Here is a 72,089-nt window from a genome sequence, read left to right as displayed (position 1 = left end):
AATACATGAGAATAGTAAAGGCAGCACATCTAATTATTTTCCTTTCTACTCCAAATGGTTAACTTAATGTCATTTTTTGAAGGGGGATGGGGTACAAAGAATCCTGTCATAAAATGAGTCGTGTATCTGTCGTCTTATTCTGATCGTACAAATTTAATGTGGTACAGTTATTTTGCATGAAACAAATTTAACCCTCAAGGATCTAGCTAATGCTGAAAAGGATTTTTATCAAGGTTTTTTTTCCCTCTATTTTGTGTATTGTCTTTCTCACTTATTTAGGTCATCCTGTTCCACATAGCAACAGAACAGACAGGCGACTCGTTTCTGGGCCTCTCCCTTGTTTACGCCACTTTCGAATGAGCTGAACAAGGGTGGCATGGCATTACTCAGTGTATTCTGTTTTCACACCCTCCGCCTCCAGCTGTTGCGTTCTCTGGCAGGGGGCTGCACCTTTGTTATGACCTCCTTGAAAGGCCCAGTGGAGACTGGGTACTCAGCATGTGGTTAATCACGGGGGAGTACCCATGTGTGTGATCACTCTGCAGTGTAGTGGATCAGTGCACTAGCAATTTATGCCAAGGGGCACCCTTTCAAGGTTACAGTTTTATTGACTGTGATATTTAATTCTTTTGCTATTGCTTCTCTCTGAATATGCATAGGATTAGATAATTCTTGAACTAAAGTTTACAATTCCCTTTACATATCAAACATTCTCCTTCTGAACAGAAAAATATCTAAAGGCGGTTTTGTGCTGGAACAATCTTCTACCTGTGGGAAATGCATTTGGAATCTTTGAAAAGCACCTCAATACAAACCAAAAAATATTCAAGATTATGAAAGAAAATAATTGAATACTGTTGTAAAGGGGCACTGCCTTCATGCAAGTGTTTATCAAATTTATTTTTTATTCGAAAATAAGAAAAATGATGTTGATATATATTATTGTAACATGAATGGTGTGGCTCTGCCTCCCCCTCAGATACTTAAAAACTTTTCTCACGCACTTTTTCACGTTTCTTTAAAGAACAGCAATGCACAAATTTCATTGTTACCCTGTATGGGAAGACTGAGTGCTCTGCCTATCACTAACAGAACAAATGGCAGAATGCAAGACATCCATCTACATTCATCCCCAGCGGTACTGTACCTCCATAGCATGGAGGAAAAAACATCTCCAGGCATTCCTTTCTGCTCAGGGCATTAGCTCTGATTCAGTTCCATTAGAACTCCGATGCCAAATATAGAGCTGCATTGAGTAGAAGTGCTGTAGAATAAATGTTAATTAGTATCTGCTGTATCAAATGTGTGGAGCTTGTGTTTTGTGGTGAGGTAACAGTTAAGTGAGCGCAGCGGGGATACATGCAAACTACTGAATTATTAAAGCAGTGGTATGTTGTCATGGAATCTGCACTGGAGAGCAGGAATACCTCTCTATAAAGTGCCAAAATTCCATATTCAATATGGCAGCAGTTTGCCAGTCATCACTAAAATTGAAGAGTTTAAACAGAGAGTATTTCCTGAATATGCAGAATATAGAACTCGTGTTTATTTTACAATTTATTTCCTGCAGGACAGGAATCCTAAGGATTTTTATTTTCTTTACAATTTTTATGATGTGAGCAATGCTGGCAAGGGGTATTTATTGCCCATTTCCAGGTACCGTGATGGCAATCAGAGTCAATTAATTAGGGTGGGACTGGGGCCTCGTGCAGGCCAAAAGGGTTGGAGTGCCAGCTTCCCTTTCCTAAAGAATATTAGAACACCAGCTTGGGTTTTTATGACAATCTGGTGGTTTTCATGGTCATTTTCTGGTGAGACTGTAAAAATGACCAGATTTATTGAATTCATTTTCACATCTTGCCATGGTGGGATTTGGCACTACTGGCACAACAAACACCAATGTAAGGAATATATATATAATTAAACAAATGTATGCAGAAACTGAGTTAAGTAATGCAGAAAATCTCTCCTACGGGTAGAAGATAAATAGGACTTCAGCAAGGCTTACATGATCTAACAAAATTCTGCTCTCTATATCAAGCACCACATTACTGGTGACTGTGTTCTTGTGATTAATCCTCGCAGAGCGCAGGAGGTCCTTTAGCCCATCGTCCTGACAATGCTAGGTCCTCCCCTCATGTCATGAGATGTTTCACTTCACCAGACAAGAGCTGCTGAATCTCATCTGAGCAGTGGCAGGCGATTGAAGTGACAGGCTGCCCTATGATTTCAACCCTTCGACCATCTGCTTGGGAAGCAAGTGTTTTACCTCTTGTTATACTAGGTTATGGTTGAACACTGGTTTCCCTGCAGTATTATTATTAACTATGCTGATTAAATTTAATTGAAATTGCTATGAACTTTGTTTCTCTGGAAGCTAAAATAATCTAAAACATTTCCAGATTACCCTTAAGGTTTACATTAACTTTCTGATAAATAATAGCTCAAATTAATATTGTTCTTCAGTTCTGCTCATTTTTCCAATTACACTTCATCCTATTTAGCATTGGCAATGTATATTAAATTGATTATACTAATTTTAATATTTTAGAAAGCAAGCATTGCACTTAAATAAACAGCAGAAGAATTCAGCAGTAACAGGAGCGACATAATTTAGTCTTTATGGGTTGACGTGGACGGAGGTTGCTTAGTGATGCATCATTAACCCTTTGATTAACAAAGGAATATTGGAACAACAATCAACAGAACAGAACAGAACAAGATTGAAGTATCTGAGTTTCTCGAGAGAATGGCATGAGTTAGAAACTATCCACCTTATTAACATCTCCACTTCACATGCAGCAATAATCAGCCTATATGAATATCAGGTTATGGAAGATATTTTGAGGATGGAGGATTCAACATTCTTCCTTTAATCATAAAGAAACCTTATAAATAATTTTCTTTACCTTACAATTTCAAACATAAATAAAGGACTGAACTGTTATATGGCAAAGACACACATGCATAGACAAGTATACACACAAAAAAGGCTTTAATCAGCACTCCAGTTGACAAAGAGGCATTATACATAAATTCTGAAACATGTCCAGAGCAGATTTCTTCTTGTTACTTTTGGTTAAGCCTATGAACTTTATAATAAAAACAATATTCAATTTTCACAACACTGCAGTTTTAATGGCTCCTATTGTACTATAAAATGCCTCAGGTTATTATGCAAACCTACCTCTTTTTGATATGTGCAGAAGATGTCTAATTGTCATTCTCAAACATCCTGTAATGTGCCCTGAGTGTTTTGCTGGGCACAAAATATTCTTTTACATGCTGAAGTATCCATCCCATTGGCAGTAAAAACAACTGCCCGTGATATATTTAGTTAGATGATAGCTAATCCCCAAGAAGACAGTATGTAAGTAAACTTTTCTACATGAAGTTTTCATTGAAACTAAATTGAAGGTTTAGAAAGCTAGGGGGGGTCATTCTGCATACTATTAAAGTCATCTTCAGCAAAATAACCTATGCTTTATGATAATAAAACTGATTTAAAACAGAATCCTCGTTGAGGGTTATTTGAGTTTTTTTTAAAAGTTCATAGGATTCTGTCTCTTTAAAACTGTCTTGAATGCAAACAACCCTACATCACAACCACCCCCACCACCCCATCATGTAATTAAAAGGTTGGATTAACAAACACATTCATTCCTGACAATGTAAATTATTTGAAAGCAATGTTAAAAAGTGCAGCTGCACTGCACAACTCGTGAGCTTTTGACCTTTCTGCTCCCCCACTGGGAGGGAAGTTATGTATGCACTGCAAATCGGATTTTTTTTATTATTTCCTTGTCTCTTCGCATTTTATATTTTAGCTTTACAGTCTAACTTTTTTTTGCTTTAACTAACTCTTTTGAATGTCTCCATCTTATGGGAGGGAATCAACTACACTTTAAGATAAATAATGGTGTAGGACAAACCCAGTGTTGGTTCACTAAACATTAGTAATTTAGATAAATCAAGGAAAGTTCTTTGAATAGCTTTAGAAGTCAAGGGGTAAGGCTCATAAAAACCAATATGGATCCCTCATTTTCTGGTACTGCAGTTCACACAACTTTACAAGACACAAAGGGAAGATAGCCAAGTGGTGAAATGTTAGTTTGCCAGTGTGCCATAGCATGAATCATAGATCGCCACCTTGATGTGGTGGAGAGGCTTGTACACTCCAACTTGAGCGATGCTGGCAGGAGCCTCTTGCTCCCGGTAGGGTCACCCCTGGTGGCAAGGTTGGGAAGAAGCGGCAGACAACATGCTGCCCAAAAAGTCCTCAACAGCAGAACAGATGAAGGAAGATTGTGCGCCTCGCCAGCTGTGAAAGTGGAAGAAGGCTGCAGAGGGAAGGTGGTCCCGGTCATTGTGATTTATCAACATACGAAATAGGAGCCATTCGGCCCCTCGAGCCTGCTCCGACATTCAATAAGATCATAGCTAATTTGCTTGTGTTTAGAATTCCACATTTCCATTTATCTCCATAACCTTTGATTCCATTGCCTAACAAGAATCTATCTGTCTCTGTCTTAATTATATTCAATGACCCCCACCTCCATTGCCTTCGGAGGCAGAGAGCTCCAAAGTCATACAACCCTCTGAGAGAAAAGATTTCTCCTCATCTCTGTCTTATAAGGGCGACCCCTAACTTTAAAACAGTGCCCCTAGTTCTGGACTCACCCATAAAGGGAAACATCCTTCCCACATCCACCTTGTCAATACCGTTCAGAATCTTGTATACTTCAATCAAGTCAACCCTCACTCTTCTAAACTCCAGTGGAAACAAGCCCAGTCTGTCTAACCTTTCCTCATAAGACAATCCACTCATTCCAGGTATCAATCTAGTAAACATCCTCTGAACCACCTTCAACGCATTTTACATCCTTCCTTAAATAAGGAGACCAAAGCTGCACACAATATTCGAGGTGTGGTCTCACCAATGCCCTGTGTAACTGAAAAATAACATCCTTACTTTTATGTTCGATTCCTCTCTTAATAAAGGATAACATTCCATTAGCCTTATTACTTGCTGTTACTGCATATTAACTTTTTGTGACTCATGCACTAGAACACCTTGACCCCTCTGCATATTGGAATTCTGCTGTCATTTTCTGCTTTTTTATTCTTCCTGCCAAAGTGAACAACTTCACATTTTCCTACATTATACACCATCTGCCCGATTTTTTCCCATTTACTCAACCTATCTATATCCATCTGCAACCTCACTATGTTTACTTCACAACATACTTTTCTATCTATCTTTGTGTCATCTGAAAATTTATCTACCATGCCCTCACTCTCCTCATCTAAGTAATTTATATCAATTGTACAAACCTGAGGCCCTGTGGGACCTCACTCGTCATATCCTGCCAATCAGAAAAAGACCCATTTATGCACACTCTTTGTTTTCTGCCAGCCAGCCAATCCTCTATCCAGGTTAATATGTTACCCACTACACCATGAGCTTTTATTTTCAGCAATAACCTTTGATGTGGCACCTTATCAAATGCTGTCTGCAAGTCCAAGTACAGTATGTCTACAGGCTCCCCCTTATCCGCAGCGCATGTTACTTCTTCAAGGAACTCCAATAAATTGGTTAAACATGATTTCCCTTTCACAAAACCATGCTGACTCTTCCCGATTACCCTGTGTTTCTCTAAGTGGCCAGCCATAACCTACTTAATGATCAATTCTAAAACCTTCCCCATGACAGGCTAACTGGCCTATAGTTTCCTGTTATCTGCCTCCCTCCCTTCTTGAATAGAGGGGTTATATTTCTTACTTTCCAGTCTGATGGAGCTTTTTCAGAATCTAGCGAATTTTGGAAAATTAACATCAATGCATCTACTACCTCATTAGCCACCTCTTTTAAGACCCTAGGATGAAGTCCATCAGGACCCAGAGACTTGTTAGCCTGCAGCTCCATCAGTGTGCTCAGTCCCGCTTCCCTAGTGATTTTAATTTCACCAAGTTCCTCTCTCCCTTCCACCTCCTGATTTACAGCTATTACTGATGTCACCGAAATCTGACCACCAACCCGTCAATACCGTGTGAACAATGATGGTGCCTCAAGGTCCCCACATTTAACAAAGTCATGCACAGGCTTTTAGCGGGGTCCATTTGCTGTGGTAATGGAGAATTGGTGATGGGGACAGAGCTGTGAATCTGGAGTCCCTGGTCAAGAGTCTGCACACATGTGACAGAATTCATGAAGGTCGTTGGACACCTGTGTTGGGACAGAGATGTCTTTGGGCAGCAGCATCTCCTCTGCTCCGCTTTCTCCTAGTTGGGGAACGTCGGGAGGGTCAGAGAAAGAAAACTAAATTTTTCAACTTTCTAATACTCCTGGATAATCTCAAGAGTGACCGTTCAGAAAGAAGAACTGCAGTCGTATAAAGTGATATATCAAGACTCCAAATTGATATCACCACTGTCTGTGAGACCCAAATTCCTAGGAAGGGGTAGCTAAAGGGACAAACAGGAACAAACACCTTCTACTGGAAAGGAAAGGCTGCCAGGTGACCCTCATGTCTACAGGGTTGGTTTAGCCATCAGGAATAGAATCCTGGATACACTACCAAAAATCCCCAGTTGTATAAATGAAAAACTCACGACACTTCACCTATAGCTCAGCTGTAACTAATACACCACTGTCAACAGCACTTATGCCCCGACCCTTGACTCTGAAGAAGATGTTAAGAAAAAGTTCTATGCTGACCTTGATGAAGTCCTCACTGCTGTCCCAAAAGAAAAAAAGATCATCCTTCTTGGGGCTTTAATACCAAAATTGACCATGACTCTGATGAGGGGAATCATTGAGAAAACAGGATGGGAAAAGCCAATGCAAATAATGTGCTCACCATCGCCTCATCATATCAAACACCATCTTCCATCAGAAGGACAAATAGTAAAAACACACGGAGGCATTCTAGATGAAAGCTTTGAAACCTCCTGGATTATGTCATTGTTCTGGTCAAAGATTGAAGTTATGTCTGTATCACTAGATCCATGTGGGGGACTGATGCCTGCTGGACAGATCACTGACTTGGTCAATTGGTGATGAACATACACCTAGCACCAAGACGTCACAAAGCCCAGATGTCCAAGAGGAAGAAGATCAATGTCTCAGCCCTAAAGCAGCCCAACCGAAGAAAGTAATTCTAAATGCAGCTCACAACCAATCTGGAAACTCTTCGCATATCCAACTCAATTCCAGAACAGTGAGATCAAATAAAGTCAGCTGTACTAGAGTCCTGGGTCCAGAGCATTGGGTTGGAGCATCATCATCACCAGGGCTGGTTCGATGAAAATGATTCAGAAAAACGTGACCTCCTGGAACAAAAACGAGCAGCCTTCATTGGCTGGTACAATAACCCAAGGTCGCAAGTCAAGAAGGTAGCGTTTCAACAGCTCAAGCCTGATACCCAAAGACAAATCTGGAAGATAAAGGGCATCTGGTAGGAAGAGAAAGCCTGAGAGATCCAACAATATGCTAACAATCATGACATACAAAGCTTTTTTGAAGCCACCAAAGTCAAATAGACAAAACCCCCTTTGTCCACAGGATGGTGTTGCTCTTCTTAAGGATGACAAATGCCATCTGTCGACACTGGAAGAGACATTTTGAATGACTCCTCAACTGTGAATCCTCAGTAGCAGCTAATACTTTCCAGGCTATACCCCACTATTCTGTGATAGAATCCATGGGTGAACCACTGTCAATGGTAGAACTTAAGCAATCAAACGGATGAAAAACAACAAAGCCTGCGGCTCCGATGATATTCCACCTGAGGTCTTCAAAGCTGGTGGGCTTTTGGCTAAAATCAAGACTCAATGCACTCATCCTATGGATTTGGGAGAAAAAAGAACTCCCCCCCACCCCCCTAAAGTCCAACTTCAAGAATATGACAATTATAATTATCTTCTAGAAGGGACATAAATCCTACTGTGAAATTTATCGGTGTATCCCCCTCTTGTCCACAACAAGGAAAATTCTGACACACATTCTTCTCAATCACCTACTTCCTGTGGCTAAAGAAATCCTCCCAGAGACACAGTCTGGCTTCAGACCTTCCAAAGGAGCCTCATGCATATTCTTTGATGCCAGACAAATCCAAGGAGAATGTCAAGAACAACAACAGGAACTCTTCATTGCATTCACCAACCTGACCAAAACATTTGACTTAGTAAATCGCGAGTCTCTGTGGATTGGGCTCCAAAGATTTGGATGTCAAAGAAACTTCATCACAATCCTGCAACTTCTCCATGATGATATGACTGTAATTGTCTTGAGTGTGAACACAGATGCTTCGAAATCCAGACCAAGGTCAAGCAAGGCTGTGTGATAGCCCCATTACTATCTGACAGTGGACGGAATTGTCCCAGATTTGCACTAAGTGTGATAGCGGATGGATAAAATGCTGTATCGTCCTAACCCACTACATTGGCTATGCATTCCCAGGAAACACGCTGTTTCGATGGTGGGAAGACTCTCATTCGCCCGCCAGGCCATCACCTCACCACAAATATGGCACACCGGGTGCCATATTTAAAGTCAGTGCTTCCTGCCCGGGGCTACTGCAGGGAAGATGTCCACAAAAGGCAAAAAGACTGCTGCTGCCGGGTTTACGTCACTGGAATGCTTTTTGGATGCCGTGGAGGCCTGCCATTGCCCCTACTCTGGCCACAGGATGGGCAGCGGCTTGACCAACCAGGCTTGGGAGGCAGTGGCAGTCGGTGATCAGTGCCAATGCTGAACCAAAGAGGTTGGCCATCCAATGCAGATAGAGGATAAATGATCTCATCCATGCAGCCAGGGTATGGCAACCAACTCATCACTCTAAACTCACACACTCAAACCCATCACACATTCACTGGCACCTCACTCACTGCCAGCTTATCACCCATTCTCACACACGTACCCTCACGTGTCCATCTGGCCTCATCTCCTCTGGAGACTGCCTCCTCAGCCCTCACCATCTTGAGGCCACTTGCACAGATCAACATGTGCCCCCACACACATCCTGGATTACCCTCCTTCCCCAATATTGCCCTGGTCCTGCTGCCTCTTCCCTTGCCTGAGGCCATTTCTCCCCCTTCGCCAAGCAAGCCCTAGCCCTGCAGCCAATGAAAAGCCACCCACATATGACTGGTCTGGTAGGTAGAGACCTACCTGTGAGCCCCTCTAAAAGTGACGTGGTGCTGTCTGTGAAGCCTGGCGCTGATGACTGCGAGTGCTGACCGAAGCAAGGTAGGCAAACAAACCTTGAAGCCCCTGAGCGGAGTGCAGCCCACCAGGTGCATGTCGCTTATGTGCTGTTGTGAAAGACGTCAGCGTGTTTTCCCGCTGATATGGGCGGACAACCCAATTGGGGGGGAACGATTCCGGCGGGCTGGCCTAATAATGATATGCAGATGTATTACAATGAGGTTCCCGACATCCGATGGCGGGAAACATGGCCCACCATCGGCAGGCTGAGCGGATGATCGCAAACTGGTTTCACACTGTCGTGAAACCAATCGCACCATATTGTCCACTTGTGCCACCGAACACGCCTGACGCTGGCACAGAAAATCCCAGGCAGTGGCTATTCACCTCAAAGATCAACTCCCCTCTGGTGTCAGTATTAAATACCATCTATATGGAAAACTCTTTAACCATTGTTGCTTCTGCCCCAAAACTAAACTGACTACCATAGACATACATGACCTACAGTTTGCTGATGACTGCAGTTATTGACCACTCTGCACCAGATTTGCAGGTCACTCTTAATTTCTTCAACTCTGCATATAAGTAACTCAGCCTCTCCTTGAATGTTGCCAGAACAAAACTCATTTACCAACTCATAGCTGATTGTTGAAAGGGACACTATGGAATATGTTGATATGTTGAGCACTTCCCATACCTTGGCAGCCACCTCTCTCAAACAGCCACCATTGATAAGGACACCCAATACCGAAGCAGCTGCACTAGCCTTCTACAAATTACAGCAGCGCGTGTTTGACAACAAAGATCTCCAGAAGTCAACATAAGTCCCACTGTACAGAGCAGTTGTCACCACCATGCTCCTGTACTGCAGTGAGATCTGGACTGTGTATCAGCGACACATAAGAGGACTGGAGAAATTCTAACAGCAATACCTCAGCTGCATTCTTCAGATTCAATGGGAGGACCGTTGAAGAAATGTTAGCGTATTTCTTGAAGACAGCTTCACTTGCATTCAGGCTAAACTCTTGCAAAATCAACTCTGATGGGCTGGACACCATGTCTGTAAGGCTAAACACTGTCTCCCCAAACAGGTCCTGTTTTCTCAACTCTCAAACGGCCAGTGTTTCAGGGTTGGACAAAGAAAATGCTTCAAAGACACTGAGGCTCTCCTTGAAGCGCTGCAGCATTGACATTAATAACTGTGGGGTGGGTGCTACCAATCGCCCATAATAGTGACAACTTCTCCATCAAGCTGCATCATGCTTTGACTCCAAATGTATTCACGACAAGGCAGAGTAGTAGCTGAGAGGGAAAGAAAGGGAAGCAAATCTTTCACTCTGGATCCCACTGCTTCGTGGGATGTTCTGCCCTATGGGGAGAATTTTCTCCCCGTCGGAGGGGGGGAGCTGAGTGGGAGCGAGCGTGGACGGGCTGCCATTTCACATGGGTGGGCCAATTAAGGCCCACCCAGCGTGACACGCACCCGGAAGCGCTGAGCACTCCCTCTGCGGGTGGGAGGAGGAGGGAGAGCCTCTCTCTTTCCGCGCGCGCGAAAGAGCACAGAAATCTCCCTGAAGCACAGAGCTGCCTCAGGGAGATTAGTTTTATTGTTATAAATTGAAATAAAGAAGAAAAAAAATATTCAGACATGTCCCCTCATGTGACAGTGTCACATGAGCTGGGACATGTCAATGAATTTTAATAAAAACTTTTATTCAATTTATAAAGCCTTCATGAAACCTTATCCCGCCCGTGGATGAGGTTTCATGATAAGTGTGAAGGCCACCTGGGCTCTTCCCTGCCCGCCAACCTTAAGGTTGGATAGGCAGCCTAGACAACTAGCTTAATTAGATTATTAACAGTCTTAATAGGCCTTTGACAGTTCGGCGAGTGCGTAGCCAACTCTGGTGCCCGCCCGCTGAACGTAAGATCGGAATGACGCACAGTGACGTCGGGACGCACGCCTGACGTCACCGCGCGTCATTTTACGTGTCGGTGAGTGGGGCCCGCCTCCGCACGCCGACCAAAAGATTCAGGCCTATGTGTCCAAAGATCTGTGGGTTGACAATTGGCCTGTTCAGTCACATGAAGATTCATGGCAGAAACTCATGACCCTGAATAGACGTCATCCTCGAATCGAAGGACAGTTGATGACAACCATAGAATGATGGAACATGTGTGTCAGCCTGTGAGACCCATATGTGGAGTCCATATTTTGGCTAGAGGGGAAGTCAGGCAGTTCAGTAAAGGAAAGAAGTTAAACTACAAGAACAGTTTTTCAGATAATAGAGCTGGTATTCAGGGAAGTAAGTATAAGACAGAGACAGAGAGACTTTTTAAAAAAAGTTTTTATTTTGATTAAAAGAAACACGCATAGGGATAAATATTTGTCTTCAGCGCTCCAATCATGGAGCGTTTATATTAAAAATCGTTCCCCTATTATTTTCCATCCAATTGGATAGCATCGCAATGTTTGTGATGGTGTAGAAACAGGTTATTAGTCTGCTTCTTACTCAGTTCAGACTTCTGAAAGAAGATAAGCAAAGCAAATATGCAAATAAAATGAAAGAGCAGAAAGATTCAGAAAGTTAAATCATAGAATTTCATTATCAGCATGGAGAAGAAGCTCTTGTCTTCAGATAATCTGTGTGGTTTACTGTATTCTTTTAGAGCAGAGGCTCTTGTTAACATTTTGTTGAGGGCCCTTCTAAGAAGCCTCCATGAAGTTCAAATTCCTTTTGGTCGGCAGATAATTCACTAACAGGGAGTTGATTTTTTTTTGTTTGGTGCACTAGCAGAAACAACTTTACTCAGTATATTTTCTGGAAGATCAGATGCATTATGAATTGGTAAAAGTAACACCTGAATATATGACTAAAAATGCAATAGAAAAATACTGCTTAACTAGCTGATAGCATGTTAACTGATATGACACATTGTGGTCCAGTCTAAATTTGGAGTGTGCAATTTGAAGTCACATTGAAGAAAGCAAAAAACACAATTTACTGCAGAAGAGCTGCAGATCAAAGCCAGTGGTATGTGCAAAGAGAACACTTTTATGGTACTGATGTTCACACTGCCTATAATCAGATGAGGCAATCAAATGTGGCAGGCCATCATTTATTGGAGCTCTTTGAGGATGTAACAAGCAGGGTTGATAAAGGGGAGCCAGTAGATGTTGTGTATTTGGATTTCCAAAAGGCATTCAATAAGGTGCCACATAAAAGGTTACTACACAAGATAAGGGCTTATGGTGTTGGGGGTGATATATTAGCAAGGATAGAGGACTGGCTGACTAACAGGAAACAGAGAGTCAGGATAAATAGGTCACTTTCAGGTTGGCAAGCTGTAACTAGTAGAGTGCCACAGGGATCAGTGCTGGGGCCTCAACTATTTACGATTAGATGAAGGGACTGACTATATTGTAGCCATATTTGTTGACAATATGAAGGTAGGTAGGAAAGCAAGTTGTTAAGACAATGCAAAGAGCCTGCAAAGAGATATAAAGAGGTTAATTGAGTGGGCAAAAAATTGGCAGGTGGAGTGTAACGTGGGAAAATGTGAGGTTGTCCACTTTGGTAGGAAGAATAGAAAAATAGAAACAAGAAACTAAAAATGTTTTTTTAAGTAACTACTGAAGGTGAGCTAGACTGCCACAATACATAGAAAATTACATTTTGCTTTGCTATGTGAACTTGGGATCCCTGTTCCTTCAAACTCAAGAATATTATTTAAATGGCAAGACACAGCAGAATGCTATGGTACAGAGGTACCTGGGTGTCCTTGTACATGAATCACAAGAAGTTAGCATGCAGATACAGCAGAAAATTAGGAAGGCAAATAACTGTTGGCCTTTATTGCAAGCGAGATGGAGTATAAAAATAAGAAAGTCTTGCTATAATTGTACGGGGCATTGGTGAGACCACACATAGCGCACTGTGTACAGCTTTGGTCACCTTACTTGAGGAGGGACATACTTGCATTGGAAGAAGCTCAGGAAAGGTTCACTAGGCTGATTCCTGGGATGTGGGTTTGTCTTATGAAGAAAAGTTGAGCAGGTTGGACCTATACTCATTAAAGTTCAGAATAATAAGAGGTGATCTTATTGCAACATATAAAATTCTGAGAGGGCTTGACAGGGTGGATGCTGAGAGAATGTTTCCTCTAGTGGGGGTATCTAGAACTAGGGGGCACAGTTTAATAATAAGGAGTCTCCCATTTAAGATGGAGATGAGGAGGAATTTCTTCTCTCAGAGGGTCTTTAGTGTTTGGAATTCTCTTCCCCAGCAAGCAGTGGATGTTGGGCCATTCAATATATTCAAGGCTGAGTTAGACAGGTTTCTGATTGACAAGGGAGTCAAGGGCTATGGGGACAGGCAGGAAAGTGGAGTTAAGACCACAATCAGATCAGCCAAGCATCGAATGGCCTACTCCTGCTCCTATTTCTTATGTTCTGATGCTCTTATCTCTTTGTCCCTGAAACATGTACCGGCAGAGCCCTGAGACAATGGCCTGGATTTTCACTGAGTCAGGTTGACTTGGGAGCCCTTTAAAAAAGGCAGGTGAGTTCTGATTCCAGGATTCCCAACTCCATTCCTGGGCTGTCTGATTTTTGGGAGTTCCGATGAAGGGTGTGGGCTGGTTCCTGTCATAAGCCCGCATTCGGCGCTCCTGACCTGGCCGATTCCACTGTGGAGATAGCCATCTCCTATTGCTCTGCAATTTTCATACAGGCTTGGCTGAGAGCGCAGACAGCTATTAGAATACTAGAACAGCTTCTCCTCAGATGAAACATTGTTTGATTGATGGCTCAGGGTCTCTGATCTCTGCTGTCAATTTCACAATGTTTGTTTACACAATTTAAGTGATTTCAATTGTTTGTGGTTCATTGTTTTTGATACATTAACGGGCCTGGATGATTGACACTTTCATTAGCTTGTAGTACAGATGTTTTTTTTCAAACATAGGAGGAAGTTATCAATGAATTACTTTTTTTCAAAGCTTTTTTTTTACACATTCCACTATATGCTACAGGGTTCATTGATTCTAGAAAATTTACAGTGGGTCAATGGGCATGGAATTGCCATAGCTTGGCATAGGGGGCATGAGGGGACATAAGAGGTGGGTGGAAGGGCAGAGCTTGGAATGGATGGGGCATGAGGAGTGTTTGAAGAGGGTGTGAGGGATGAGGGTTGGAGGGCCTTTGTGTCTTTTTTCCACTGGGACAAAATGCTACAGCGCCAAGGCAGGCCTTTTAAGCAGCAGTTCCTGTGGCTGCCTCTGCAATTCTTCCCAGGTCAGCTACCCTGACTCCAGCTCACATCCACACCCCCACAAATGAAGATCCCGCCTTAGCAGGCACTTTCTCCCAAGGCGGGCGACCGAGTTGGCAATTTTCCCAACTCCCCCTACCCACCTCAAGGATGAAATCCAGGCCAGTATCCGAAACGATGTGTCTGAGTTGAAGAAAAGTATCAAGTTTTGGAACGAGGGTGACTAAAAAGGAAGCTAATAAATATCTGTAGGTGACCACAGGTGTCAGATAAGTTCGCTTGAGTAGCTCACTATACACAATTCAAATTGATCCAGTAACTTACTGCAATTGCAATACAAAGAGTAGTAAAGAAAATAATTGAGAGTCAGTGCAGTAGTGCAAAAAACTAACCTTGTATAATGCAGATGAGAAAGACTGATAACTTACTCCAAAAACAGCTTGCATTTATATGGAACATTACTATTATTATTTTATTCATATAGCTGACAATTACATAGAAACATAGAAACTAGGAGCAGGAGTAGGCCATTCAGCCTTTCGAGCCTGCTCCACCATTCATTATAATCATGGTTGATCATCCAACTCAATAGCCTGCTTCCGCTTTCTCCCCATACCCATTGATCCCTTTCGCCTCAAGAGCTATATCTAACTCCTTCTTGAAAACATACAATGTTTTGGTCTCAACTACTTTCTGTGGTAATGAATTCCACAGGCTCACCACTCTGTGGGTGAAGAAATTTCTCCTCATTTCAGTCCTAAATGGTCTACCCCATATCCTCAGACTGTGACCTCTGGTTCTGGACTCCCTCACCATCAGAAACATCCTTCCTGCATCTACCCTGTCTAGTCCTGTTAGAATTTTATAGGTTTCTATGAGATCCCCCCTCATTCTTCTGAACGCCAGCGAACATAATCCTAATAGACTCAATCTCTCCTCATATGTCAGTCTCGCCATCCCAGGAATCAGTAGGGTAAACCTTCGCTGCACTCCCTCTATAGCAAGTACATCCTTCCGAAGATAAGGAGACCAAAACTGCACACAATGTTCCAGGTGTGGTCTCACCAAGGCCCTGTACAATTGCAGCAAGACATCCCTGTTCCTGTACTCGAATCCTCTGGCTATGAAGGCCAACATACCATTTGCCTTCTTTACCACCTGCTGTACCCGCATGCTTACCTTCAGCGACTGGTGTACAAGGACACCCAGGTCTCGTTGCACATTCCCTTCTCTCAATTTATAGCCATTCAGATAATAATCTGCCTCCCTGTTTTTGCTACCAAAATGGATAACCTCATATTTATCCACATTATACTGCATCTGCCATGCATTTGCCCACTCACTCAGCTTGTCTAAATCACACTGAAGCATCTCTGCATCCTCCTCACAGCTCACCCTCCCACCCAGCTTTGTGTCATCTGCAAATTTGGAGATATTACATTTAATTCCCTCATCTAAATCATTAATATATATTGTGAATAACTGGGGTCCCAGCACCGATCCCTGCGGTACCCCATTAGTCACTGCCTACCATTCGGAAAAAGACCCGTTTATTCCTGCTCTTTGTTTCCTGTCTGCCAACCAGTTTTCTATCCATCTCAATACACTACCCCCAATCCCATGCGCTTTAATTTTACATGCCAATCTCTTATGTGGGACTTTGTCGAAAACTTTCTGAAAGTCCAAATAAACCACATCCACTGGCTCCCCCTCATCAACTCTACTGGTTAAATTCTTGAAAAATTCCAGTAGATTTGTCGAGCATGATTTCCCTTTCATAAATCCATGCTGACTCTGTCTGATTCTGCCACTGTTTTCCACGTGCTCAGCTATTAAATCTTTTATAATGGACTCTAGAATTTTCCCCACTACCAACGTCAGGCTGACTAGTCTACAATTCCCTATTTTCTCTCTGCCTCCCTTTTTAAATAGTGGGGTTATTTATTTACCCTCCAATCTGTAGGAACTGTTCCAGAGTCTATAGAATGTCAGAAGATGACCACCAATGCATCCACTATTTCTAGGACCACTTCCTTAAGTACTCTGGGATGTAGATTATCAGGCCCTGGGGATTTATTGGCCTACAATCCCATCAATTTCCCCAACACCATTTCCCTACTAATACTGATTTCTTTCAGTTCCTCCCTCTCACTAAACCCTGTGTTCCCCAACATTTCTGGTATGTTATTTGTGTCATCCTTTGTGAAGACAGAACCAAAGTATGTATTTAGTTGGTCAGCCATTTCTTTATTCCCCATTATAAATTCCCCTGTTTCTGACTGTAAGGGACCTACATTTGTCTTCACCAATCTTTTTCTCTTCACATACCTATAGAAACTTTTACAGTCAGTTTTTATGTTCCCTGCAAGCTTACTCTTGTACTCTATGTTCCCCTTCTTAATCAATCCCTTGGTCCTCCTTTGCTGAATTCTAAACTGCTCCCAATCCTCAGGTCTGTTGTTTTTTCTGGCCAATTTATATGCCTCTTCCTTGCATTTAATACTATCTCTAATTTCCCTTGTAAGCCATGGTTTGGCCACCTTTACTTTTGCGCCAAACAGGAATAAACAATTGTTGCAGTTTACCCATGTGCTCTTTGATTGTTTGCCATTGCTTATCTACCATCATCCCTTTAAGTAACGTTTCCCAATCCATCATAGCCAACTCGCGCCTCATACCATCGTAGTTTCCTTTATTAAGATTCAGGACCCAAGTTTCAGAATCAACTACATCACTCTCCATCTTGATGAAGAATTCTATCATATTATGGTTGCTTATCCCCAGGGGGCCTCGCACAGCTAGATTGCCAATTATTCCTTTCTCATTACACAATACCCAGTCGAGGATGGCCTGTTCTCTCATTGGTTCCTCAATGTATTGGTCCAGAAAAACATCCCATATATACTCCAGGAATTCCTCCTCTATGGTATTGTTACTAATTTGATTTGCCCAATCTATATGCATATTAAAATCACCCATAATTACAGATGTTCCTTTATTACATGCGTCTCTAATTTCCTGTTTAATGCCATTCCCAACATCACCACTACAGTTTGGGGGTCTATATACAACCCCCACTAACGTTTTTTGCCCCTTAGTGTTTCTTAGCTCTGCTCATACAGATTTCACATCGTCGGAGCAAATATCTTTCCTCCCTATTGCGTTAATTTCCTCTTTAACCAGCAATGCAACTCCACCGCCTTTTCCTTTTTGTCTGTCCTTCGTAAATACTGAATACCCCTGGATGTTCAGTTCCCACCCCTGGTCACCCTGCAGCCATGTCTCCGTAATCCCGACTATATCATACCTGTTTACATCTATTTGCGCAGTTAATTCATCCACTTTATTGCGAATGTTCCTCGCGTTAAGGCACAAACCCTTAAGGCTTGTCTTTTTAACATTATTTGTCCCATTCCGCTATTTTTCACTGAGGCCCTGTTTGATTCTTGCACTTGATTTCTCTATCGCTTTTCTTATTCTGCTTTCTATCTTTTGTTCTTCTCTTTGATTCCCCTCCCCCTGCCATTTTAGTTTAAACCCTCTCCAACCACTCTAGCAAATGTTCCCCCGACTCCTCTCATGCTTTTCTTCAACTCCTGGCTCCTCTCGGTACTGCTGACTGCCTGTCCCAGAGTCCTCCTCTCGCACTCTCCTCTTGGTGCCGTGCACTCAGTCACTATTCAAATTAAGACTATGGTATTAGACTAGCAACCTCGAAATCAACAGTTCAGAACCCACCATGGCAAGTAATGAAATTGAATTTGATAAATCTTGAAAGACTTGCATTTATGACCACTGGACGTCTCAAAGCGTATTATAGCCAATGAAGTACTTTAAAAGTGCAGTCACTGTTGTAATGTAGGAAACCCAGCAGCCAATATGAACACAGCAAACTCCCACAAACAGCAATGTGATAATGACCAGATAATTTGTTTTAAATGATGTTGGTTGAGGAATAAATATTGGCCAGGACAGCAAGGATAACTTCCCTGCTCTTATTCAAACTAGTGGCATGGGATCTATTACATCTACCTATGCCGGTAAATGGGGTCTCAGGTTAACATTTCATCTGAAGGACGCACCTCTGGCAGTGCAGCTCATCCTCAGAACTGCACTGGAGGATCAGCCATGAGTGTGCTCAAGCCCTGGACTGGGACTTGTAACTCAGAGGTGAGACTGCTACCAACTGAGCCATGGCTGACTCTACAGGGGCAAGGCAGAAAATAAAACAAGAGAGTGGGACAAATTGGATTGCTCTCTCAAAGAGGGAGCAGGTTAGATGGGCTGAATGGTCTCCTATGAATTTGTGAATTAGAAACCAAAAATACCCAACTGGCTCACTAATATCCTTCAGGGAAAAGAAACCACTGATACTATCCAATCTGGCTACACTATGTAGTTTCCTCTTACTGCCCTCTTAAGTGGTCTAGCAAGACAGTGTGACAAAACAATCACAATGAAATGGAATAGAGAAAAATTGAATGGACCTACCTTCAATGGAAAAGAGTTAGGCAATTCTGGCTCAGTCAACCTGCAAAGCCTTTTTCACTAACATCTGGAAGACTGAGGTCCAAAAAGAGATTTGTGGAAAATAAATCTCCTCCAAAGCTTCCAAAATTCATCCTATCCTCACTGCCAGCATTTGCTTTCCACCTGAAATAGGTGAGCAGCTGAACAGCAGCATTCAAGTGAGGCTGGCAGTTAAATTCTGACTCAAACTATCAGGTAGGAATGCTGTCTGCTTCCACCAGCGCCCCAACCGATATTAAGGTCAGCCCAATGGTACAACAACAAGATATTGTCCTGATCTTGCCTAGAATTGAAATCAAATTATACTGTATTTGCAGTCTTAAGAAAATTTGATAAAGGAGGAAATACAGTTTATTGATAATCACCCTAGCATTAAAAAGTGAGTGCTATTTACTTTCTGTGTGTTTTATAGGTTTTACTGAATCATAGAGCACAAATAGAGGCCATTCAGCCTGCTGTGTCCATGTGGCTGTCTGCAAGAGTAACTCAGCTAGTCCCACTCCCCTGTCCTTTCCCCATAACCCTGCAAATTTTCTCTCTTCAAGTGCTTATCCAATTCCCTTTTGAAAACCGCAACTGAACCATCTATCACCACACTCTAAGGCACTGCATTCCAGATCCTAACTAAATGAATCTCCTTCTTGCATGATGTGAAATCAATTGGATATGTTTTCCACCTTTACTTTTTATTGTTAAAATACCTACTTTTGGAATAATAAATGCTAATATTCTTCCATAGTAAAGCCCCCTATTTTCTATTTTCCATGTTAATGCTGGAAATTAAATAATCCTGAGTTATTGCTGACCATTCTGGTTTCACAACCACTTAATTAGTTGAAATGCGGACTTAATATGTCATTGTCAACATGGATAGCATTCATTTCAATGGCTCAAGAATCCTCCCTTGAAACAGTGTAATCATTGACCCATAATGAGCAATGTTACAGTACTACGACTGTGCACTAAATTTTATCACACGCTAAAACAGTTTGCTGCTTGTTCCTCGGTCAGCAGCCCTGGGTTACAAAGGAAACTAGCCACCAGGGCTCTTCTCCCTAATTGAAATGTGCTGACGCTGGCTGAAAAGTGTGTGGCGGAGTCGGTGGTGATGGGTGAATGCGCACATGTACATACTGTGGGCTGAGCATTCATCACTGATACAACATTTGGTCAAATTTCTTGCTGCAACTCTCTGACCAGGCTCACACCTGAGAACGGTCGTGGGCATGATAAAGGAATGCTGCTGGTGCCTATGGGAAAGTATAAGTGAACTTTCAGGAAAGGAGAGGGAAGAAGAGCAAATAAAAGAGCAAAAGAGAAAATTATTCTCTACTCTCAGGCTAACGTATATAACCCCTTTTTGCAAGCAATACTGTGGCCTCTGTTTTCCAACAATACATCACTTGAATTCAAGCAAAAGTACTGGAAAAATTGGGGCTAAAATACTGGATCCCTGCCTTTCACAGCATTGTTAGAAATTTTTGTCCACCTTTCCGGTCTCATCCCATCCCAAGCAGACAGCTCACCACCCAAACCTTACACACCTTGTTGTATTTAAATGAAACTCTTTCGAGTTATCGACAGTCACAGATTGCAAGTACAATCACAGTTCTTGGTTTCCGGGAGTGGGACATGAACCCACAACCCTCTGATTCAAAGGCGAGGGTGCTATGAACTGAGCCACAGCTGACACCTCTTGTATTTAAATGAAAAAAAAAATTCTTTCGAGTTATCAACAGTCACAGATTGCAACTCTTTTGAGTACAATCACAGTTCTTGGTTTCCGGGAGTGGGACATGAACCCACAACCTTCTGATTCAAAGGCGAGGGTGCTATGGACTGAGCAACAGCTGACACCTCTTGTATTTAAATGAAGGTGGGCCATTCAGAAACCTAGCTGATTACTATTTCTCCTGGCTTTCACCAATCCCAGGTTTGGCAGAAGACAGGTGGTGGTACTTAATAGGTCAGTGGTAGTAAGCCCTGTTGGAGGGAGGGGCCTACTAGAGGCCCTTGTCTGTTGCCAAGTTGACTGTTCAGTAAGTGCCTGCCTTTTTTTTAAAGAAATGAAGATCAGGAAGCTTCTGCTACGTTTGATGTACCCTCCAACTATTTCTGGATCTGCAGTGGGTGTTTGTTGCAGTGTTGTTGAATTTTGATCCTTTGTGGCAGTGGACCCTCTTCATGTCGGGGGTGGGGGGTGTTGCTGGGAGCCTGTGCTGCCTCTATAATGAACCCAGAACTATGGAGGAGGTTGGGGTCACAACGGGGACTGGACACTGAGTGTAAGTCCTACCCTGACCCACTTCTATTGATGAAACCATAGCCTTCAGTCTCCTGACTTGAGATTAGGTCAGTCTTTCTCTGAGCATGATTGTGGATGCCATATAAGCTCGACACACACAAATCTGGTTATATACCTTAGGGAACTCATTAATAAAGCTACATTTTTTCTGATGCATATAATGCTGAGTATTTTCTAGAATTTCCATAAAATCTCTAGTATGTACTGAATATATTACAATTGAATAATCTAAACTCTGAAGACCATTCTGTACTACAGGACCGACCTGCAAAAACAATTCCTGGGGATTAAATGTTAACTGGCTTTATAGTATCAAATCAAGCCGCTCGTAGCTTTAAGCAAAATTTCCAGCGATGCAATGTGCCCGAACTAAAGCTCACTTATTTATATCCACATCGTTACTCTAGGTAAAGTGGCTTGATTGAACCATACCAGTTCCATGACCTATTGGTTCCTTGAAAAATAAATATAAACGTTTTAACACAAATCTTAGTTTGCCCAGTTGTTCTCTAACCACAGCTTGACTGGAGTGTCCCACAATTCCTTAAATTAGTTTGTAATCTAGGCTGCATTATGTCTGCTGTGATTCATCTATGTGCAAGCAGAGCCAGTGTTAGTCATTATGTACCTATTAGCACTGATCACCAGTTGGTTTCAGTCAGTTTTGACAGTTGTGGTGCTTTGTTTAACCTTTCAACTACTCTGGGCAATCACATCAGTGACAGAGTTGTAGAAATAATCAGTAAAAGGTTTACCGGGGCATCTTGCTTTAACCAAAAACACGGAAGCTTATGTTACATGTGTCTCAATGCAAACTGCATTATTAGATAATGCAGAAGAAATGTCAGAGAATTAGCTAAGTACGAACTATTATGGCAATACATTACAAGTTTGCAAAGTTTCATCACATTTGACTCTTTGACCTCTCCAGCAGGTAACATTTTGTTTTATTTTTGCTAAAGTTCAGGTGAAAGGGCAAGTCTCCTGGTGAAGGAATGAGTCCCGAATTTTGTTTAAATTGTTATTTACTTTAATATTTTGCCTACATTTTAACAATTGCTTTAATTACTGGAGCTGTAAAGGTGTTGCTGGAACTTGTGTGGAGTAGCTGACCGCCTGCCTTGAGTTGATGGTGTTCATCTTGGTGTAAATTGAGAAACAACTGATGGAACAATGAAAAAGTGTGCATACTGTCTAAATGCAGTCTGCAACAATGTGGAGGTGAGGAAATTGAAAGAGATAATGGACCCCAAAAGATACCTGGAGAAGAGACAGAGACCTGAGTAAACAGGATATAAAATTTGCTGCTGCTTAAAGGGGTAATGGCAGCACTAGAAGAAGCAGGCATTCTGGACAAGATGGCAGTCAGCTTGACGAAACAAATAACGAATTTCAGGGAGCTAGACCCATCTGTCCTCAGAACAGAGAAATGGAGCAAGATGGATGAGCTATAGAATTGGAGCTAGAAACCTGCCAGAACTCTGGTAGACATATTGTGGAGGGAAGCAACTGACAGTGATTACCACATTACCTTGAACTCCAGGAATTTTTTTAATAGTATGGAAGGAGATGTAACAACCTCTGAAGAACAGCTAGTCACTCTTTGGGTGGAATTTAATGCCCTTCCCCGAGATGAGTTTGGACATTGTGAGGGGAGGTATTTAGTCGGGTGGGAGGGTGCCTGGTGGAGATCCCGCTGCCTTCACTTGCCAATTAAACCCAGGATGGGAAGGTTCGTGGATGGCCTTCCTGCCCTGCTGCCAATTGAGGCCCTTAAGTGGGCAATTAAAGACCACCAAAGGGCCTCATCCTGCTGCTGCTGGTATTCAACATACCCGAAAAGCAAACATGTTTGTTTGCAGCCTCCCAGGGGGGAATCCCCCAGTGTCAGGTACTCAGGAAGGGGTGGGGGGGAGGGGTGCTTTGTTCTCAGCAAGCCAGCCACTCTGTCCTTGCCTCTGACCACCTCCCCCACCTCCGCCGGGCCTGTGGTCACCATCCCGCCCTCACTCATCTGTGGCCTGGGCCCCTTGTCGATCTTAGGCCTCTGGTGGGTGCAGAGTTGACAACTGCGTCCAATCCTCTGGTGGCACTGCCTGCAAAGCACAGCTTCCAGCCTCTGATTGGCTAGCAGCTCTCAGAGGGCAGGATTCCTGCCCCAGCTGGCAGGTGAGACCCCATCGCCTGGATTAAAATCTGCCCCTGGAGTTTTTTATGGGTCAGAGCTGCTAAACCGTCTCTTGTAATACTGACCTTCAGGGTACACCTAGGAGGAGAACTAGAGTAGACAGAAAGGCATGATTTCAAACCCAGGAGAAACGTGGGGCTGAATTTCCTGCCTGTCGGGTGGGCGGGCCCGACCCAATCTCCGGTGGGTGGGGAGCCGATCCCTGACGGAGAAGCAGGCCCCTCCGCCATTTTACGTGGATGGGTCAATTAAGGCTCGCCCAGCGTGACGTCTGGCGGGAAGCGCTATCCGCTTCCTGTGCGTGTGGGGGAGGATTCCCTGAAATCGAGAGTGCGCTCTTTCGCGCATGCGCACATCTCCCTGAGGCTAAGTTCTGCCTCAGGGAGATCGCCTGGACTTTGAAAAATATTAAAAATAGAAAAAAATAATTCCCTTCCATGTCCCCCTCATGTGACTATGTCACATGAGTTGGGACATGTTCATAATTTACAGAATAACTTTATTAAACATTTTAAAACCCTGCATGAAACCTCATCCTGCCGGTGGAGGCGGTTTCATGTTTTTTCTATTTGCCGCCGGGGCTCCTGGCCTGCCCGCCAACCTTAAGGTTGGACGGGCAGGTCCTTTAATTGGTTAAGTGATCCTGTCAATGGCCTTAATTGGCTATTGACAGGCCAGCAGACCCGCAGTTGACTTTGCTATGCCCTCGCCTTCCTGAAAATTTAAATGGGGCGCGGTGATGCCGGGGATTCCGTTCGACATCATTTTACGTGTCAGCGAGCAGGCCCTGCCCCCTGCTCACCAATGGCTAAATTCTGCCCATGATGTGAGTTTGGTTTGTGGTCACTATTGAATACAATGCATTAAAGGAGAATGCACGCTTTAGTCATGTTTAATTCTTGTTGGAGATTAGAGATATGCAGGACATGGTGCATTTATTTCCCACTGACTTATTGAATCAGATTATTAAAATTTGCCTGGTCTTATAGAGCCAAAGAAATTTGATGTGGTGTTTCGGGATGGTTACTGGATTGACTGTTGTTTATTTGAAGATAGGGCGGAAGAAGTTATGGCAGTTGTGACAAAGGTAGACTGAATTAACTAGATGAGAAACTTCCTCAATAAGTTGTAACCTGAAGCCCTTTGCAGCAGTCAGAGAGGTGCCTTCTGACATTCACTTCCATATTCTTCTGCTTCTAAGGAATGACCAAGTCCATTTGGATGGCAAAGGGTAGCAACGGGAAAAGCAAGTGACAGCAATGCAGGATATTCAATCTGGGGCATACTGTACAGCACCTCCTGATAATTTAAGGAAATATTCTGAGGGTTACCATTGACCAGAAACTGAACTGGACTAGCCATATAAATACTGTGGCTACAAGAGAAGGTCAGAGGCTGGGAATTCTACTATGAGTAACTCACCTCCTGATTCCCTAAAGCCTGCCCACCATCTACAAGGTACAAGTCAGGAGTGTGAAGCAATACTCTCCACTTGCCTGGATGAGTGCAGCTCCAACAACACTGAAGAAGCTTTACACCATCCAGGACAAAGCAGCCTACTTGATTGGCACCACATCCACAAACATTCACTCCCTCCACCAATGACACACAGTGGCTGCAGTGTGTACCTTCTACAAGGTGCATTTCAGAAACTCACCAAGGCTCTTCAGGCAGCACCTTCCAAACCCAAGGCCCCTACCATCTAGAAGGACAGGGCAGCAGATATATGGGAACTTCACCACCTAGAGGTTCCCCTCCAAGCCACTCACCATCCTGATTTGGAACTTTATCACCATTCCTTCACTGTCGCTGGGTCAAAATCCTGGAACTCCCTCCTTAACTGCACTGTGGGTATACCTACACCACATGGACTGCAGTGGTTCAAGAAGGCTGCTCACCACCACCTTCTCAAGGGAAATTAGGGATGGGCAATAAATGCTGGCCCAGCCAGCAATGCCAACATCCCGTAAATGAATAAATAAACAAAAACATTCTTTAAACACCCCTATTACTCTTGTAGAAGTATGTGCTTCATTCTCACATTCCTCAGGTTTTGTTTTGCAACCCTGACCTGGGTCATTATCCATGCGGAACTGAGGGGTACCTTGTCCTCACATACATCCATTGACATGACTATCTTCCATAAAAGGAGCATAGAAACACTGAGGGCGGATACACCATAGTAACCTCCAACAAATGTCATGTGGAGGGTTCTTTGCATGTTGACACACAAATCTGGACATTGAGCAAATAGTAGCCCTTCTTGAATGAGGAAGTGTAGGAGATTAGCAGGAGTTTGTAAAACACCATTTTACTACCTATTACATCCACCCCTTTGTGAAACCCAGCAACACAATAAATGTGTACGGCTCTGTCACAAGAATGCCTTTTGTAATATCAAATGTCAGACACCTGATGAAGACACTCCTGCATGGAATCCAGGCTAATGTTACACAGATTGCTCAGCACTGATCTGAATTTTAAAAAATGTTTAAGGTATATAATTTATTTATATTGCTATATGAGATTTTAAAAACAAATTGCCAGTTTCCCAGTTTAGCAATAGAAAACAGATACCGGGGGAAGGGTGATGGTGTGCTTGGGGTGACAAGGTCAGATGAATGGCAGTGATAGAAGAGAGTAGCAAGGGAGAGGCAAGGCTACAGGGATGATGGGATAGCAAGGCAAGTGACAGAGCAGATGATAGGAATAAAGTGATCGGAGTTCAAGCAGGAGAGAGTGTGGAGATAGGGAGGGAAAGCAGCAACACATGGTAGGAAATGAAAGGGGAGGTTATTGCTTCATCTCCCTACTACCTAGACTTTGAAATTTGTAACATTTATATTTTGTAATATAATCTAAACGGTCAGAGAAGCTGCATTTTTTAAAAATTTAAGTATATCAAGAGAAAACTTCAGCTATTATAAGTGGCAAAATTTTGAAAAGACTGTCATTAATCAAGTTGAAACACAGTTCTGAGTAAAAGATCTGAGCTTATACATTTATTTAAGTTGAATTTTTTAGTGGCAAAAATTCCTGTTGTAGAGCTTTTTAGTAAAGAAGTTGGATGTAATTTAGTTTAATCTTTTCTGAAGTTTCATATGTTCCTTGGCATTCACTATAAAAATCCATACGATGAAGGTAAAGAGCTACATGACATTTATGTGTAGATTTTTTTTATTTAACTGTGGTAAATGAATGGGACAAATTTATTTATTTATCCACTTGCATTGGGTAAGGTTTCTATAAAAAATATTCCACTGTCTCAGAGGAGACCCCTTACAAACTTCTCCCAAAATCTGTCAATGATGATGTGCACTCTTCTTCCAAATTCACAGCCCAGCATCCTCTCCCCTTCCAACAACAGAGCCTGAGATGCACCAAGAGCAACTTAGCAATAAATTTGCTATTTTTAAAAAAAAGTATATTTGGAAACTCTCAGCTTGCAAATGAAGATTTATTTTTAAATCTTTGAAATGAAGAATCCTTGAAGCAAGTTTATTTACAGAATAGGTTCAAACGTTGACTCTCCTGGACATTACAACCAATACCTTACGGGCAGAATTTTTCCCTCGTTCAGCAGGCACGCGCCCAACCCGAACGGGAGTAAAATAGTGCACGATGACGTCACATGAGCGTCCCGACGTCATTGCGCATTCTTGCGATATTTCGCTTGGCGGGCTCGCGCGAACGGCGGCAGCACATCCGTTGATAATTAAAAGGCCTATTAAGGCCTTTAATCAATGAAGTAAATTGAATTTTTCACTGCTCATTCAACAGAGTCACATGAGGGGTCATGTTTTCCTTATTTTTGAAATCTTTCTTTTTAATGCTAAAAATCTTCAGCTCCCTGAGGCAGCTCAGTGCCTTCAGGGAGCTTTCACTGAGTGCACCCACTCGCATGGCCACACTTCAGCACTCACGCTCCTCCCACCCCCACCCTGGCAGTGCTGAGGCTCTGAGCGTGCATTTCGCACTGGCTGGCTGTTAATTGGCCAGCCAGCCAGCATGAAATCGCAGTCAGGGCCCGATCACGGGAACCGGTTGGTTTCGTAGCTGGTCCTGGGCCTGCCTGTCAGACCCACCTGATGAGGGAAAAATTTTGCCCATAATATTTGGTGAGGTCCAAAAAATCAGTAAAAAGTGAAATTGTGCTGTTTACATATTCAATGTTCATTGAATAGATAATTCAGTTCAGAACAATGGATACCTGGAGATGGTTATAAGGTAGTGATTGCATCTCAGATGATGGGCAGAAACTTCTGCTGGCAGCAAGGTTGTTAGTGGTGGGACAGGAAGTGAGAGATGGTTCCCCTCGGGAGCGGGACAGCTGGCCAAGTGTTACCACATGGCCAGCCAATTAGCTATGCATGGTTGAGGAGCACAGCGAATCATGCATGGGGACAGGCAGCAGGTTGCTGTCCTTGCCATTACCTCAGGAGGTTGAAGGTCCAGGCATTCAATCCCTGCAAGCCAGCAGCATCAGTTTGTCTGTCTGAGTGGATGCGGAGACTGCAGCCAAACCATTGGATCTATTCCCCACTGGATATGTCTCAGAGAAGACAAAGAGTGCCCCATGGTTCAGTCACACTTCGCTGCAGGTTCTCCAGCAGGCTGTCTGGGAAAGGCAGGAGGTCCTGTTTCCCAGGGATGGCAATAAGATGCCCCCCCCCCACAACCTGTCTGACTATCAGGACGATATAATAATTCTCATAATATTATTGGAATTTATTGTAATATAGACTAATAGTGAGATGTGTCTATAGGTGTCTGTGTGTGTGTAAGACTTAACTGAATTAGATGCAGCTAGTCTGAGCACTTTGATGTAAGAAGAGAGGTTAGGTTTGGAATGTTAATTACGTAAACATGAAACATAGGTGTCAAGGGAACATTTGCATTTTTAAATAAACCAGACCAGATTGTTTTCAAAGGAAGGTCGAAATGTGTCATCTAGCCAGGTGAAGTTTAGAAACAATGTGTTTATTTTTCCCAAAGATTACTGGTAAAACTTAGTGCTATGAGAGGTTTTTATTATCAGGAAGATAAAGTCCAAAGACATAATGTAATAATGGGTATTTGCATTCAGAGGGGAAAAAATGTATTAAGGAATGAAGGCTCTGTGCAAGGGAAGGCATTTTTAAGATTTAATAAGTGTGAAAAAGCTTTCAGCATCTATGCCTCAAGCTGCTGTCTCCAGGGACTGAAGTGAAGAGAACTCACTTTGAATTCGACCTGTTCACGGCATCATGTTTCTTTGCCTGAGTCTTTTACAATCTATGTGTCTTACTGTTGCCTTATGAAAGTGTAACTGGGAGTTAGATTGATTAGGAATTTAGAAGTTATCATAGTAGTAATTTGTAGATCTATGTATGCAGATAAAATCATTTTTCTTATTATTGAATGTTTGATTTAGTTTTATAAAAACCTATAAGACTTGGTGGTCTTATTACTACTGAATTCAAGGCATGCATCTCAAATATTATACAAGTTTAAAATTGGTTGTGACAGTTGTTTCAAGTTTCCCTCTAGGATTTGAACAACTCAGCATTTACCAGCTGCTGTACCATAACACTGACCAAGGCTACCTGAATAGACGTCACAGCAGGGGTTAGTACCAGTGGGGCCCACACCAGAGCCTTGGTGCAGTGCAGGAAGAAGATGAACGATCTGCTGTGTTCCAGCAGAGTAAGTGACACAGTATAGTCACTGCAAAGTGACACTCATAGGGCCATCAAGCTGTGTAAATGTGAGAATGCAGAGAGATGTCAGATGGGAGTTTGGGTTGCAGGCCTCAACAGCAGATGGAACATGTACACTGAAAGTGAGGGAGCCACTTGATGCTGTGAATGTTGTACCAGTTGCAGAATAGAGTGGGTGTCAAGTACTTATTGGAGAGGGCATAGGAGCTGTCATGGGAATGCATGCTCAGAAAATGGTTCTGCGCCCATTGGGATGACACCAAGTCAATCTGTTTGTTTGTCTGCAGGACAAAAATGTTCATAATTGCTAGGAATGCAATATGACTGGAGGAGGCATCCCAGGCATAAGAATCCTCACCCTGTTTGAAGAAGCAGCCATGGAACTTGCTGGGGAGGACCAGGATCGAGCATGCGCAGATGGAGAGACCAGAGTGTCACAGCCATCAAGTGTGGATGCCTCCAGTCTGGTATTCACAAATGGACATACAGGAGTGATGCCTGAAACATTGTTGAGAAAAGGGATTGCACATAACCATTAGTTAATTATTTTAATTCTCCACTGCAGGTCTCTCAGCCTGTCAAAGAATAAAAAGAGGAGACAACCTGCCCCCAGCTCCAGCTCCACCTCAAGCACCACCTCTGAGGAGGATGCCTCAGAGGATGCACTGTCATAGCGTTCCCCTGCACCCTCCATCAGTGCAGAGACATTCCCTTCAGGGGTGCACGTTCTAGAGAAGGCTTGGGGTCAGAATCTGGTGAGCACATCACTGACACATGCCCGCAGCCGACGGGGGATGTGAGAACCGAGGTCTCTGACATTTGGAGGACTGCTGAAGACCAGCCCCTGCTGAGCCTCAAGAATTGGGTATAAGGGACCTGATGGAGATGTAGAGACAGGCAGGGTAACATAAGGCAGAGATGCCAGGGGCCATGTGCCGACTTGAGCGTAGGCTGGAGGAATCTGTCCAAGTTATGAAAACCGTCATGGCTCTGGCATGCGAATGCTTGGCTTCCTCCTAAGAAAGGGTGGCAAATACCATGGAAGGCCTGATCCAGCAGAGTACTCAGTGGCTGTCAGGCATGCACTCGGACCTGCAATTCATCATTCTCGCCCAGTGCAGCAATGGCTAGGTGAGAGGGGGATGGGATTCTCGACTCCCTTCAGGTGCCCCTTCTCCTCAAGGAGTCAGGGAGCTGCCATCAGGCACCCACAAGGAGGAGGAGCACCAAAGCACCACCCCTTCACTCACGATGCTCAAAGGGTGCCCTGCCATTCCACTCTCTCATTAGCAGCATTATCCTCCCTTCCTCCTCATCAGAGGAGACATCTGGCTCCTCCATCTTCCCCTCTGCAAAATCATCTCCCTTTTGCTGAGCAAAGTGGTGCAGGTTGCAGCAGGCCACAATAACCCTGGACAATCTTTCTGGTGAGTAATAAAGCGCTCTGCCTGAGCGTTCCAAGCACTGGAACCTTATTTTTAGCAGTCCTATCGTCTGCTCTATTGTTGCCCTTTTTGAGGCATAGGCAACATTGTACCTCTCCTTGGTGGCACTTTGCAGGTTCCATACTGGTGTCATCAGCCAGGTCCTCTGTGGGTATCCCCTGTAACCAATGAGCCAGTCCTGCAGTCCTGAAGGGGAGCAAACACTTGGGGCACCTGTAAATTGTTCAGGATGTGGGCATTGTGAGAGTTCCCTGGACAGCATGCACACACCTGGAGGATTTGTTTTCTGTGATCACATACCAGCTGCACATTCATAGAGTGAAACCCCTTTCTGCCAATGAATGCAATGGGCTGATCCCAGGGAGCTCTCAGCATCACATGTGTACAGTCAAGTGCCCCTTTCACTTGTGGGAATCCTGCGATTACAGCAAATCCAAGTGCTCCAGCTGACTGGCTCTCGGGATCTATACTGAATTTAACAAAATCATGTGCTCTTCTGAAGAGGGCATCTATAGCCTCCCAGATGCATTTGTGCGTGGCAGGCTGGGATGTTCCACACATGCCACTAGCAGAACACTGGAAAGAGCCATTGGTGAAGAAGTTCAATGCCACTATCACTTTTAACGTTACCAGTGTTGGGATGACTTCCAGTCCTCGCGGACACAGGTCTTCATGGAGCAGCTGGCATATGTGATTAGCCACATCCCGTGACATCTTAAACAGCCACTGGCATTTCCCCTCAGACATTTGCAGGTAGCTGCACTGCCTGCAGCATATATAATCGTGCACCGATGCTTGCCTCATATAGGCCCCTGGTTGCCAGAATCCTGTGCTTGTTGACTTTCTTCTACCTCACCCTGTTGATGTTTTGGCTGCTGCTCTGTCTGGCCTTGGCCACCTTCCACTGGTTCTCCTGCAGCTGCAACATTGCTATCAGAAGTGCTGGATTGGCCAGCCCCATCATCATGTCTGCCTGAGGCGATCTGAATAGATTGCAGGTTGAAGCCTTACCTCCTGTCCTGAGCAATTCTGCCCAGAGGGAAGACAAAAGCAAAATAATGTGGATGCTGGGAATCTAAAATAAGGACAAAAGATGCTGGAAAAACTCAGCAGATCTGGCAGCGTCTGTGGAGAGGGAAACAGAGTTAACATTTCGAGTCCGTATGACCTTTCTTCAGGGCTAAAGAGAAGTAGAGATGTGATGGATGTTTTACTGTGTAGGAAGGGTGGAGCAAGATAGAAGGTCAGGAATAGGTGGGAGAGATTGACAAAGGTGCCCAATGGGAAGCCCCACACTTAGCATCAGACCTCCACCCACCCCACTGTGATTAATCCAATCCTGGAGAGCCAATGCTGAGATCTTTTCTTGTTGAGAGGATGCAGTCTCCAATGCATGGAGATTGGAGTATTAACACTCAAATTGGAAACCATGACCATGCAACCTCCTATCAAAGCTCAGGTTCCCTCCATCATCCACGAGCCACAGTCCGACACCCTTGTCTTGACCTCAGTTAAGTTCCGCCCTGCCCCTTATCAATCATGACCAGCTGTCAGGAAAATATAATCATTTTCATCATGTTATTGAAATTTATTGTAAAGTAGGGTAATAGTGGGGTCTGTGTCTATGGGTCTCTGTGTGTGTGTGTGTATGTGTGTGTGTGTGGGATTTAATTGAATTACAGACAGCTGGTCTGAAAGCTTTGATGTAAGAAGAGAAGCTAGGTTTGAAATGCTAAATAGGTCGACATGGGTGAAGTTTTAGAATGTGAGGTGTAAAGAGAACATTTGCATTTTTAAATAAACCAGAGCAGCTTGAATTCAAAAGAGGGGGTGAAATGTTACACCTAGCCAAGAGAAGTTAAGAAACAGTGGGGAAGATTTTTCCTCCATTGGTCAGGCTTGGTGGGGGCAGTCAGGGGTGGTTGGGAAGCCGACTGCCTCCCACAATCGGGGCTGGACCGTAATTTCATGCTGGTGGGCCAATTAAAGCCCGGCTAGCGTGAAACGTGAGCCGCAGCGCTCAGCGCTGTCTGTGAGGTGGAGGGAGGAGGAGGAGCGCAAACTTCACACTTGAAAATCGCCCTGAGGCACGGAGCAGTCTTAGAGGGATGAACATTTTTCAAAATAAAACATGAGCAGGGACGTGTTATTAATTAAATTTTAAAATTTTTATTTGCTGTTGGAAACCTCATCCTACCCATGGATTTTCCTAAAAAATGCAAAGGCGATTGGCCTTTTCGTCTGCCCGCCAACTGTAAAGTTGGACGGGCAGCAAAAAATTTCTTTCAATTACCCTTTCAATGGCCTTAATAGGCCTTTTAATTGTCGGCAGGCGTGCTGCCAACTCTAGTGCGCGCCTGCCAACTGGAATATCGCATGAGTGCATGATAATGTTGGGACGCTTGCCCGACATCATCGTGCATCAGTTCATGGTTGGTCAGGTCGGGGGCATGCCGCCAACCAAGCTAAAAATTCATCCCAGTGTGCTTATTTCTCCCAAGGATTACTGGTAAAATTAGTACGATGATAGATTTTTCTTATTTGAGAGGTGAAGTCCAAAGGCATAGTGAAACAATGGGAATTTGCATTCAAAGAGGAAAATATGTATAAAGGAGAGAAGGCTGTGTGTAAGGGTAGACATTTTAAGATCTAACACAAGTGTGTAAAGCCCCCTGAGTCTAAGCCTCAAGCTGCTGTCTACAAGGAACTGAAGCTGAGAAAATCTCACTATGAATTTGACTGTCCAGGGTATGCGCTTTGCCTGGGTCTATTTAAATCTATGGGCCGAATTTTGCCATCGGCGAGCAGGTGGTGGGGCCCGCTCGCTGACGCGTAAAATGATGCGAGATGATGTCGGGTGGAACCCCTGACGTCATCCCGCCCCATTTAAATTTTCAGGAAGGCGGGGGCACAGCAAAATCAGCTGCGGGCCTGCTGACCTGTCAATGGCCAATTGAGGCCATTGACAGGATCATTTAACCAATTGAAGGACCTGCCCGTCCAACCTTAAGGTTGGTGTGCAGGTCAGGATTCCCGGTGGCAAACAGATAAAACATGAAACCTCAACCACGGGCGGGATAAGGTTTCATGCAGGGTTTTAAAATTTTGAATGAAGTTATTATGTTAATTATGAACATGTCCTATTTCATGAGACATGTTCGGGATTTTTTTTCTATTTTTAACATTTTTAAAAGTGTAAGTGATCTCCCTGAGGCAGTACTTAGCCTCAGGGAGATGTGCACTCTTTCGTGCGCATGCGCGTAAGAGCGCACTCTCGCTTTTGGGGAATTCCACCCCCCCCCCCCCCCCCCCGCCTGCACAGGAAGCGCATAACACGTCCTGCCGGATGTCACGCTGGGCGGGCCTTAATTGGCCCACCCACTTAAAATGGCAGCGGGGCCCGCTTCTCCGGCGGGGATCGGCTCCCCGCCCGCCGGAGATTGGGTTGGGCCCGCTCACCCGACAGGCAGAAAATTCTGCCCTATGTGTCTTACTGTTGCCTAAATGGAGGTGTAACTGGGAGTCAGATTAACTAGGGGGTTTACAAGTTATTTTAGTAGTAATTTGTAAACTGTGTAAGTACTTAAAATAATTTTTTTCATTTAATAAGACTCGGTGGTCTTATTACTACTGAGTTCAAGGCATGCAACTTGAAATAAATCCAAATTGTAAAATAGTTGTGGCAGTTGTTTCAAGTTTCCCTCTGGGATTTGAACAGCTCAGCATTTACCATCCGCTGTGCCATAACACATCTATCAGGGACCCTCAAGGTTCTCAATCAGCCTGTGCCACCCCCTTAACCCTCAACCTGCCATCCATCATCCGATGCACTCTCTCCATTAATCTTGAGCTTCTCTCAGTTACCCTCGAGTCCCAGGACCTCGGGAATACAATTCCTAGAGCATCCCTTGCTCTTCCCACAGTTATTCATCTTTCAAATGTGCTCCACCACCTTCCACTCTCCCTCTGTCACCCACCAACTTCCCCCATCACCCTTGACCCACCAAATATAATAATTCCTCTCCCCTCTCTTATCCTTGAATCTACCCCAGTTACACTTGACGCTATAGTCATCACCCTCCACATGCCTTCTCTTCCCTCTGAGCCTACACCCATTACTGTGCCCGTGCTCACCCTGACCTGACCCCTCCCGTTATCTACGCCACCTGTTTCGTCTGTTTCCGCAACCCCCTCCATGAAACTTCAGCTACCTGGCTATTACCGTGGACCTGCCAACCTACTGCATCCAATCCATCTCCCTGTGACTGTTCCCTCCGCTGTCCAGTACCCTCAGTTCAACGCCTGGGCCACAGAGTGAACAGCACCAACCCTGCCATTCAGGAACAGGTCTCTGCCACCATCCCTGCCCAGAAACCTCCTCCCCCACTCATTCACAGGAGCCCCACACCCAAGATGCAAGGCCCTTCCCTCCATCCTATGTCCCTGCACCCTTGCCTTCCCTCCATCTCTTCAGCCCTGGCCCGGGATCCCTCCCTCTGCCAGTCTCCCTGCCCCTTGCACCTTATACTGCCACTACCTGACCATCATCTTGTTGATCAACGGTCCCCAAAGCTACTCGTTCCTACTCCATCAAGTAGACTACCTCAGCTCCTGCACACCACTTATATGCAGTCATAAATCTGAAGGGATGTATTTCTCGCTCACAGACAACTTAATTGGGAAGGGGAACTAAAGTCTGTCGAGATTGCCATTAAACTAGCATGCATGACATGCAAATACATGCAAAAAGGCTAACTGACGCTTGTGTCCAGAAGCTCAACTCATCTTCAGACTTCCCTGAGCTTAATAGTTTAGTTTCATTCTGCCATTGAGGGAAGCTGATTTTTGGCCTCCCATTCAATAAAGTTCCCCTGCCTGCCTTGCTTCCCATTCTCAGGAACAGTACAAAATTCAGCCCATTATTATAAACAGCTGGAGCAAAGGCTGAATCATGCATAAGCATTATCTGTGTCCTGAGCTAAAGTTACTGCCTTAATCACTCCCATGTATCTATTTTATTTCAATAAATACAATGAGGTTCATGTGGGTGATATTATGTAGTTCTGGGGATTTTTTTGCTGACAGCAGTTGTTGTGGCCTTTTAGATCACTGATTAAAATTACACTGAAACATTAAAACTCTGAAAATCTACTGCAGGTTTGGCAATTTTATTCTATATCCTACCTTTTCACCTTCATCATCTGTAGGAATTGATGCCAACATATTTAATGCAGGCACAATTCTGCAAGTGCTGATCACATTGTGGTATATCTCCCAAGTAGATTTTTCCATGATTAGATGGTGTCAGCAGGCTGTTCAACTGTAGTGGGGCAGGGAGCAAACTTCTGAGCCTATTTCTGTTCTGACTCAATGTGCAGACGGAAGCACTTTCCATTACTGGTCTTGGATAGTGACCAGAAAGGGGAATCCTCAAAGAGAATTTCCCTCAGTAAATTCTAAGGCCTACTGGAGTAGCTCCAGATTAGATCAGCTGAATGAGTACAAACAGAAGAGTCAAACTTGGAATCTTGTGGGTCTGCAAGATGTGGTTATCCTCTAGACTATTGTGGTGAGAGTCATTGCAGGTTTAACCCTCAGACTGACAACCATTTTAAGGCAACATCAAAGTGAGATGGTTGACATTCGAAGTTTTCACTTCACAGATCAAAATGTTGTAATGAAGTTTAGCAGTGATTTAATAAAGATTGTCAAATAGGACAAGTAATAATAAGATAGAATCATAGAATGATTTAGCACAGAAGCAGGCCATTTGAACCATTGTGCCAGTGCTGGCTCTTTGGTGCAGTTATCCAATTAGTTCCACGCCCCTCCTCTTTCCCTATAATCTTCTAAAATGTCTTCCCTTCATTTAGGGAATTCTCCTTTGAAAGGTACCATTGAATTTGCTTACATCACCCTTTCAGATTCCAAGTCACAACAACTCGCTGTGTAAAATTTTTCCCTCGTCCTGAACTACAGAAGCAACAAGTAAAAACATACTACAAGCCAGAGCTGTTCCAGTACAGCTACAACACTGGCATCTACCTGGCACTGGGGAAAATTGCCTTAGGTATGCCCTGTACACAAAAAGAAGGACAAATCCAACCCGGCCAATTACAGCTCCATCAGTCTACTCTCGATCATCAGTAAAGTAATGGAAGGAGTCATCAACAGTGCTATCAAGCAGCACTTTCTCAGCAATAACCTGCTCACTGACGCCCAGGTTGGGTTCTGCCAGGGCCACTCAGCTCCTGACCTCATTACAGCCTTCGTTCAAACATGGACTTAAGAGCTGAACTCCAGAGGTGAGGTGAGAATGATTGCCCTTGACACCAAGGCAGTATTTGACCGAATGTGGCATCAGGGATCCCGAGCAAAACTGGAGTCAATTGGAATCAGGGGGAAAACTCTCTGTTGGTTGGAGTCATACCTAGCACAAAGGAAGATGGTTGTGGTTGTTGGAGGCCAATCATCTCAGCTCCAGGACATCACTGCAGGAGTTCCTCAGGGTAATGTCCTCGGCCCAACCATCTTTAGCTGCTTCATCAATGACGTTCCTTCCATCTTGAGGTCAGAAGTGGGGATGTTCGCTGATGGTCGAACAACATTCAGCACCATTCGCATTTCCTCAGATACTGAAGCTGTCCATGGCTAAATGCAGCAGAATCTGGACAATATCCAGCCCTGGGCTGACATGTGGCAAGTAATATTCATGCCACACAAGCGTCAGGCAATGACCATCTCCAACAAGAGAGAATCTAACCATTGACCCTTGACATTCGATGGCATTACCATCGCTGAATCCCGCACTATCAACATCTGAGTGGTTATCATTAACCAGAAACTGAACTGGACTAGCCATATAAATACTGTGGTTACAAGAGCAGGTCAGTGACTAGGCATCCTGTGGCGAGTAACTTATCTCCTGACTCCTCAAAGCCTGTCTACCATCTACAAAGCACAGGTCAGAGCAGCCCTCTTGATTGGTACCCCATCCACAAACATTCACTCCCTCCACCACCGATGCACAGTGGCAGCAGTGTGTCCCATCTACAAGATGCACTGCAGGACCTCACCAAGGCTCATTAGGCCTCAGCTTCCAAACCCACGACCGCTACCATCTAGAAAGACAAGGGCAGCAGATAGATGGGAACACCACCACTTGGAAGTTCTCCTCCAAGCCACTCATTATCCTGACTTGGAAATATATCGCCGTTCCTTCACTGTCACTAGGTCAAAACCCTGGAACTCCCACTCTAATAGCATTATGGATGTACCTACACCACAGGTATTGCAGCGGTTCAGGAAGGCAGCTCACCACCACCTGCTCGTGGGCAATTAGGGATGGGCAATAAATGCTGGCCTAGCCAGTGACACCCACATCCCATGAATGAATTTTTTAAAAATTGAAATTTCTAAACATTCCTTCCTGTCTTTACTTTTTGCCCACTCCCTTTTTTCTCTAGACCTTTGTATTTTTAATGATTCAATTTTCAATTTACTCTTTTTCTACTTAAACTTTGCATTTTCACCTTTGCCTTTTAAAGCCTAACTTGTAGACCCTCTTCCACTTTCTTTCTGTTTCTCCTTGGCTCCCACTACAGCTCCAGAAATACATCTAATTCGTTACAGGCCAACTGTAGTAGAAAGAGCATAGACATGATCCAATTCATTTCTGATGTGTCGAAACATGAAAGGTTACTGATCGAAAGAAGAAACTGAGACATTTCTTAGGGTTATGTGATTACCAGCAAAACATTATTGAAAAATAATGTCAGTACATTTTACTGTAATATAATGCAGTGAACAGCCCTATGCTGCTCTGCAAACTATCAGTCTGTTCCATGCTGAGGAACTTGTAAAAAGTTTCATTTTAGCAACATGATATTGTAACTTATTTTGCATAGCAGTTGTTAGAGAGGGAAAAAAATCCAGATTTAAAAGATAACATAACCCTTCTCTAGGAACTGATGACATTGTGTTTCTGTGCCTCTGGCAATGTATCCTGTAAAAATCTTGACTGAGGCAAAGCTATTGTTCAGTGACAACCTGTCAGAGACCCAGGCAAAATAAAAATATTGTGAGAAAGATAGATAAAAATAGGTACGTTTATACTTTGGAACTTCACTGTAAAATTTTATTTTCTAAATGTGTGAAATTGCCTCTCAAATGTGTGACTCAATGTAGTATAGTATTTGATTGCACCCTAAATAAGTTTTGATTTTGTGCTGTCCTCAACAAACCAGATGTAAAATGATTGAAGGTTTTAACCAGCAAAGGCATATTAGGACAGATTTTTCTCTTATCTTTAAGGCCAGGGCTGGAAGAAGCAAAAACAAAGTGAAAAGAGGAATCAAAAGTCAGATTTTAAAAGACAAAAGGTGAAAGCACATTGGGCTGCATTTTCGAGGAGCTGGGGAGACTCCGCAGACCTTTAAAAATGGCAGGTCGGAGGGGATTCCAGGATTCCTGGCACTCCTTCCCCCAATATTTGCCAGCGTGGCATAAGGAGTGCAGGCTTCTGCAGGTCAGGAGCCCGCACCCTGCACTCCTTACCTGGCCTGCTCCATTGCAGGGATAGGCATCCCCTACTCCCCTACAATTTTTGTGGGGATGGGCCAGCTTTTTAAGGACTCACGGTTCACGGTCCCTCAGAGGCAGGTGAGGGAACCTTTTGAAAGGTAAGTTCAAAAGTTTTTATCCATGCCAACCTATGCCCCTGCACCCACACCCCTGGTTAAGAGCCCAGATATCTATTAGTCTGTTGAAACAACTGCACCCAAGCGAAAACATTGCTTGATTGACAACTCTTCCTCTTGGATCTATTTTGTCAATTGCACAATGTTTATTTACACAAGATAAAGATGTGTCAAGTACTTCTGGTTTCTGCTATTGATAGTTTAAATGTCTAGATGATTGACATTTTTATAGAACTGTAGTGAAAACAGTTTTTCAAATAAAGTTATGAATGAATGACTTTTTTCTAAAGCTTTTCCACACATGCCATTTTTACTGTTGGTTCTGTACAGAGTGTATACTGGGTGAATGGGCATGGAAGTGCCATAGGTTGGCATGGAGGGTATAAGGAGCCATTGGGATTGGTGGGGGGCACAGGTTAGCATGGAGAGTATGAGGGGCCACTGAGCTGGGTGGAGGGGCATAGTCTAGTATGGAGGATATGAGGGGTCATTGGGTTTGAGTGGAAGGGCATAGTTTCACATTGAGGGTATGAGGGCCCATTGGGGGTGGATGGAGAGGCATGGGTTGGCATGGATAGGGAATGGGGAGGTGAAGGGGTGCGTGGAGTGAGGGATAGAGGGATGTTTTTTGTTTTACCCTTTTTATTACAACTGGGACTAAGTCCCAGGGCACTGAGGTGGGCCCCTTTTAACCAGCCTGCTTCGGCACTTGGCAGCCCCTGTGTCTGACTCCGAACTGTTTCCGGGGACAATAGGCCTGACCCCTATTAGCACCCGCCCTGCCCCTCCCTCCCCAGAACAAAATCCCACCTTTGCATGCACTTTCTCTGGAGGCAGGCCTGTCGAGCCAGGAAATTTCGCGACTCCGCCTCTAGGATGAAAATCCAGAGCAAAGTTTTAATAGATGAAGTAAAATTAAATTTAAACCATTAAAAATACTATTGTACAGAGAAAAAAGAGAGTAGAAGAAAAAGAAAGCCAATAGCAGCAGAAGTGTTCAGAGTTTTCTATGTTTGTTTAAGATTATGTTTTGCATTGCCTCTGTGGAGCCTGAAGAGGAAATTTGGATGAAGAGGATCACATGCCTGCAACAGTGTCTGCCTAAATTTTCTCCCATTAAACTGAGTAACATTGTACATGCATTTGATCTTCCCCACCCAATTTTCCCTTTTGCAGTTTACCTAGGCAATGCTTAATATCCAGGTAGTAAAGATGAAACACCAGTCCATGGGGTCTGAGGTTCTGCTCAATGCTACCTTTAATGAAAGAAACGTGTGAGTAAAAAGTGGTGTCTTTTATTTTTTGGCTAAATTTGGATGAAGATAAGAATATAAGGCTCCTGCACAGGAAGATATTACCTGGTAGAAATATAGAGAAATGAGAGAAATGTAATCACAAAAAAGTGTTCTTGCAATATTGCTATGCAAGGGTAATTTTTCCTCTGGTTCTTAAAGTTATCTCTCAAAGCTGAGCTTTAGTTTAATTTTCAATTGTTCTACTTTTTCTTATGAATCAAATTGAAGGAGTTACACATTATACATTGAAAGCAACAACATTTAAAATTTGCTATTGTTCATCTGTAATTTAAATAGCTGGGATGCAATGTGGCCTCAGCGATTATGCATATTTGTATATTGTGGTGCGCATAAATCTATCTTGATTTAATTTATGCGCTTGCATATATTTTACAATTTTTTATGTTCATACAGTGTCTTTAATTTACCCAGTCAGCATTTAGTTTAGAACAAAGCATTTGTTGATATTGTCATAAAAACATGGGTAAGCAACTAGCCAGCTCACCCGAGGAAGAAAGCTCCAGATCTGCCCAGGTCTACACTTTGATATCAACTGACAATCCAGATCATAGGGAGAAAGAAGATTCTTCACTCCACATCTATTTCTAGATTTTAGTTGAATTAAATGTAGAATCTTCCTGGTAAAAAGCCAAGAGGGAGCTGACTTGACTGAAAAGTCAAAGGCAGACATGTCTAACACGTGGCTCTCAAAGCCAATCTATGTGGCCCCTGGAGCCACTGTTCAAAATAAGACAGTTAAGTGAAGTTGAAGATTCTGCAAGAGGCTGCTCTTCCAATCATAGGCCATTAGTCTCCCGTGTTTGCAAACGTGGGAGAGAAACAGTCTCTGATTGGACGAGCAGTGATCAGCAGCAATGGTAAGTGTGCTGGGGAGAAGAAGTGGAATTCAGAGGGGAAAGAAGAGAGAGATGGTGCCGTAGGGTCCAGGAAGAGAGAGAGAGAGAGAGGCTGCATGCCCCCAGGGAGAGAAGGTGCTTGGGGCCCAGGAAGAGAAGGTAGTGTGGGGCCTGGGGAGAAAAGGTGCTTGGGGCCCAGGGGGAGAAGGTGCTCAGCACCTGGCGGGAGAAGCTGCTCAGGGGCCAGGGAAAGAGAGAGAGGCCCAGAGGAAGAAGCTGTTGCAGAGCCAGGGAGAGAGAGAGAGGCTGTGGGGTCTGGGAGAGAGAGACTGGCAGGCTAGGGAGGTTGGGGAGAGAGGCCACAGGGCCCAGTTGGGAGGGGTGAAGAGACTCGCTTCTGCGATGTGAGAAAGAGTGAGAGAGAAAGTGTGTGGAACAGTGGGAGAAAGAGAGAGAGAGAGTGTCTTTGTGGGTGTGTGTGTGTCTGTGTGTGTGTATGTATGTGAGAGAGAGAGAGAGTGTGTGTGTGTGTGTGTATCTGGCTCACTCCCAGTCTCAGGATTCTCAGTTACCCTCATCCCCGTACCCTAACACATATTCTAACCCACTTTCATAGTGGGTGAGGGTGAATGAGTAAACACCCTGAGACTGAGAGTGAACCAGGCACACAACTACACACTAATGGTAATTTTTATTAATTACTCTTTTTAAAAAATTATGAATTTATTGTTTTGACATTACTTTATTTTAGCTCAACAAGTTGTTTCTTTTCTTCATACTCAATATTTTTTTGAAATTTATGTATCTCACTGAAATCAGCTCACCATCCCTTGAGTGAGAAAAACATGGAAATGTGGATCCCCATCCAAAAAGACTGGGCAAACCTGGATTAAGGGTGCATCTACACTACACCAAGGAAATTGCTGTTGTTTGGAGGGATGATGTGCATTGGCTTCTCCAACCCAGGGAGTGAATTTCTGCAGAAGTTCTTCCGTTTGTCTGATGGAACTTTTGCAGAACAGACGAGGATCTTCTGCGAGGGTAAAGAGCACATTTTACGCCATTTTCCCATAGTCTCTGTTGCACTTGCACTGAAGTTACAGCGCATGAGGGGAAAAACCTCAACAGAAATGTACACCCAATTTCATTCCTCTTTTGAAATTAAGCTTTTGACCCTATGATGTGATGATATTTTAGGGATGCATCTGGTAGTGCTGTGCACTTTAGAATCTTTTGTCTTGTCTTCTCTGGAAATTACTCTGTACAGTGCAATGAACTCAGGTGAGTTGAGAAAAAAAAGTGGGAACAGAAAACAGGCTTGTCAGTACAGGAAATGCTTCCCTGCACCTCCTAAAACTGTACCACTTTAGAAATGGGAAGTACAGTATTCGGAACTTAATTTTCACTTATCATGGAACCATAAATTAGTTGCAGCACAGAAGGAGGCCGTTTGACCTATTGTGCCCATGCGGGTTCTCTGCAATAGCAATGCACCCAGTCCCTCTCCCCGATTTTTCCTCATGCATTGTAATTTTTTTCTTCTCAGATAATTAACCAATTCTCTTTTGAAGGCCTCGATTGAATCTGCCTGCACTGGTGTGAAATGGTGACATGCACCTTTAAGGGAGGATATCTTAAACCACTGTCAATCATTACTACCTCAATAGGATATGATGTATTATTCCCATGACTTGCAGGCAGTGTATAAGCAGCAGTGGTACAAGTGTCTCCCAATTTACTTTATTAGTATTTTGTTATGAAAGCCAAGTTACCTTCTCATCAAGAGCAGAGGTCGGGAACTCCAAGTCCCGACAGACCTTGAAGTTTCTGTGCTTGCGCAGACCGGGAGCATGCTGCACATGTGGTTTTGGGTAGAATTTTCCCCCTGTTGGAGGGGGTGTGTGGGGGTGGGCCCTTAATAGGCTTTTGACAGTTCTGCAGGTGCACAGCCGAGTCGGCTGCGCGCCTGCCAAACTGAAAATCTAAATGACGCGCGGTGATGTCGGAACACACGCCCGACCTCACCTCGTGTCATTTTGCGCCTCGGCGAGCGGGCCCCACCCCCGCTCGCTGAGCCAAAGATTTGGGTTCTTTGGGCCGAGGATGGGCCCAGCGCACCATTGAAGGCAAGTGTCCCAGGCAGGGTACAGGGACAGTAAGCTGTTCCAGTTCAGTTAAAAAGAGAGGAGCAGAGAACGAGGTGCCAAACAGGAAAAGGCCTGCGGTTAGTAGACTTTAAGTGATGCGGGCTCAGGAGAAGCCCTGGCAATTGAAGAGGGCAGCAGACTTTGGTGACTCCGTGCTGCGGGCCGTTGGGGCGTAGGTACCCCTTTGGAGCAGTAGTGTTCTGCTCAGCCGAAGATTTGATGTTGTGCTTGTGAGTTGGTGCTTGAGTGCATACTCAGAAATCCAGGGGAACAGCATCTCAGGAGATGAGATTGAAACCCTGCGAGGTGGACCATTATTGACGCTGTCTGAGTTGGAGAGACTTTTGGAGAGAATTCCAAGGTGAGATCTTCAAAGCGAATCTGTTATGAGAGAGACAGAGTTTCAATGAGATCAATTGACTCACAGCGTTTACTGACATCTGGGTGGGTTGTTGAGAAATCCATGGACTCTGTCTTGATTTCATCTGTCATTTATTGTGCAGTGTGGTGTGTTTGACCACAGTTTGCCTATAAATTCACAAGTACCTCAGATCCTCAGATTAACTCTGAATGTTAGAGTCTAAAATAGGTATTGTAAATTGTTTTATCTTTCTGACCTCGTATAGTAAAGTGTTTTTTTGTTTGTTCAAAACTTCAATCTTATGGCTTTATTCACTTGAGCAAGTGTCTTGAATCACAATCTTTCTCTACTTTAATCAAATCATTATTAGTCCCTAAGTGGATTTGACCAAAAACTTGGGGGTCTGGCCTAGGATCAATATAGTTTTATCTTCACAAAAAGAACCTACATTATTGTTTCACCAATACTTGTGTATGATTGGCATGTTTACAATAAACTGAAGAAGAACATAACATGGTGGCAGGGTGGCTGCACGGTTTTGAAGATTTGACTGAGCAGAATACAAGCCTCAGTCCTTCACATGCAGCAGAAGAAACAACTGGTGTGAAAGTGAAGCAACTATCAAAACTGTGTATAAGGATTCTGTAGCTTTGTAGGGATTCTACACACTGTAACTCCATCCTGGGATTGAAACTTGCTCCAGCCAGCAGATGTCGGGTGCCAGTAAGATTGTTCGAATTTGGGAACACTTAAATAGTAAAGTCTACCTACAGTGAAGTTTAAGCAGGAATAGGAATTAAATAGCAGAGTGGAGTGTCTCACTGTATGCAGAAATCACAGGCAAGGGACAGTCCATTACTGTTGCTTCTGGGGAAGTTAAAATACTGCAGACTGGGCTAAGAAAAAGAAACTATCCAGTAACAGCTCCTAGCAGCCTGAAGAAACCTCTAGGAAAGCTTCTTTTCACTGTTTGCTTTCACTTTGAAGTATGCAGCAATTTTCCCACCAAAATCGCTACTTCATGGGCAGAGGTTAGAGCTAAACCCAGGAAAATTCAGAAAGAGCTCAACAGCGCCACCATTGCATCAAGCAGTAACCTTTGACCAGCTAAATGAGTGACCACTAAATATACTACAACTCAGAGCTAAATTAACTCTAAAAGAGCTGGAGGAAACTTGAATAACTGTCAAAAAGCATCAAAAATCCTGCAAGAAGTTAAAAGATGATTATAACATTGGTACCAACAACATTGATAGGGCTAGAAAGGAGGTTCTGCTGAAAGAATTTGAACAGTTAGGGGCTAAATTAAAAAACAGAACCTCCACGGTAATAACCTTGGGATTGCAACCTGAGCCATGGGCAAACTGGCATAGGGTAAAAAAAAGTCAAGGCAATGTGTGGCTCAAAGATTGGTGTGGGAGGAATGGGTTTCAGTTCATGGGGCACAAGTACTGGGGTAGAAAGGAGCTGTTCCAGTGAGATGGGCTTCACTTGAACTGTGCTGGCACCAGTGTCCTGGTGAACCGAATAACTAGGGCTGTAGAGAGGGATTTAAACGAAATAGAGGGAGAGGGGGTTCTGGAAAGGGGATATGTAGGTTTACAAAGCAAAAGGACATGGCAGCCTTGCAGGGCAGCTATCTAGGTGATGATACTCAGATTGTGACAGGAAGAGACAGAGTGTACAAACAGAATCACAGAATTGTTACGGTGTAGAAGGAGGCCATTCAGCCAATCGTGTCTGTACCAACTCTGAGAGCATTTTAACTTAGTGCCACCCTCCTGCCTTTTCCCTGTAACCCTGCAGATTGTTTCTATTTAAATAATCATCCAATGCCGTCTTGAATGCCTCAATTGAACCTGCTCCACCACACTTCCAGGCAGTTCATTCCAAACCCTAACTACTCGCTGTGTGAAAAAGTTTTTTCTCACCTCACATTTACATCTGTTGCAAAACACTAAAACTGTGCCCTCTGGTTTTCAATCCATTTACAAGTGGGAACAGTTTGTCCCTATCTACTCTGTCCAGGCCCCTCCTTATTTTGAAAACTTCTATCAAGTCTCCTCTCAGCCTCCTCCTCTCCAAGGAAAACTGTCTCCACTTCTCCAATGTTTCCTTATAACTGAAGTGTCTCATCCCTGGAACCATTCTCGTAAACCTCTTGTGCACTCTCTCCAAAGCGTTCACACCCTTCCCATAGTGTGGTGGTCAGAACTGTACACAATACTCCAGCTGAGGTCTAACAAGTGTCTTAAATAAGTTCATCATAACCTCCTTGCTCTTGTACTCTATGCTCCTATTAATGAAGCCTAGAATACTATATGCTTCAGAAACATCTCTCTTTCTACCTGTCCTGCCACCTTTAATGACTTAGGTACATATACACCCAGGTCTCTCTGTACCTGCACACCCTTTAGAATAGTATCCTTTATTTTGTACTGTCTCTCCATATTCTTTGTACCGAAGTGTATCATCTCACACTTCTCCACATTGAGCTTCATCTGCCACTAATCTGCCCACTCCACCAATGTGTTAATGTCCTTTTAAAGTTCTACACTGTCCTCACAGTTTACAATTCTCCCAAGTTTTGTGTTGTCCGCAAACTTTGAAATTGTCCCCTGCACACCAAGATCTAGATCATTTATATATATCAGGAAGAGCAAGGGTCCCAATAGCAACCCCTGGGTAACTCCACTACAAACCTTCTTCCAGCCCAAAAAATACCCATTAACCATTAATCTCTGTTTCCTATGCCTCAGCCAATTTTGTATCCATGTTGCTGCTGTCCCTTTTATTCCTTGACATATAACTTTCCTCACAAGTCTGTTGTGTGGCACTGTATTGAGTGCCCTTTGGAAGTCCATATACACCACATCAACAGCCTTGCCCTCATCAACCATCTCTGATACCTCTTCAAAAAACTCCAGCGAATTAGTTAGACACAATTTTCCTTTAACAAATCTATGCTGACTCTTCCGAATCAATCCAAATTTTTCCATGTGACTATTAATTCTATTCTGAATAATTGTTTCTAGAATTTTCCCCGCCACCCAAGTTAAACTGACTGGTCTGTAATTGCAAGGCAGATCTTTACAACCTTTTCAGAACAAGGGCGTAATGTTTGCAATTCTCCAGTGCTCTGGCACCTCCCCATAATCCAGGGAACATTGAAAGATTACTGCTAATGCCTCTGCAATTTCTACTCTCACTTCCTTCAATATTCTTGGATGCATCTCATCCGGTCCCGGTGCCTTATCAACTTTAAAATCCGACAGCTTATTCAATATCTCCTTCTTATCAATGTTAAACCCTTCTAGTGACTGAGCTTCCTCCTCTGTCACCATGGCCTGGGCAGCATCTACCTCGTAGGTAAAGACAGATGCAAAGTATTCATTTAACACCTCAACCATGCCTCTTGCCTCTGTGTGTAAATCCCCTTTTTGATCCCTAATTGGCCCTACTCCTCCTTTTACCACCCTTTTACTATTGATGTGCTTATAGAATACTTTGAGATTTCTTTTTATGTTAGCTGCCAACCATTTTTCATAATCCCTCTTTGTTTCCCGTATTTGCTTTTTCACATCCCTTCTGAACCTTCAGCTTGGTTCTCAATTATATTTGCTACCTGACACCTGACAGAAGCACACTTTTTCTTCTTTAACTTAATTTCTATCTCCTTTGTCATCCAGGGAGCTCTGGATTTGTTCGTCCTACCTTCCCCTTTTGAGGGAAAAAACCTTGACTGTGCCCAAACCATCTCCTCTTTGAAGGTAGCCCATTGTTCAGCTACTGTTTTTCCTGCCAACCTTTGGTTCCAGTATATCCGCGCAGCTCCATTCTTGCCCCAATGAATTCCGCTCTGTGCCAGTTGATTATTCTTACTCTGACCAATATCCTTTTCCACCATAATCCTAAACTTTATGGTACAATGATCACTGTTCCCTAAATGTTCCCCTACTGTCACTTGATCTACTTGGCCCACCTCATTCCCAAGAACCAGGTCTAGCAGTACATCCTTTCTTGTTGGACTAGACACATACTGCTGTCGGAAAATTTCCGAAATACAATCTAGGAATGCTAGGAACATAAAAAAACAGCAGCAATAGGGTCAAAGGGGGAAAATATAAAATGGCAAAATTAATGGCCCTTTACGTAAATGCACGTAGTACTCAGAAAAGAAAAAGAATTACGGCACAAATAGATTAATAAGTATGATCTTACAGCCATTACGGAGACGTGGTTACAATGAGATCAAAGCTGGGAACTAAATATTGTGGGGTATGTGACTTTTTGAAAGGACAGGTAGGAAGGAAAGGGTGGTGAGATAGCTTTGTTAGCATGAGATGGAATAAGTACGATAGCAAGAAAGAATCTTGGATTGGAACGTGTAGAATCCATATGGGTGGAGGTAAGAAATAACAAGGGGAAGAAGATATTGGTGGGAGTAGTCTAAAGACACCTGACAGCTTTACTGTAGGACAGAAAATAAATCAGGAGATAATGAGGGCATGTAAAAAAGGCAGTACATTAATCATGGGTGACTTTAATCTTCATGTGATTGGGAAAATCAAATTGGCAGAGGTAGAGCAAGAACTCATAAAGTGTATTCGGGATAGTTTCTTAGGACAATATGATGTGAATCCAACCCAGGATCAGAATATTTTGGATGTGGTAATGTGTAATGAGACAGGTTTAATAAATGATCTCAGAGTAAATCATCCCCTAAGAAACAGTGACCATAATATGGTAGAATTTAGCATTCAGTGTGAGAGTGAGAAACTTGGGTGGGAAACAACTGTGCTAAACTTAAATAAGGGTAATTACAATGGAATGAGGGCAGAGTTGGCTGGAGTGGACTGGGAAAGGAGTTTAGCAGAAAAGATGGCTGATGAACAACGGCAGACATTTAAGGAAATAGCTCATGCCTCTCAACAAAGATATATCCCAGTGAGGAAGAAAGATTCTAGGAAGGGGATAAACTAACCATGATTAACTAAGGAAATTAAGGACAGTATCAAATTGAAAGAAAAAACATACAATGTGGCAAAGATTAGTGGTAAGCTAGTGAATTAGGAAAGTTTTAAAAACCAACAGAAGATGACCAAAAAGAAAAGAGGGAGAAAATAAACTATGAGGGTAAACTAGTAAGTAATATAAAATCGGACAGTAAGAGCTTCTTGAAGTATATAAGGAAGAGAGAGGCCAAAGTGAACATAGGCCCCTTAGAGAATGAGGCTGGGGAAATAATAATGGGGAACCAGGAAATGGCAGAAGAATTGAATAAATACTTTGCTTCAGTCTTCATGGTAGAAGATACAAATAGCATTCCAAAAATACTAAATAATCAAGGGGCAGAAGGTGGGGGTGTGGGTGGGGAGGGGTGGGGGGGTGGAATAAATACAATAACTATCACTAAAGAAAAAGTACTAGGGAAACTAATGGGGCTAAAGGCCGGTAAGTCTCCTAGACCTGATGGGTTGCATCCTAGGATATTAAAAGAAGTAGCAACAGAGATAATGGATACACTGGTAATAATCTTCCAAGAATCCTTAGATTCTGGAAAAGTCCCAGAGGATTGGAGAATGGCCAATGTAACACCTGTATTCAAGAAGGGAGGGAGACAAAAAATAGGTAACTATAGGCCAGTTAGTTTAACATCTGTCATTGGGAAAATGTTGGAGTCCATTATAGAGGATCTAATAGCAGAGCATTTAGAAATACATAACCAATCAAGCAGAGTCAGCATGGCTTCATGAAGGGGAAATCATGCCTAACGCATTTATTAGAATTCTTTGAGGAGGTAACAAGCATGATAGATAAAGGGGAACCAGTAGATGTAATATATTTGGATTTCCAAAAGGCACTCGATAAGGTACCACACATAAGGCCACTTAATAAGATAGGAGCCCATTGTGTTGGGGGTAGTATATTAGCATGGATAGAGGATTGGCTAACTAATAGAAGACAGAGTGTTGGGATAAGGGGGGCATTTTCAGGATGTCAGCACTAGCTAGACCACATCTAGAATACTGTGAACAACTTTGGCCCTCTTATCTAAGGAAAGATATACTGGCATTGGAGGCAGTCCAGAGAAGGTTCACTAGGATGGTCCTGGGTATGGAGGGATTTTCTTATGAGGAGAGGTTGAGTAGGTTGGGCCTGTACTCATTGGAGCTTAGGAGAATGAGAGGTGATCTTATTGAAACAAAGATTCTTAGGGGCCTTGACACGGTAAATGCAGAGAGGTTGTTTCCCCTTGTGGCAGAGTCTAGGACCAGAGGGCATAATCTCAGAGTAAGGGGTCAGCCATTTAAAACAGAGATGAGGAGGAATTTCTTCTCTCCTTTACCGCAGAGGGCTGTAGAGGCTGGGTCATTAAGTATATTCAAGGCTGCAATAGACAGATTTTTAAGGGAATCAAGGGTTATGGGAAAAAGGCACGAAAGTGGAGTTGAGGATTATCAGATCAGCCATGATCTCATTGAATGGAGGAGCAGACTCGATGGGTTAAATGGCCTACTTCTGCTCCTATGTCTTATGGTCTTATGGTCTAACACTCATTTGGAAAGCAATGGATCTCCTATCTCAATTTACGTAGTACCAACAATGTATTGAAATGTGGTTTCTGGACCTCAATATTTCTGAACCAGGAAAACAAACCGTAAAAATTAAAATTGCTATAGACAATGAACGCCTCCACAGACTGACCAGATCAGGTCTGTCTGACGGTCATTTGAAAAACCCAGAAGAAGTATGGTCAACACTTGAAGATAAATTACGAATGAAGCTCAACTTCAGATTTCACCATCTGGAATTCATGTATTTCAGCCAACAACCGATAGAGACAATTGATCAATTCATAAATAGATGCAAAGACAAGGGGCATGATTGCGATTTCACAGCAGCTGAACTATCCAACAGAATAATTGAGCTTGTGATAGCATCTACCCCAATGGAAGCATTCCAAAAAAACATCTTGGGCCAACCTAAAAGTTACATCGTGAAAGTGGGCGCAAGTATGAAGCCATACTAATGGGGAAACAGAATCTACAGGCAATACATAATTCATCCAACATTGGCACGATGGTGCAGAAAAGCCGAGTAAGCAATGCAGTTGCTGTGGCCTCATTTATGCACCCAGGAAATGCCCAGCTTTCAATGCTGTTTGCAGGCATATGGCATTAGTGGACATCGGAAGTACCAATGCAGAAGGCAAAAACCAGAACAAATGGTTCAGTGTCATGAGAAACCACAACCAAAGGCCAAACATGTATGGCATTCCAATCAACCAACAGCGTATACCAGACAGCATCAAGACAAGATCCACGAAATGTCTAGCCAAGCTACATGGTCAGATGATGAAGATGACCAGACCATTGATATACAAAGTGAGCCAACATTCAGCATGGTGAACATCAAAGAATGTATTGGCACAGTGGTACCAACAGAAGCCTTTGCCATTGTCCAGGTTATATGTCCACAGGTGAAGAGTCAGCATAAACTATACATCAAGCAGCTAGACTTTTCCAAAATGACTTTGTTCCAAGAAGTGCTGTGCTCTTGTAAATTGTGACTATGGCACAACTCCTGATTCTACACTGAATCTTGAAGGCGTGCCATCCTGAGGCATGGGCATGTATGAGAGACAAAGTACCAGGCTGAAAGATTATGTGAAAGCTTGCAGTGGGTAAACAACACGTGTGGAAAATGCAACACTTTGCAGTAACCATCTTCAGGGCCATCCTTGGGCAGCCCCTCTGGATTGAGGATGACTTGCTTCCACTCTGGTTCAATGGGTTCTGAAATGGCTGACAACTCCAATCCGCGATCAGCAGACTCTGCCACATGCAGGGCAGGTGGTGTTTCAAGGGTTGGGAAGATGGGTTATTTGGAGATTTGTGTGCTTCCTCCAACACGTCGACTTCACCTCTGCATTTTCCTGACAAAGTCTCTCAGTGTGTTTGGTGCCTTCCCAAATGAGCCTTCTCCATTTTGGTCGGTCACAAGCCAGGGTCTCCCATGAGTTTGTGGGGACATTTGACCTCTTCAGCGATGCTTTGAGGAAATCCCTAAATCGCCCTCTGTCCTCCTGGAAGTCTCCTGCTGAGACTGAGTAGAGCAGTTGCTTCAGGAGTAGGCATACGAATTACGTGTTCCACCGAGCTGATTTGAGTGATTAGCACCTCGATGCTGGGCAAGTTGGCTTGGGAGAGGATACTGCAGTTGGATCACCTTTCTTGCCACTGGATTTGGAATATCTTCCAAAGGCAGTGCTGATGGTATTTCTCCAGTGCTTTGAAGTGCCTGTTGTATGTTATCCAAGTGTACGAAGCATATAGGAGCATAGGGATCACTATTACCCAGTAAAGCCTCGGGTTTGAAATCTTGGTCCTCAGACACTCTTTTCCACAGTCAGGCCATCCACGAGATACATCAGCATCTGGTTCCTAGCCCTGTAGATAATTGAATAACACCAGCTACCATGCATAATTCTCAAGGGTTCTTGCTGAAGTGCCAAATCAGGAACCCACTGCAGCATCTGCCTGTCCATTTATTCATTACTGAATCATGGGACAAGTCTCTTTTCTAAAATTCTTTCAAGGGATATGAGATACCTGCTACTTTCTTGACTACAGTTGAGTGACTTGCTAAGCTATTTCAGGGTCAACCACTTTGCTGTGAAACTGGAATCACATATAGGCTGGACTGGCTAAAGAGAGGTTTCCTTCCTTAATGGACAAAATGGGCTGGCTTTACACTGCCGAAATGGGTAGCTCAAGTTGGAAAATTCCCCGCCTTGGCGCACTGAATTCAGGGAAAAGTGTTCCAAATTGCATGATTTTTTTTCCGGGGAGGGGTGTGGGGAGTGTGCGGGATGGAGCCGGGCCCACCACCCACCAACGCAGATCTTAGGCGGCCACAGCAGCTGCTGAGTGTCGAGATGGGCTGGTATGTTCTTATCAAAATCTAGTAGCTTCATGGTCACCATTATTGATACTAGTTTTTTTTATTCAACTAAACTTAAATGCACCGACTGCAAAGGTGGGATTTGAATTCATGACTTCAGTTTATTCATCCAGGCCTCTGGGTTATCATCGCAGTAACATAACCACTATCCTACCATAAAAGCAAAAATCTGCGGATGCTGGAAACCCAAAACAAAAATAAAAATAAAAATACCTGGAAAAACTCAGCAGGTCTGGTAGCATCTGTGGAGAGGAACACAGTTAACGTTTCGAGTTCGCATGACTCTTCAACAGAACTATCCTACCATACCCTACATGATACTTTTAGCTGCTCAGCATCAGCTTTGTACCCTACACATTTCGGTTTCCTTTCACTTTCTTTGTACTTGATATTTCTCTTCTTTCAACCCAACTTATAAATACGTAAAATTGATTTTAATTCTTTGTAAAGCTGAAATAAATATTTCTCCCAATTTGTGTTTACATTTAAAAGTGCACACCCCCTTAATTTTGATTGCATGACCGCTTGCGATATTGGAACATCTCCTTGCATAAGGGCAAAATGGTTGCTATACATATTTATTTATTTATACTAATAAGCAGGAGTACATATTTTGGAGCAGTCAATGCGTTTCTGATCTTGGTGCCAGTAATACTGCACAAAAATGGTACCTGCGCAATTTCAGGTTTCTTGTGAATTTATGAATGATTACACTGTTTTCAAACACAGCTAATTTTCTCTTAACTCACTATAACATCTGCATGGTTTTTGAGATCCTTAATCGCTTCTCCCCTGATTTCTATCAGTCCCTTCTGTTTAATTAACTAAAAAAAAACTTTCCATTCCCTCTCACGGTACAGAATACAGTACCATAATCCCATCTCTTGGAATTCATCGCTTTACAAGACAGAAAGTGGCCATTTGGCCCAACAGATCTATGCTGGTATTCATGCTCCACACGAAACTCTTTCGTTTTATCTGACCTGATTGACATAACCTTCTATTCTTTTCTCCTTCATGAACTTATCTAGCTTCCCCTTAAAGGCATCCATCCTATTGGCCTCAACTATTCCATGTTGTCACAAGTTCCACATTCTCAACATTCTCTGCGTAAAGAGGTTTCTCCTAAATTTCCAATTGGATTTATCAGTGACTATCTAATATTTAGAATTTAGGTTTTGTCTCCTCTCTGAGTGGAAACATCTGCTCTATGGGCAGAATTTCCACCTCAGCAGGTGGGCACATGCCCAACTAGCTTGAGCATGAAATGACGTGCGTTGACGTTGGGTGAGCGTCCTGATGTAAACACGCAGTCGCGTGATAGTTCGGTCAGCGGGGGCATGCGAGAATCGACAGCACTGACAATTAGAAGGCGTATTAAAGCCATTAAAGTATTAATTAATATTAATTAATTGTCCAACCTTACAGTTGGAGGGCAGGCAAAAAGGCCTTCTTTTGGAAACCTCATCCACGGGCAGGATGAGGCTTCCAACATCAAATAAAAATAAAATAAATTTTTTAAAATGTTATTTATAACATGTCCCTGCTCATGTGATCATCGCATGAGGGGACAAGTTTTATTGCATTTTTAAAATCTTTATTTCTAATTTTTAAAACTCTTCATCTCGCTGAGGCAGCCCTGTACCCCAGGGATATTTTCAAGTGCTCACTCATGCACATGCGTGAAGTTACCCACTCGCACCACTTGCCCTCCTCCCCACCCACCCCCCCACCCGCACAGGCAGTGCCGCGCGCTGCCGCTCTCATTTCACGCTGGGTGGGCCTTAATTGGCCCGTCAGCGTGAAATCACGCCCGATCCCAATCATGGGAGGTGGTCAGCTTCCCAACTGCCCCCACCGAGTCCACCCAACAAGGGCAAAATTCTGCCCTGTGTTTACCTTATTAAGCCCTTTATAATTTTAAAGGTGACTTTTAGATCACCCCTCAGTGTTCCCTTTTCTGGACAATGTCCTCCAACTCTATACTTTCTTGTTAAGTGTACTGGTGACTTTCAATGGAAAATACCCGGTTCCCAATCCTAACTTCTGAAAGCAGAACCAGCAATCCATAAGAATACAGTGCGAGAACTGCAAAATAGATTTTTTTATTGGCTTATAGCAACAGAACTAATAAATGCTGGTAAGTCAACAAATACAGAAAAGTAATAACAGACAAACAGAAATCTGAAGGCTTCAGTGTCCCCTGGGATTCCCTCATGGATGCCGTATGATCTGGGGACCTGTGATAATCTGAGGTGCAATACACCTTTAAGAGAAGTTAAGCAGATTGACCACCTGATTGCATTATCCAATTGTTGTGTAGCATGGGCTACATTGTTAATCAGTAGTTTTTAGAATAGGTTTTGGTCTGAGAAGCACACGTGTTTGTGCTCCGCTACTTATGTGAATAAACAGCATGCGTCTCATTTTACAATGGTCTCTCCGTCTACATCGTCTTGATTACCAGCTCACTCATCAGTAGATAGGCGTGCAACCGTGTCCACTGAACAAAGCGGCCCGACAGAAGGAACATAACAGGACCCCAGATTGAAAACCTTTGAAAAACATTAAATATAAAGCATTCCTTTCCATCTCTGGCTAGTGGATGCCTAGATCTTGGTGCATGATTAATTTTCTTTAACTTTTTATATAAGAGGAAAGAGGCAGCAACACAAACAGAGAGCTATAATAAGTGATTTAAACAGGCTTTATTTGAATGGTAATTCACCGAAGTATTTAACAGGAAAGTTGTTCATAAAATTATGGAAAGCATAGCAGTAAATTATTGCCTTCACTGCATAGGCCATAATCTGATGGAACGTATTGTCCTTCCATTGTAAGATAACCAATATATCAGACTGAAGCTCCTCCTCCTCCCTCTGCGCAGAGCTTCTCTCTCTCTGAGGCCTCTGCTCCATCTCACTGTTATGTTGCAGATTCAAAGACACTGCAACTACAGCCTCCATACCTGTTGCAACCTTTGTGTGGACAGACCACAAAACTCCTCTGCTCTTCCTGTCAGGTTCCAACAACATACAAACATGAGAACTAGGATCAGGAGTAGGCCACTCAGCCCTTCAAGCCTGCTCCACCATCAATATAATCATGGTTGATCTTATTGTAACCTCCCGTCTACCCCCACTTAACCATTCACACCCTTATTAATCAAGAATCTATCTAGCTCTGCTTTAAAAATATTCAAAGACTGCTTCCACTGCCTTTTGAGGAAGAGAGTTTCAAAGGCTCACAACCCTCTGAGAGAAAATATTTCTCCTCATCTCTGTCTTAAATGAATGACCCCTTATTTTTAAACCATGACCCCTAGTTAAGAGGACCACAAGAGGAAACATCCTTTCCACATCACTCTGTCAAGACCCCTCTGGATCTTAAAGGTTTCAAACAAGTCTCCTCTTACTCTTCTAAATTCCAGTGGATATAAGCCTAAACTGTGCAACCTTTCCTGATAAGACAACCCACCCCTTCCTGGCATTAGCCTAGTAAATCTTCTCTGAACTGCTTCTAACACATTTAAATCTTTCCTTAAATAAGGAGACCAAAACTGTTTAAAGTACTCTAGGTGTCGTCTCACCATTTCCCTGTACAACTGAAGCATAATCTCCCTGTTTTTGTAATCAATTCTCCTCACAATAAATGATAACATTATATTAGCTTTCCTTGCTTTACTTGCATACTAGCCTTTTGTGATTCATGCACTAGGACACTCAGACCCCTCTCAATCTCAGAGCTCTGCAATCTCTCACCATTTAGATAATATGCTTCTTTTTCATTCTTCCTGCCAAAATGGACAATTTCACATTTTCCCACATTATACTTCATTTGCCAGGTCTTTGCCCACTCACTTAAGCTATCTGTCAATTTGTAGCCTCCTTACATCCTCTTCACAACTTATTTTCCTACCTATCTTTGTGTCGTCAGCAAATTTAGAACTATAGAACACTACAGCACAGAAAACAGGCCATTCGGCCCTTCTACTCTGTGCCAAAATATTATTCCGCTAGTCCCATTGACCTGCACCTAGTCCATAACCCTCCAGACCTCTCCCATCCATGTATCTATCTAATTTATTCTTAAAACTTAGAGTGAGCCCGGATTTACCACGTCAGATGGTAGCTCGTTCCACACTCTCACCACTCTCTGAGTGAAGAAGTTCCCCCTAATGTTCCCCCTAAACCTTTCCCCTTTCACCCTAAAGCCATGTCCTCTTGTATTTATTTCTCCTAATCTAAGTGGAAAGAGCCTACTCGCATTTACTCTGTCTATATCCCTCACAATTTTGTAAACTTCTATCAAATCTCCCCATATTCTTCTACGCTCCAAGGAATAAAGTCCTAACCTGTTTAATCTTTCACTGTAACTCAACTCCTTAAGACCCGGCAACATCCTAGTAAATCTTCTCTGCACTCTCTCAATCTTACTGATATCCTTCCTGTAGTTAGGTGACCAGAACTGCACACAATACTCCAAAGTTGGCCTCACCAATGTCTTATACAACCTCACCATAACATCCCAACTCCTATACTCAATACTTAGATTTATGAAGGCCAGTATGCCAAAAGCTATCTTTACAACCTTGTCTACCTGTGATGCCACTTTCAGGGAATTATGTATCTGAACTCCCAGATCCCTTTGTTCCTCCACACTCCTCAGTGCCCTACCATTTACTGTGTATTTCCTACCTTGGTTTGACCTTCCAAAATGTAACACCTCACACTTTTCCGCATTAAATTCCATCTGCCATTTTCTGGCCCATTTTTCCAGTTGGTCCAGATCTCTCTGCAAGCTTTGAAAGCCTTCCTCGCTGTCCACAACGCCTCCAATCTTAGTGTCATCAGCAAACTTGCTGATCCAATTCACCACATTATCATCCAAATCATTGATATAGACAACTTAAATTTAACAACCATTCCTTCGGTCCCTTCATCCAAGTCATTTATAAATTGTAAAAAGTTGAGGCCCCAGCACTGATCCCTGTGGTACACCACTCATCACATCCTGCCAACCAGAAAAAGACCCATTTATGCCAAATCTCTGCTTCCTGTTAGCTAACCAATCTTCTATCCATGCCAATATGTTACCCCCTACACCATGAGCTTTTATTTTCTACAATAACCTTTAATATAGCACCTTATCAAATGCCTTCTGGAAATCTAAGTACAGTACATCCACTGATTCCCCTTTATCCATAACACATGTGACTCCTTCAAAGAAATCCAATAAACTTGATTTTCCTTTCACAAAACCACGTTGACTCTGCCTTATTGCCTTAGAAGTTTCTAAGTGCCCTGCTATAACATATTTAATAATAGCTTCTAATATTTTCCCTATGACAGATGTTAAGCTAACTGGCCTGTAGTTTCCTGCTTTCTGTCTCCATCCATTTTTGAATAAAGGAGTTACAATTGCTATTTTCCAACCTTATGGAACCTTCCCGAATCTAAGGAATTTTGGAACATGGAAACTAATCCATCAACTATTTTATTAGCTACTTCTTTCAAAACCTTAGGATGAAGTCCACCAGGACCCAGGGATTTGTCAGTCCACAGTTTCAACAATTTGCTCAGTTCCACTTCTCAGGTGATTGTAATTTTCCTGAGTTCCTCCCTCCCTTCCATTTCCTGATTAACAGCTGTTTCTGAGATGTTACTCATATCCTCTATGGCGAAAACCAATGCAAAATATCTGTTCAATTCATCTGCCATCTCCTTACTTTCCATTCTTAATTCCCCAGACTCACTTTCTATAGGACCAACAATCACTTTGTTAACTCTTTTCTTATTTAAATATCTACAGAAACTCTTACAATTTGTCTTTATATTTCCAGCGAGCTTTCCCTCATACTCTAATTTTTCCCTCCTTATTAATCTTTTTGTCAGTCTTTGCTATTATTTATATTTTATCCAACCTTCTGATCTGCCACCCATCTTTGCGCATTTATATGGTTTTTCTTTAAGTTTGATACTTCTTTACCAAATTCAGAACTCCTCCAAAAATGCACCCCAGTATTTCCACAAACTTTGCAAAAACAACAATAAGTCAAAAGCAACCCAATTGCAAGTTGGATGGCTGACCCCTTAAATAGCACTAATTGGGTGAGACTAAAGGATCCTCCTGCAGCTGAATGCATGTTCAGTTGTGAGCAGTTAGACAGGGCATTTACTGGACCTGCATGACCCATGTTTGCAGAAAATGTGTGTCAATTAGCCTGAGTATTTGGTGTTGCAATCTGCCCATGTATGGCATGCTTGCACAGTGCCCTTCTCAGCATGGGGTGTGGTATTGACCGTGCGAGGAGTGGCCGGAAATGCCACATCCACCATTTTAAGGGCCTCTGGCTTCCATAGCGCCAACTCCAGCATCAAATTTTTCGGCTTCAGTGTACGATATTGGTTAACTTACTAGCATGTAACTTCTGTTCCTGTAAACTAACAAAAACACTTCCACATTTTATAGGATTTATTTTCTTTTGGGAAGCTAACACTGACCTTTGGACAAAAGGGCAGGACATCTCCAGAAATGTGCCAATCTTTTCAGTGGTTTAGCAGATTATAAATGGATAAGACAGCAAACTGAAGTAAACACGTTTGCATCTTTGGTGATTGGGATACATTTAATGCATTCTCCCTGTCATATGGACCTTGATATCTTGCTGGTATATTCAGAAACCCATCATTTTTAAAAAAAAGTTTCCCCAAAGTTGGAAACAGATACTGTAGTATATTACAGCTGCCTCTCTGCTGCCCTCTCTGTTGGGGAGCAGTAAATAAAGTTAATTCAACAATGGCTGCCTGCAGTTGAGTATGTGTCAGTCTTAGTGCAGTATATTACAGAAAGATGGCGATGAAGATGGGGCAGAACTTTCTTCTATATTTCATTTGAGAAATTAAGGACTGAAGAACAATGTGACACATTTTTGGAACTCTTAAAGCTGATTTTGAGGAAGTTTGAGCAATTTGAAAGATTGCTCCATGTGCACATTGTATTCAGTTACACAGGAGTCACACGGTACATGATTGGAAAAAATGGCACTGAAAGAGATATATGGGGACAAGGGGGGGATTCAACCCTAACAAAGGGGACTGGTGTAATTACAAATGAAGGTTACACATTTGGATGAAAGCAAATAGAATAGGAGATGAGAATAAAGTAATTGTTTTCTCACCATGATGGAGCCAGGTGCTTTTGAGATGGTGTTGGTATTGGTGATGTTGGTGACTGGCAACCAATTTTGCCAGTAATACTATGGAGTATTCTGATATTAATGAGATTCTGAACTCATATGACATGACTAAGAATGAGATTGCACAGAAAGTTGTTTTCTGGTAAAGGTAGCAGTTGCCAAGGGACACTGTTGCAGATTACATTCTCGAATTAAAGAGTCTCTCTCGACAATGTGGATATGGCGTGAATTTGGAAATCAACCTAGAGACACATTCATAGGGGGCCCAAAGAACAATAAAATCCAGGCCAAGCTTTTGAGCAATGGCAGTAAGCTGACATGGAAAGAGTCCTGTGATGATGCCACAGCCATGGAAATGGCAGAAAGGGATAGTTGCAAATTGCAAGTCAGTACTTTTCCTGAGCTGTCAGGGGAAGTTCACTGAGTTTCAGCAAGATCCAGGACACGGAAACCGAGTTAATAATCTCAGAGTCAGAAATTTAGATGCTACCGTTGCTGGTCATGGTAGCCACCAATCATTTAAATGACCCTATTTCCAGTCAATGTGCTATGCCTGTGGGAAAGTCAGGAAACAGGGAAACAGTAATGTTCCAGATTGTGATAAAGCTCCAGATCGCCGCCATGCACCAGGTTGAGGTCATGGTACATTTAAAGCTACTCCATGAGTCTGGAAATCCTTGAATAAGCATATGATAGATGTGCAAACAAAAGTGGATGTTATTAAGCAGAAAGATCGAGTTGTACTCGGGTGAGAGAAAGAAAAGCATGGAAGATGAGGGTAATAGGGCTGAGGATAAAATTCCAGCACCCTCAATAAAAATGAAAGTCAGAGAAGTTCCTAAGTCACAATCCCTTATGCAAAACTGGCGTGAAACTGACTAGTTATTCCAATAACAGTTTTCCAGTGTTAAGTGAGGTTAATGTTAGAGTGGAATATGATGATACATCCTATTGCCTGCCATTGCCATTACTGGCAAAATTGTAGGGGAGAACAAAGTCTCCCTGATGGGAAGGAATTGGCTTCGGAAAATACGGTTAAACTGGGTCGAGTTATTTACAGTAAGGATCAGTAAGGGTACGTCTGGCATTGAGGAAGTGCTAAGAGAGCACAATGTAGCCTTTGAGCAAGGAGTACCAAATGATAAAATTAGGCATCACAAGGCTGAAATCAAGATAAGGAACAATGTACAGCCGACATTTTGCAAGGCTAGGCCAGCATATTATGCACAGTTAGAAGCAGTAAGTAAAGAGTTGAATAGATTAGAAAGAACAGAGGCAATTAAGAAGTGAAGGGCAGTGAAAGGGCCGCACCCATTGTGGTAATTCAAAAAGCAGACAGGTCCGTTCGGATTTGTGGAGATTATAAACAAACGGTAAATAAGGTGATGAAAATGATACTTTCCAACTGCCTACCTGTGAAGAATTGTTTTCGAATTTAGCCAATGAAATGGTGTTCAGTAAGATGGATTTGTCAAATACATATTTGCAATTAGAATTAACTGACAAGAGCAAAGAACTGCTTGCCATTCATACACACAAAGTGTTGTGTTTGTACAAAAGGTTATCATTCGGGATGTCTACTGCTCCCGCAGTGTTTCAGAGCATCTTGGATCAGGTACTAAGGGGATGGAAGGAGTGTGCTGTTTCTTAGGTGACATTCTAATTAACAATAAGACAGAGGAAGGCCACATTGTAAGGTTGAATGAAGACTTAGATCGATTTCAAGAGTATGGCATCAAATCTAAAAAGCACAAGTGTTGCTTTATGGTGTCAAGTGTAACATACATGGGTCATCAAATAGATGGTGAAGGTATCCACGCAACACAGGAGAAAATTGAGGGATTTTGAAAGCAAAGAGCCGAGGGAACAAAGAAAACTTAGAACATACAAAGGGATTGTTGTGTGTTATTCTAAGTTCATCCTCAGCTTAACTAATACATTTGCTCCACTGTATCAACTGCTAAAAGATGGAATAGATTGGAACTGGTCTGTGGAGTGTCAGAAAGCATTTGAAGAAGTGACGGAAGTACTGACTAGTGATGCTGTTTTAACCCACTATGATCCCAAGAAACAATTTGTTTTAGTGTGCAATGCCTCACCACAGGGGTTAGGTGTGCTGTTATCTCATATAATGGAAGATGGCGTGGAGAAGCCTGTAGCATATGCTTCACATAATTTAGCAAAGCCAGAGCAAAATTACTCACGAGTTGAGAAAGAGGCATTAGTAATCAGATAGAGTGTTACTAAGTTCTGGAAATACTTACATGCTAAGAAGTTCACCTTGTTAACTGACCACCAAACCCTTATGATCATATTTGGTTCAAAATAGGGAGCACCATCCCTAGCAGCAGCATGGCTTCAGAGATGGGAATTGATTTTGATGGCCTATCAGTACGAGATTAAATATTGTAATTCAACAGATCATGCAAATGTGGATGTTCTTTCGAGATTTTCCATGAATACTGATTCATTTCTAACCACAGTTACCTGTGAATTACTAACAAATGACATCCCAGTGTCTGCCAGAGAAGTTAGTGAAGAAACTCACAAGGATGTAGTGCTCAGTTACGTTGTGAATGGCTGGCTGAAGGAGTGTGATGATGAGAAATTGCAGGAGTATTTCATGTGTAGAAATGAACTGATAGTTGACCCTCTGGCGTTTAAGAGTCATTATTCTGCCACGGATTAGAGAGAGGTTGCTTGAGGAATCTCATCAAGAGCACACAGGGATAATCCATATGAAAGCAGCAGCAAGAAGCTATTTTGGTTTCCTAAAGTGGATAGAGATATTGAAGAGTTGGTGAAAAGTTATGAAGTGTGTCTCAGAATGAGAAATAATCCAACTAAGGTTCTTTTCATTCCATGGTCAAACACATGAAAACTGCGGGAACAAGTACATGTGCATTTTTTTGAAGTGGAAGGGAAAGAGTGCCTTGTTTTTGTTGTTAGCTAGAGGAAGTAGATAAATGTTGAGTCTTTGCCTAATACCACAAGTGCCAAAATAATTGAGGTTTGAGAAGTTGGTTTGCAATTTACGGGTTGCCATAAGTGTTGGTGTCAGATAATGGTCCACAGTTTACATCAGAAGGGGCTGAAATATTTCTGAGTAAGAATGGAGTCAAACACACTCTAATACCACCATATTACCCAGAAAGAAGTGCACAGATAGTGAAGAGATCTTTGCAGAAGCATTTGCTATGAGACAAGCTGGCAGTAATTTCCATTTGTCTCTTTAAAACAGGCATAACAATTTTCAGTTCTCTTATAGAATAACCTGACAGTCTACAATATGTTGCCTATCTCACGAGTTAGTATTTAAACACGATCCTAGGACAAGGTTTAGTTTGCTTAAGCCTGCCATCAATATCAAAGTACAAGAAAATCAAGACAAAATGAAAATGAGTCTTGATACATAAGGCATGAAACTTAGAGAGTTTGGTGCTGCTCAGAAGGTCATAATGAAAAACCACTGAGGTGATAAGGAGAAGTGTGTGATTGAAATCATTATAAAGAAAATCGGTGTATTCATACATCTAGAGAGAGAGAGACTCTGACAATATCATGTAGATCATTTGCTTGAAAGTAGAAACCTGACAAAGGGAGAGCATGATAAACCTCCTGTAGTCCAACTTCCTCTGACAGTCCAAAGTACAAGTTACAAAGAAAGTGAAAGTCACAAAGAAACTGGAAGATTGCTGGTATTACAGAATCCACTAGTAGAGAAAGTGAGTGAGGGTAGTTTTCTATTGCTTCCACTCTCAGGGGCAGGGCAAAGAGATAGGCCCCAAGTCTACCTCAGCCAGAATGGGAACCAAACCCACGCTGTTGGCATTATCCTGAACTGCACACTAGCCATCTAGCCAACTAAGCTAACTAACCCTGCTTTGTGCATGAACCATTTTACATTTAAAGACTAGGTTGTTTTTTTTAACTGGGAGGGAGTGCAGCATTTTACAGCTGCCTTTCTGTTGTGGTGTAAATAAAGTTAGCTCAATAATGGCTGCCTGCATTTGAGCATGTGTTGGTCTTAGTGCAATACACAACACTGTGACCTAATGCAGCTTTACACATAACAAATATAATTTGAATTCCAGTCGCTACTGCAGCAAAATTGACTTCGTGTAAACAATGTTTATTTTGGTCTTTTTCAAATTGAAGCTTCATGTTAAATAACCTACACGAGTGCACTGATGTTCCAACCTGTGAACAAAACTGGAGTGCCAGGTAAGCATAAGACAGAAGGTGTGAGTAAGGTGCTATTGTATAATAATCACTCAGTGGCATGACATCACAACTGTCATGAGATTCAAATGCTTTTATTTGTCAGGCTATAAAAATTGCTCCCATTGTTATCTAATAGTGATCTCAAGGCTCCAAAAAAGGGATGAAAGTCCCAGGCAAGAGATGATAGATTTCACTTACGGATAATACTCATCTCTCTCTTTAGGTTTTATTTTTCTCTCCCACACTTATAACACTTTACAGGCAGTTGAAAAAATGTGACAAAAAACAAATCATTCTAATATTATCCATATCACTCAGCAGTTTCTAATCGCACAATCACTGGGCCCCTCAGCTCTAGCTCCACATATTCATCCACAGCTTAAATAATTAATGTACTTAAAGCACAACTTTAGAATTGTTTGGTAGTACAGTTAGAGCAGTTATTCTGTCATGGGAGGATAGGTCCAGGCAATGTACTGGTCATGCAGCTTTCATAGTGCAGAAAATAACCACGGGCGATGAGTGGGTAGTGGGGAGAAGTTTCTTAACAATTGTTTTTCCATAATAATAAAAATCTATGCCAATCAAGTGGGCTGCTTTGTCCTGGATGGTGTCAAACTTCTTGACTGTTGTTGGAGCTGCACTCATCCAGGCAAGTATAATACATATAATTATACATTCACAACACTGCCCTTTCCTTTACATTATGTATACATATAGTATAATTTTCATGAACTTAAACATTATGCTTATGTATTCTGCTCAATTCCACTTCAAAGATTCTAGTCCTATGCCCAATCTCACTTCTACTTCCCAATGCCTTTTAAAGAGGATTATTTCTCAGAATCATTACAGCACAGAAGGAGGCCATTGAACCCATCATGTCTGTGCCAGCTCTCTGAAGGTGCAATTTACCTAGTTCCACTCCCCATCCTTCTCCCCGTACCCCTGCATGTTCCTTCTTTTCAGATAATAATCCAACTCCTTCTTACATGCCTCAATTGAACCTGCCTCCACCACAATCTCAGGCAGTACATTCCAGGTCCCAAACACCCATTGCGTAAAAATGTTTTTTCTCAAGTCTCCATTGCTTCTTTTGCCAAGCAGCTTTAAATCTATGGCCTCTTGTTCTCACTCCTTCCACCAATGGGAACAGCATTTCCATACCTACTCTGTCCAGACCCCTTGTGATTTTGTCTACCTCGCAGCTTTCAATAAAATAGTTTGAATGGAGAGTCAAACTACATGTTCATTTGAGCCTGCGCCACCTTACTCTTCCCTCTTGTTCTTACTTGAGACAGAAGATTGAGAAGGGACTTAATCAAGAAATTTGAGATGCTGGGAAGCATCAATGTTGTGGTTTCAGGCAGGTTACTTAGGTTACATAAGTGAGAATAGGGATTCAGAGAACTGGAATATATAGAATAAACTCCCAGCAGAAGCAATTAATGCAGAGCCAATTAAGATTAGACACAAATAGAACATGAGAGTTCAAGTGCTGCTAGGACATGGAATTGTCATTTGAGGAATGCAAGTGGTTGGAGTTGAGCTGCATGGATTATAACGCTGGGGGATATTCTGAAGTTTTGCTTGAATACTTTCAGGAGTCAGACAGAGAGAATTTTTTCAATAATGTTAGAAAGGCTACAATCAATTTCTAATGCTTCTCAGGTAAAATGAATAAGTACCTTATAAGAAGGTAATATCAAGAATCTTTTAAATGATTTGAAACTAGTAAACTTTCTGGGCATGTCAAGTGAAATTTAATTTTTCTCTTATTTTTTTGAATGACTGAGCAGTGAAATCCTTTATTCATGTCTAACCAAAAGAGAACACAGAAGCAGCAAAGGAAGAGTTAACTTCAAGGAAATAAATCATACATCTTAGGGTTAGAGAGGGTTGTATAAAAACATTTAGATATGGTACTTAAACATGAGATTTATAGTACCAATATGGCCTGTTGGAGAAATATTGATGAACAAAGAGAAACTGCAAAATAGTTTCTTTCTCATTTATTCTCAGGATGTAGGTGCCGCAGGCAAGCTTGGTGTTTAGTACTCATCCCTAATTCTCCTAAGGGCGGAATTTTCTGAGCCCACTGCGTGATAGGTGACTTGTGCGAAAAATATAGTGCGACCTGCTTCACGATGGCATGAAGGCAGGTTGTGATCATCTGCTCAGCCTGCCGACAGCAGGCCGTGTTTCCCACCATCAGTTGGCAGGAAGCTAATTGTAATACATTATCATTTAATTAAAAGGCCATCCCGCCAGGCTCCTGGAACGCCGCCGTATTGTCCGTCCATATCAGCGGGCACGTGTTTCACAACAGCACACAGGCGATGTGCACTTGGCGGCCTTCACTTTGGGGGACCTGAGGTGAGTGAGCAGCAGCATTCTCCATAGCTCACCCATTGTTTACAGGCCTCAGGGGCACCAGGGGCTGGGGGCAACTGATGCCTGACCCCGGAGGCGACTGCTGAGGGGGAGGGATGGTGTCCAAGGGCAAGTGCTGGCCAGCCTCGGAGGCAACTGCTGAGGGGAGGGTTGTCCAGGGGCAAGTGCTGGCCAGCCTCGGAGGTGACTGCTGAGGGGGGGTCAAGTGCTGTCCTGGCACTGCATCCCGCACACAGGCATTTGAGGTGGGGGGTCAGGGTAAGCGCGGGAAGTGGCCATGCATTAGGACACTTGTATAAACTGACCATGCCTCTGTAACTGAGACAGATCAGGCACAGCCACAGTGATATGACTGGGGTCAGGCTCCTAGCCTGCTCGGCCATGCAAGCAATGCAGAGGCACCAAAGGGTCATCAAATGCTCCATACCTTACCCCACTGCGCCACGCCACCCCCGCCCCCCACCCCCCACCAGCATGGACTTTGAGTCCACCACCACTTTATTGGACCACAGTGCAATTGGACTGCACACACTGTACAATCTCCTCGCCAACGCTGGCCATGTAACAGTCACTGCTGGAGGCGCTCACAGCTCCTTGCAATTTCAGCATCCTGGTTTGGACCGGTGCCTCCCATGTCGCAGGTTGACAGGGCAGCCATGCAGCGCACTCATCTCTGGCCATCCAAGGGGTAACCAGCACTCTCTGGGAAGCATTACGGGTGGTCACACAGGGCCAGGAAAGGTGCTAAGTACAGCCATCATCACCACGTCTCTCTCTCTCTCTCTCTCTTTCATGCTGCAGGAGGGCCACGTAAGGATCATGGATCCTGGTGACCTAGCTGTATGCCTGATGGCCTACAGAGACCATAGAAGACGGAGGAGAGAGCAAATGAGGCACCTGGCCGTGCAAAGGCAGGCGCAGCAACCTCATGAAGAAGGGGCAGCAGGGGCTCCCGCACACGCTATCCAGGAGCGACAGCGAGCCATGGCTGGTTGGCGCCTAGTGACACCCAGGATCTATAGATGCTGCCTGCCATTCCTGCAGATGACTGAGAATCACTGTTCACAATGACTGCGCATGTCTAGGGACCTGGTTGCTCACATCTGCCACTTACTGCAGGGCTTGGCACCAAGGGGACATGGAGGGCATCCACTGCCAGTGGCTTTGAAATTGACCACAAAGCTCAATTTCTATGCCAGTGGCTCCTTTCAGGGCTCCATAGGTGACCTCTGTGGGATTTCACAATCCGCCACCCACAAATGCATCCATGAGGTCACAGATGCCATCTTCTCCATGGCACACAACTTTGTGCATTTCACCTGGGACCGGGACAGACAGGATGCAAGGGCCATTAGATTTGCCTTGATCTTGGGGTTCCCCCAGGCACAGGGTGTGATTGACTGCAGTCATGTGGCACTCAGATCTCCGTCGCTACGCTCAGTGGACTTCATCAACCACAAGGGCTTCCACTCGCTGAATGTGCAGCTGGTAGTGACCACCAGAAACACATCCTGCAGGTGTGCACACAGTTTCACGGAGTGTGTACAACACCTACATCCTCAGTTGCTTGCAGATCCCTGCAGTCTTCCAGGGTCCACAGAGGCTGCAGGGTTGGCTGCTTGGGGACAAGGGCTACTCACAGAGGCCATGGCTGATGACACCTGTGAGGCGGCCTCACACTGTAGCAGAGCAATGCTATAATAAGGCTCATGCAGCAGCTCACAACTTGGTGGAGCAGATCATCTGAAGATGCTGAAAATGCTGAAGATCAGGTTCCAGTGCCTGGACCAGTCTGGTGGAGCCTTGCAATACAGTCCGCAGAGGGTGTCACACATCATCGTCATCTGCTGCACCCTTTACAACCTGGCGCTGCAACAGGGAGAGGAACCAGCTGAGGAGGAGATGGAGGAGCTGGAGGTCTACTCAGATGAGGAGGACATCGACAGGGATGAGGATTAGGAGGTCTTCAAAGGTGACGGTGACAGGGATGAGGCCCTCACATTGGGCAGACGAGGCAGGCACTCACGGGAGGCCCTCATGGCTGCTAGATTTGTGGAGGATGATGACAACATGTAGTGAGGAGACCCCATAGATCCTCACATTGCATCTGTGAACGTTTGACTCCAGTCTGGCTTATGGTAGCAAGCATACCCTCTGTGATAAGGCTCCTGTCATGGAGACGCAGTGGAGGCCCTAATAGTCACTCGATCGCAGGAGGATGATGACGACATGCAGTGAGGACACTCCATAGATCTTCACATAGCCTCTGAGAAAGTCTGACTCCTGTCTGGTCAGGGGCAGCTTGCTTGTGATCCATGATCAGGGCTATCTCAGGGATGCAGCCATGAAACTTTAGACGCATCTGATGCTGTGTCCGCCTTCAGCACCTGAGCCCTCCAGGAGCTGGTACACAGCATCACTGGTCACAGATGCTGGTGTGATGGGGGCCAGCCCCACCTTAAAGGTGCAGAGAGCACACCGAGAGAACGAGAGAACTCTGTGGTGCGTGCCCACTACATTCTTGCAGCAAAATCCAGCACTGAGGTGTCGAAGTGCAGGCATCACTAATGTGTCCAGGGAGTGTGAGGCCGGACCATCACTTTGGTCTGAGGGATGCACAAAGCACAGGGAAGAGGCCCTGGGCTGAGACACCTGCCTTTTATCTTGTGCAGAAAGGTTTCACATCTGAATGACAGAACACTGCTCATCAGAACAAGGAGCTGTAGGCAGGGAGAATTCTTGGGAGTTTACTGACAATAGTGAACATTATGTACAGTGATTAACACCCATACTCAAGCTGTGCAACTACATCTTCTTTACAGAGGTGTCAGCTGTGGCTCAGTTCATAGCACCCTCACCTTTGAGTCAGAAGGTTGTGGGTTCATGTCCCACTCCCAGAAAAAAAAAGTCAAGAACTGTGAATGTACTCGAAAGAGTTACATCTTCTTTACCTTCTGAACCCTCCCACTACGTCTTAGTGCTCCCTGGACATCCACAGTAGAGGTGGAGGCAGCCTGCTGACTGTTACGCCCTGTCTGTGATGACCTTGGTGGGCGTCCTCTGGAGGGCTGAGACCTGGAGGCACCGGTCTGCTTTCGGGGTCCAGTGGCAGTGGCACCCCCCTTGGCCCAGGGAGCTGGAGTTGTTGAGGAGATAGGAAGAGGGGATTTGGATGGGTTGGACACTCCCGGAGTCACCTAGATGGATGGCCCTGGGGCAGACATCTGCTGATCCTCCTCCCTATGGGTGCCCAAGGGCCCCAGGCTGACTCCTTGAGGACAAGGGGTAGCTGGAGTGAGATAGAGCTGCCAGGCACTTCTCTCACGTACACACTGTTGGAGACCAACTATGGCGTCGACGATAGAGTTGAGTCCGTGCAGCAGTGCAGGAGCAATGTCCTAGACCAGGGTCTCCATGGAAGCCGCCATTCTACCAATGTTGACCTGCGTTGGCATGCCAGCGCTATCACCTCAGCCTGAAGGGGGACGGACACCTCCACTGTACCTTGGAATCTGAGGAGTGCAGCAGACATCCTTTCCTGTTGTTCTCGAGCTTGCCTTTGCAACTCCAGCAACTGTGACACGGCCGGGTCCAGGGGCTCGTCATCTGACTTGGACTCAGCAAATGTCTAGCCTCTAGATGTCATCTGAGCGCTGAACACTTGGGAAGTCTCTGCCGCCACCTGCTGTAGATCAGACAGTGCGATGTGCTCACCAGATTGTGATCCTGAGGCTGTTCTAAAGCTAGGTCCCACCGAGGTGCGTGTCTCTGTGCTGGTGGAGGGTAAGGGTGAGCACTGTTACGGGACTTCAGGGAGGGTGCATTCAGATTCCTCTTCAGAGGTTTCTTCAGGTCTTGATTGGTGACCCTAGTTGTGGACTCCATCGACTGTTTCCCAGATGTGCCTTTGAAAGCAAAGGGAGATAATTAGTGCATGGCAGTGGCCTGCGAAACCGGACAAATCACTCACAGCATGGTTGTCTGATGGATGTTGCACTGCTGGATCCTCACTTGGTAGAGCACTACCAACTTCACCATCAGCACAGGACTGGTCCAGATCCACACCAGCCAGCTGGATGGCTCTGTTTACAACATCCATGAGGACCTTGATGTCAGGCATTCCGGCACTGGCCTGCCACCTCTCCCTCTTGTTGTGTGCCAGCTTGTCCTGCGTGAATAGCGATGGAAGGAATGTAAGCCAGACCAGATGATAAGTATGCCTGGCATATGTGGGTGGTGAGTGATCCGGGATGAGGCCAATGAATGTATGTGTGAGAGAGTAAATGGTGATGCCCCCTTGAATTGGCAGTGGATGTGTGATGGGTTTGTGAGTGTGTGAGCTGAGAGTGTGAGAAGAGTGACTTACCCTGGCGTAATGGAGGAGATCATTCATCCTTTTGCGGCACTGGGCGGCTGTCCTCTTTTGCAGGGCATTGGTGCTGACCATAGCTACCACCACTTCCCAAGCCTGGTTGCTGACACTGTTGCCTGTCCTGTAACCAGAGCCGGGGTAGAGGGCATCCCGGAGGGACTCCACAGCATCCAAAAGGCGTTTCAGTGACCTGGGGGCTGCAGTATTTTTGCCTTCCGTGGACATTTTCCCTTCAGCAGTTGTGGCTGGAAGCACTGAGATGTGTGCGCGCAGCTAGACTTTAAATAGGTGTGGCTATGGATACCCGCATGGGCCCCAGCTATGCCTGTATGGGGTAAAAGGTGTGGGTATGGCTACCCGCATGGGCCCCAGCTATGCCTGTATGGGGTAAAAGGTGTGGCTATGGATACCCGCATGGGCCCCAGCTATGCCTGTATGGGGTAAAAGGTGTGGCTATGGGTACCCGCATGGGCCCCAGCTATACCTGTATGGGGTAAAAGATGTGGCTATGGGTACCCGCATGGGCCCCAGCTATGCCTGTACGGGGTAAAAGATGTGGCTATGGGTACCCGCATGGGCCCCAGCTATGCCTGTATGGGGTAAAAGGTGTGGCTATGGGTACCCGCATGGGCCCCAGCTATGCCTGTATGGGGTAAAAGGTGTGGCTATGGGTACCCGCAAGGGCCCCAGCTATGCCTGTCTCTTTATGGGGTATGTGGAACATTCCTTGTTCCAGTCCTACTCTGGCCCCCTCCCACAACTCTTTCTCCGGTACATCGATGATTACTTCGGTGCTGCTTCATGCTCTCGTCTGGACCTGGAAAAATTTATTAATTTTGCTTCCAATTTCCACCCCTCCATCATTTTCACATGGTCCATCTCTGACACTTCCCTTCCCTTTCTTGACCTCTCTGTCTCAATTTCTGG

This window comes from Cetorhinus maximus, chromosome 2 (genome assembly GCF_964194155.1).
Source record: "Cetorhinus maximus chromosome 2, sCetMax3.hap1.1, whole genome shotgun sequence".
NCBI lineage: Eukaryota > Metazoa > Chordata > Chondrichthyes > Lamniformes > Cetorhinidae > Cetorhinus > Cetorhinus maximus.
This window is presented reverse-complemented; position numbering follows the sequence as displayed.